General features: G+C 39.3%; 1 protein-coding gene across 1 annotated transcript; it reads left to right on the top strand.

The window, feature by feature from the left end:
• Window positions 1-25,044: 25,044 nt before the first annotated feature.
• LOC124156603 (venom serine protease-like) lies at window positions 25,045-55,141 on the top strand. The gene is made up of 7 exons (XM_046531242.1): window positions 25,045-25,435; window positions 37,960-38,251; window positions 40,366-40,672; window positions 45,125-45,232; window positions 45,998-46,152; window positions 52,865-53,018; window positions 54,447-55,141. The coding sequence occupies exons 1-7, from the start codon at window positions 25,233-25,235 to the stop codon at window positions 54,467-54,469; spliced, it is 1,242 nt and encodes a 413-aa protein (XP_046387198.1). The 5' UTR covers window positions 25,045-25,232; the 3' UTR covers window positions 54,470-55,141.
• Window positions 55,142-72,089: the final 16,948 nt, after the last annotated feature.

The raw sequence follows: 72,089 nt of genomic DNA, 5'->3' as shown, positions 1-72,089 counted from the left end.
AATTGGGGCTCCCATGTCATCGGTATCCACTTCCCTCTCGTTTTCGATAGCATTCGTTCTTTAGCTGCTTCCTTTGTACAAATCTTCCAGATATTCCTTCCATCTCTTCCCTTTGTCTTCGTTTTCAATCAATGGTTCTCCGTTTTTGTCCCCAAGGGTATTACATCTTACGCCCCTTTCCTTAAAGTGGTTCCTCACTATCCTATAGGCGGCCTCTACTTTTCCGTGCTTAAGATTGTTTTGCACGTCTTCACAAATATTTTTCATCCACGTTTCTCTAGCCTTCCGCGCTTTACGACATATTTCGTTCCTTATTCTCTCGTAACAATTCTGTCCTTCCTCTGTTTTCGCAACCTTATATTTTCTTCTTTCTTCGATGAGATCTAATACTTCCTGCGTGATCCATGGTTTTTTCATAACGACTCCTCTTTTACCAAGAACTTCCTCAGCAGCTGCCTACAGGCCACTTGTAATGGTTTTCCAGCTCTCTTCCACTGGTTTATTGGTCGTATCCTCCTCTATTCTCTTTTCTACAGCTTCTTTAAAAGCCAGTTGATGCTGAACCTCCTTCAATTTTTCAACCGGCCATGTATTTTCACGGCTTTCTTCAATTTTTTCAAATTTTAAAGAAAGCCGTGAAAAATACGTGGCAGGTTGAAAAATTGAAGGTGGTTTCATGCTAATTAAATGATACACTAAACCTGTGAATACACCGTGACTTGGCGACTGGGGACCGCCAACAATTATGCCTCTCATCACCCGGGGGAGAGGGCAGCAGCTCCTCTTCACATGTGCGAAAGTGGAGACCATACTGGTAGGTACAGCGATACACATTCCACTACGGGCGTGGAAACATTTACTTTAACGGCTGGAGTACTGCGATGTGGAAGGCAAGGGGAAACCACCACATTATCATCCCGAGGAGTTGCAGCTACTCCACTCAATTTATATAATGACATGATGGAATTCTCTCGGGTAAAATATTCCGGAGGTAAACTAGTCCCCCATTCGGATCTCCGGGCGGGGACTACTCGAGAGGGTACATTGGTCAAAAGTGATAGAATGTTAAGTTTGGGCTCTTATGGAACATTAAATATTTGTATAATTTAAATGTTTTCCTTTACGCGTGCTGCGGAAAATGTGTGAGTGCAGTTTCCCTTCGTGAGAATTATAATCTCAAGAGTAGAAGATACGCACGATGCCATTACATAGGTACTTTCTGAATAATTATACCAACTACTGAAATGCGCAACAACGCTTTTCTTGCAGACATTTTACACTGATGTAAGTTTTCTACATCGTATTTGGTTAGATCTCGGGATGATTTGATCTATCATGACGAATTTTATCCAATGATAATTCCTCATGATCTCAAATGCTTATACCTCAGGAATATCTCTAATTAAAGTTTTAATGTGTCGGTCGGAATACACAAACAACTCCTTTAAAGCTTTAATATCCATGATAAAGTGAAATTAAATCATTTCGTGAGTATCAGATGAAAACTTTAGATAACTAAGGCTTTACAAAAGCTGTGATTCGAAGACTTAATCTGGTAAATAACTAAGTCACTCAATGAAACGTGATTTTCGTAATAGAAATAAGCCCTTTAGTTGTACTTATCCTCCGTATTCTAGAATTATATTTGTCATACAAATCGATTTGTGTAATCAATCACATCGAACTACATATAGAGCATTCAATATTTGTGAACAAACATGCAAACGTGATTGTAAAATGTATCATCATATCCGTGATATTCACCACATTTCAATTACAAAATTTAAGTCGTTATTTTTACCGAAATTTAAATATGAAATATCGAAATTCTCGATACCATTATACACTTGTATAAAATAATCAAGAGATTTATTATTTTCTTCAAAGTTTAAGCATATTTTACAACATCGTGTAAGTAAATATAATTGACAGTTATTCACAAATATTTTTTTTCGTGTAGAGCTGGGTTAAAATCTCCCTCCTGTACTTTACATTAGATCACCCGGAATATTTCCCTCTCCTGATGGCTGATTTTTTCGCAGGTCTTAAAATACTACGTCAAATTCCGTTATTGAGATGTTACCTATCATTATTATCTACTTTACCTTCCCCTTCGATCATTTTTACTTCCATTCTACTCCTCCGGGAGTAATTTCCACCTTATTACTAATTAATTACTAAAATTACTAAGTTAAAATGAGTATTTTTTGTATCAAGATACTTCCATTCTTGCCACTTTCAGCTTAGGATCCTGAGCTACGATCCTTCAAATAGCTCCTAACAATTCCAGGTTCTGTGTCCAGTTTTCCATGGGAGAGGTTAATTAATACATCTTCGCACAGGGCCTTCATACTCCTTTCCATAAATTTACACGCTTTTCGACAAATAACGTTCTTTACTTTCACAGAGAAGCGTTTTTGTCCGTTGCGATCACTTTCTAGCATTCTCTTCTTTCTTCAATGACGTATAATACTTCATCCGTGATTTATTTCTTCTTCTTGAAAACTTTTCTTCGTGATCTTGCTTTTCCCCGTGGTCCTTTTCTTAGCATTGCTACACCTATCTCCCGCTGACATCTAAGTAATTTCTTCTCCATTGTTGTCCTATTCCGTTTCTTGAAATGTCAGTTTTCACTCCTATAGTGTTTCTGTCTGCCATATTCCACTCATTGAGATCTTTGAATTTTGAATTTAAGGTGGATTTATCGTCTCATAATATGCATTGTTGAAATCTCACCCAGATCTCATCCTATGTTTTTTAAACATCTGTCTTGCTGAACTGTACACTTCTTGTTTGGTCTCCATTGCACATCTTTCCTTCTTTGCGTGTAGTTCCCAGGCAGTGTGTTGCTTGTACACTCAAAATTCTCCCTCCATGTATGCAAAATAATTTTCTTCGGAAAGTTTGTCCTCAAGGTATCATGTTCCTACAATTATTATAATGATATCATTGCGTCATTTGATCGTTATCCTAGAAGACAAATGAGAAAAAATTAATGCGCTTGAATCATCATTTCCTATATTTACCCCAATTCCGTTTTTACTCTATAGAGTGGTACAATTTTCTTTCATTTAAAGTTGAATTATTAACATGCGCCTTGCTTTCAGAAACGATACTAAAAAGGCTACTTAAAATTTTGAAGTGCCCAATTTAGTCGTTACTAGAACGCAATTATGTTCATTAAAGCGGAAGTTTCCGCTAGGTATATTTAAGAATTTAATTTTTAAGATTTGAAGATTCCATTAAAATTCACATTTTTAAGTGCATAAGTGAATACGATTAAACAACGTTCGTAGCCTCCAAGAGACGAAGAAAGGCGGTATACAGTCTGAAGAGCTTGATTTGTTTTTGTGAGAAAAGTGTGTGTCTTGAATGTATCTGTCTTCTTGTACCTTTGTGATGACAGCGATGTAGTGTGTACTAGTGAATTTGATTCATTGTTTATGAGGGATTGTGATTTGGTATGATTGATAGGTTTTTTATGCATTAGAATGTGGTCTAGCGTGAATGAGGGTATTATATTTTGATTGAATGAGAGAATGTTGTTCATTGTATGTGGAATATGTGATTTGGTGAGATTGAGTGTTTTTTATGCACGTGCTTGATTCCCGTCGCACGATCATTTAAATTAGAAATTGCAGTAAAAAACGCTCAAATTTAACATTTGGTACCCATTTAACCTACATTTAAAAAGTAAAAAACTTTAAAATAAAATACGGCTGTGATAAGGATATAAAAATTTTGGGCATGGGGGGATTTAAACGCTGCTCTATACTTCAATTGTTGAAGGCGATAATGTTGACGATTTATCGTAATTGTAACACTGAGCTGCTGTCATGTGCTTCTCAATTGAACGAATTGTGTTCAAAATAATCACTTTCTCAGTATTTTAGTCTTTTATTCGTATATATAATCATAACTTGAGCACGGAGGCTTTCGCATACTTCATGTCTCGGCTGGTTAATATAGGAATATTATGATGTTGTTGATCGAGTCGCCTGCGAATTCGGTATGGTATCGTCCTTATAAGTTATTATTATTTGTTATTATGTTTCTAACTCAGTATTTGTATTTCTAATGAAGCATGGATATACATTCATTTCAAACAGAAATTCTGTTCGGATTTGCTTACGTCCTTCTTAGTCGATTGGAAAGGTTTTATGAAATGAGCTGCAGTTCCACTGATTTCAATCTTGCCCAACACATAAAACGTATTGCCAACAAACACATTTCCTAATGTGGGGTAAAGCATGTAACCTACTTATTAGTAGAGAAATTAATTAATGATGGTAAATAAGTATCCTACATTATCCCCATTTTATCAGAGTATTATTTGAAAGTTGCAGCCAAATATGATAACCTAATCATCAACTACATAGCACCCTAGATTTATTATACGCATTCATACTTATTTAGCAGCGGAACATATTATCAAACAATACCTGTTGAAATCCGAAAATCATTGAAAAAGGGCTTTTTGCAGGAATTGAGTTTTCCTCGTCATACTTTGAATACCTACGTGGAAAGGAAAACATCTTTACCGATTGACGGAACTCGGAGAACTTTTCGAAGTTCGTTGAAAGGGATACGACGATGCCGCGCAACACATATAAGTAACGCAGAGAAGAATACTCTGCAGGAGACACCCTCGATTAGTGATGGAATAAACGACACTTTTGTGGAGCTGCCTCACCGCTCACAGTACACTCCAGAGGGGTACTCAGCAAAGCGCTTCTAGGTTGAGGGGAGGGGGGAAGAGGGGTGTGGAAGGGAGGGGAAGGTGGTGAGAGGGAGATTTCTGAACGAACATTTAAAATGCTACATTTCCGAGATCACATTTTGAAAAATTGATTTCAAATCAACCACGCATTCCTCAGTCACAATTCTTAACAGGTGATATAACTTAGGAACTACTTCTGCCGATACATAATGCCTTTCATGGAAGACGGAAAATGTATTCCGTCACCTGTGCTTAGAGATGACGACAATTTAAAAAATTCTGTGAAAATCATAATCAATTTCCTCGATTAATATTTGTTGTTTGTGTTAGAAGAAAATTTCATTTTTTCTCGTATTATTTTCATAAATTTTCCGTTGACGAATACTTTTACATGAATATCTTCAACCCTTTTTATTTCACGATGAATGAAAAATGCAGGAGAGAGAATTACGGTAAAGAAAAAGAAATCATCTAGTAACTAGGTAAAAATAATAAGATAAAAAAATCATAATTTGCGCCTGAAGATGATGATAATTCATTGAATCCCGGGTCACGCTCTGTTAAAAAAGAAGTGATATGAGTAATTGTGTGATATCCAGGAAAACTTATAACGGTGTAGGTCATATGAGATTCTTTAGAGTAATACCCAGAAAATGAATCAGGAGAATCTTTCAAGTGACGTGAAAAGGTGAGCAGTGGGCTACCCGCGTAAAGTGCCATGTGCTCCCTTTGACCCGACAAACGTGCGATGAGCCTCATACAGAAAAAATATATGGAAGCAGTCGTGTGTGCATGGAGTCCGACTTCCACCGCTCACGACTTCAACACGCACAGTGTGCGCTGAGGGAGTCGTGTGCGAAGGGAGTCGCGACCGACTCTCTCGCCTCACAGCTCAATCTGCTGAGTCGTACAGTTGAACTGACTTACTCGCATAGTGCCCATCAGTATCTGCGATCCTCAACTGCTATTCATTTGATTGCAATCAATTCTACGCTAGCGAATATCACTATGACAAAGTTCTCAAAAGAAAAGAGAATCAAAAGAATTGCCAACCGAGTGGCGAAAGGAAAACCCAAGCGAGCCATCTGTTTGTAATGCGTCATCTCGAAAATGGAAAGCAGGGGAAACAATATTAGATTAAGTTCTGCATTTCTCGTTTAAGCCTTGGATCATCTCATCCCATAAAGCCTTATTACATTAAATTTATTTTTTAAGTTGCAATATGGATACACAAATTAAGAAATACAGTGAAAAGTTTTTCGTAATGCTTACAAAATTTCGGTTACACTTTAATTGCAAACCTCAGATGATGAAAAAGAGAGTTTTGGACCGAAGCATGCAAATGATCGATAATTATGCATTTTATGAGAACATTCAGAATTCATAGAAGCCAAATGCAGCGCTTTTATCACAGAACTAATGACTTTTGATCACAGTTTATCTGATAAAAATTCATGTTTCAATACCTTGGGAGATAAGATCTGTATTTTTCGTCACTAACACTCCACGCAGATATCATCAGGCCCGGATTTACCCTAAGTTACCCTAGAGGCACCTCTCCATTGAGCGATCCTCTTCACTTGAGCCCCTTGCATGAGGTAAGGTTCGAAAAAAGGAATAAACAGATATATGGCTAACAGCGTGAGTTTATGCTTGAATTTTTACGCAGGGGAAACATAGAAAATTCAATGAAAACAGATTGGAGTAAAACTATATATGAAACAGTTTAACTTTTATGCAACTATAACAATTTATGAATACCCTTTCCAAAAATAATGTCTAGCCTTAATTCCAAAAACAAAAAAGAAGAGTAACTTCAAAAATAAAAACTTTACGTACTACTGTAACTGAATGAACTGTGGTAGCACGAGATGTAATATAAATAAACTAATGTTAAAACGCATGAAGAGCAGTGGTTCTGACGACATTTTAAATTGAACAAAGCCTCAAAAATACAAATACGGCGTACTGCATATCTTTATGCAATATCTTCTAGAGAAATTAGAGTGCAGATAAAAAAAACTTGAATGAAGACATAACGGGGCCTGCCTCAAGCACACGAGAACTTCTTTAAAAGCTTCCTTCTTGTCATCTTTTCGGCAAATTCATTAATTGTGGTATCGCAGTTATAGTTCTGCTATAACCCTAAGTTAGCACATTTAAAGCCATAGCAAAGAGGGCACCTGCAGGCAGACGGAACTCACATAATACGCCTGCTGACGGCGGTGCCCTTCGAGGCGACTCCAGTACAGATCATTGCCGGTTGCCTAACAGATGGCGCCCCTTGGACTGCGACGCCCCTAAGCACGCCTAATGCTTATTTTGCCTTGCGGTAAATCCAGCCCTGGTTATCATTATGTTAAACAGTTTCTCTTTGAAATAAAATTAATATCCGGCAAACTAAGTATCGCGTATTCCGCCATATTTTACTCGTTTTACATCAAGAAATCAATTTTTTTCCTCACTGGGAAATTCTAGAAGTCGATTTACTCAAATGATCCATATATACTGTTGATCTAGCGCCACTTGGGTGAAGACACCACAAAGCAATACTTATATACCTATGGATTTAGTAGAAAAGGTCTCTTAATATAAACCAAATGCTCATTATTATAAGCCTAACACCACCGAGGAGGATAGAATGATTTTTATTAGATAGGAAGTTGAAACTTCGCATTAACATTCTCAACTAACTTTTGCATAAATTTACTGATATATTATTTCCTCTTCCGCGTGTTAGTAATATTTATGAGGTCAAAGTTGAATAAATTTCGCGTAAAACGACCATCCACGATTTTTTCTGTTAACTACCAAATTTAACTCTTGCTGTAGTTTAACGAATTGCTGCGTAAAATAACTATCGCGCCGTTTTTGTGTAAAATTATTTCTCTTCCATATGGTAGTTTTTTTAAAAGATTTATTGACCTTACATGCATAACAAAATGGTGGAGCCTGCTATCAAGCATATTTTACAAGTTTGTAGAGAAAAATTAGATATTTCAACCGAGTTCTGCCAAACCTCTGAGGCCATGCTATTACACTAAGCTTCTACGAGGGACGTTTGTTTCAACCTCCACTAGCTCAGCAAAAACACCATACTAGCGACAGGAGGATAATGCGCAGATAGGGCAACTGCGCGTGCTCCGCACTACACGCTCAAGTCATTTCTGATCTTAAGTTGTTAATTTAAGGTTATTAGCAATCTCATCCATTCCCATTCAAAGAAAAAGAGGAGACATGCTGTTCTGATCCATGACAACGACCGTCATCTCAGCACTGATGCAGCCCAACTGCTCCTTGAGAAATTTCAATGGGACATTTTCGATCATCCGCCGTACAATGTCGACATAGTGCCGTGTGACTTCCATCTTAACACTGAAGTGAAGAAGTGGCGAGAAGGGAAGGGTTTTCAAACTGGCTTTGAGCTTCGGAACTAAGGCAAAATTCATTGCAGGTCACTGACGTCAACATCTTCTGAAGAGGGTATAGTAAAACTTGTCCACAGGCACGACCAATACCTCAATTGACGAGGCGATTATGTCGAAAGGATGTGTGTGTGCTCAACACTTAGCATTGAAATAATTTTTAATCATTCACTTGGTCTTCTGCTCATGACCCATCGGAGGTTGAAAAAATACGTCCCTCGTAGATTGTAAGTTTCTAGTATCGTGCTCACTCTGGTGACACCGATTTTTATATAGCTTGTTCGGCCGTGCCATCGTCTGTGGTTCCCGCCATCGGCGGCGGAGACTGCCACGGCGCGGCGGGACAATCGCTAGGGGAGGCCACTAACACGATCACTGGTAATAGATTTGATTGAGATTAGAATGGCCACAATTAAGTTATTTTAATGAACCAAATGCTAAAAATGACACTTATCATCTAGTTGCGGGCCTCCACAAGATGTGGAATGAAAAACCTCTTCGCTTGAGTGCACAACGGATACTTCAATAGGGTTAACACTTGAATCGCACGCTTTGCCTGCGGAAGAATATGCACTTAAGTTGTAATATGGCTACACAAATTAAGAAAAACAATGAAACATTTTTAGTAATTTAAAAAAAATTTCGGTTGCACTTTAATCGCAAACCTTAGGTAATAAAAATGAGATTTTTGGACCGAAACATGCAAATTATCGATAATTATGCATTTTATGAGAACTTGCAGAATTCATAAAAGCCAAATGCAGTGCTTTTTCACAGAACTAATAACTTTTGATTACAGTTTTACGAGATAGCGGAGATCTCCCCGTGGTCTGTTGCCAGTTTTTCTTTCATCGAAAGCGTAATACAAGAGTACGTGTATTTTTGGTATTTCGCGGGTGATGTTGAACGATTCTTTCCTCTTTTACCCAATGCTTTGAATGATTCGCTTTCAGTTACCGCACGTGTTTCAGACGTATCCGTCACGGCGAGACTAATTAAGATATATTAACTATCATAGGTAATGGGGGCACCATAAAACATGGTTAAATGCAAATTGGAGAAATACACCTAACCATGATTGCGATTGCTGATGGGTGGAGGACCACGGGGCAAGATGACGATATCGACAGTTAAACACATTTTTGATTTATCCATTTTTTGAGGTGATTTATTTTTGTGTAAAATATTGGAATTCTATTGGGCTGTACATTCTCTTGGGAAACAGATTTTCGTCGTGAAAAATGAAAAAAATCAGTTTTTTTGCAACTTAAGATAGCTCACGCCAAAAGGTCCAGAAAATTACTCCAGGTTTGGTAAAATCTTTTCGACTACCTTTTTCTCATAGCCATTAAATGAGAGCGGAGGCGTCACTAATTGTAAGAGAGATTTTCCTGTTAGCAGTGCAGGGAGTTCGTTAGTGTTAGAATGGTGGAGTATCTGACGTTGCAGCATGAGTTTGAAATAACTCATCGCCCTTCTCCTATTAATTCATCTTGACCGACTCGTCAAAATTTTCCCTGACCAGCTGTTGATCAAAGCAGAAGTTGCGGAGGGACACAGAAAATTTAACCGTCGATTGCTACAGCTACAGTTATGCGAGTAATAGAATTGCCAGATAGATTATTTAGACAGTACTTTGGCCTAAAATGAGAGCCGGGGGATGTAAGGGGTCGGTGCGGCTACGGATGTGTCTCCTCCTAGCGTAAGAATGCGGAAGCACACGGCCGCAGCATCATGGGAACCGTATTTGAACATTTTTTCCGATGCCATAAACGCACCCATTGTCCTCAAAGAGTCTCGGAGCCCGCCATAAAATCAGCACTCCGACCCCTTGTGTATATTCCTTCGGAAATCTCATTCCTCAGCCAACGGTGCTGAGAAACCTCTAACCTCCGCTTTCCACATCTCTTCCTTGACAGAATCCTGTTGAGGCGCAGTCGAGGCTTTCGAGTGCATTTTTCCGTTGCTATTTACAGTTCATGACTTAGTTACCTATAAATGAAATAGGTATTAGAATAAGAGCGAACATTTAGATAATAGATAGTTAAAGAGATTTTGAGGATGAATGTAAAAGTCATATTTTACCTTATGGCTTTTTTCGCCACGGCGGAATGCATTTTTATTAGGCATATGCGAGAAGTGCTTTTTGATCTCGAGTCGAGTTGAAAACTACTCGTGAGTACCGAGTCGTGTATTGCAATTCCTGGATAACAATACAACAATGTATTCGCCAAGATATTCTCACTTTTCCAATACCATTATTAACTTTCTACTGTGAATACTTAGCTTGATGACTATGGAAGAGATTATGAGGGACGTTGATGGTTATTGTATCAGAATTTGGAGATGAATTAAAATTAATATCTCTTAAAAATTTTCCATGAGCATAATTGGAATGAATTATCCTTTTGTGATATGTATTCAATTTAATAAATATAAGTATCCAAACTGATCGGATGAGCCCTGAGTAAAGATATTTGCACATTTATAATAAAGATCACGTTTAGGTAAATGAATCATATAAAATTTGATCATTTCAAATTCTCCTGCAGAAAAACCAATTGTTGTACATGCTCAGACCGCAGGTTTTGACGTATCCATGTTACAGTATTAGTGCCTGCGGATAATGGACTTTCGTAACAAATCTGTGTGGCTGGACAAGTACTTTCTCGACAAATTTAAAGATTTTAGAGCCGTAAGAAATTTTATTAAAAATTATATCAACAATTTTTATGGATCTTGAATCTTCATGGACTTTAATTGGACGAAGCCAACTGACTATTTAACTTCGCTTTAGCTTTGTAGAACGAAAGAATTCTTTATATCTCACTTCATTTAATCAGCCTTAGCAACTCTTATTTTGTAAGTTCAAGAAGGAAGCTTAACGCAACAAAGATATAAACGAAAGCTAGCATTGGACGAACATAGTACTAAAAAGACTAAAAGATGGGACTTTTTGAAATTCCACCAGCACTGTCCGCTAAAACCTAAAAGTTGCATTTTTTTCATAGAAATCTTAACGATTTTTACGTATTCTCTCAGCGTTTGAATAAAGAAAGTAGGGTCGGGCATAAAAGTATTGCATTAGAAAGTATAAGGAATGCAGCGGTCCACTCTGATAACTCAGAATACGCCGCCGGGTCGGAAGATGGTCGGCTACCCAGGTCGATGAAAAGGTATTCGGCGTCCACGTCGACTAATACATTGGATGACTGCTGCGTATACAGCACGCTGAAACTCTCGACTTATCGACTTTAAAAACTTAGACGTTATCGACTCGAATTTTCGAGTACTCGCAAATCCCTAATGTTTATGACTCACAATACCGACAACGTCGAAGAAAGCTAGCCGTCACACAAAAGTTGAACATCTATGCATACGAATATACTATACGACCTTATTTTTATAACTCATTGCATTGTTGTACCCAGCGAGGGGCTAGGAGGGGGGCAGCTGCCCCCTCTCTCGAAGCAAAAATCGCAAAATTCTTTAAGCAAAATCAGTACTGAATGGAAACGAAAGTATTCTACAAATTTTCTTGAAAGCCACGAAAAATAATATGTATGAGATATGTAACTAAAATAAAACTTTTTTAAGGAAATAAACTAATAAGGCGCTGTTACAATTTTTTAAAAATGTTGGTTTCATTACCTTTTCCATGCTAAAATGTCACAACTTGGCTTGCCCCCTCCCTTAGATCATTGCATGCCCCCCCTTAGTTATGATCCTTGGTACGCCCCTAACTCATTGCTCTCCTTTACGTTGCAATATCTGATGGCACCTAAATGTTATCAACCGGACAACTCAGAACGAGAGTAATCTCTCCTGATGTTTGCATCTAGAAGCACCATAAGAACGTGTGAGAAATAGCTGCGGTCGTTTTCATGAGTCATAACATAGCATAACCATTTCTTCCATTCTGGGTGACCACTAGAGTGGTTTCAAAACCGCAAGACTCTTGAGCAGTCGTGAGATTAAACATTTTATTGCTAGGGAGACAGTGAACTGGGCTGCACGCAACCTACTTAGGAATGTTGCATGGGCGGAAATATCAAATCTGCGAGAAATTTTGTTTTTTTTATCACCCAAAAATGACGAAAAAAATATAAAATATTAGTATAATCAGTAAATATTTGTGATTTTTTGTTAACTCCTACCTCTAATTGAAAGAATATCTATCAAGCATTACTTTGAATAACACATTTCTAAATAGTGGACTTTTGAAAATAATAAACTTTGCGAACTAGCCCAATGTGTTTTTTTTCTTTTCCACCACAGCTATTCCCAACGGAACATTAAATGGGTTGTATAAACGGCGAAGCCTCACCGTGCCTTGAGAACAAAGGCCACAGGATTATACAGTACGTTCTAAAAAATCAGGATTTCGATGGTTCAACTTCCTGGTGATTCCAACGAGTAATATGAATCTGCCGTTGCAACATTCCTCTCTGAAAGTGATAAATTTACTCCTACATTATTACAAATTCAAGTGAGAACAATGGACAAAGAATAATTTAGCCATAGGAAGTTGGACAGCGAGTTTATTTCAAGTTGAAAATGTGGAGAAATGCAAATATTTGGTGACGGATCGCTAAATAAATGACAATTTTACCGTAATAAATATAATATTAAAGCTTTTTGCCACACACAGGAGGTTATATGGAAATCCTGATTCATTATGCAACTTAAAAATAGTTTTGTTAACTTAAAAAATGTTCCATATATTTTTAAAGGGCTGGCGATAAAAATTTCCTGCCTCAAAATTTGCTTGAATCATTTTCAACTGTTCCCATCCTGTTCAATACTTAATCTCCTAAAATAGTCACCATAAAATGGAAAATCTCTCAGTTTTTGAAATAAAATTCTCACAGGATGCACTTACATTTCTACCTTTATATTCCTCATAAATCCTAAGGATATGACGATATTTTTCGAGCCAAGCACTGCCAGAACATTCTAGACTGTTATTACGAGCTCATGTGAAAGGCGAGTTTCAAAATTAAAATAAACCGCTATGAATCTCTATGAATACCGACTCTTAACCTCAAATCTAAACTGTTATGAAGAGAAATAGTCCAGAATTCCTCTTTCAATGCTATCTTTTCCCACCCTGAAGATATAAAGTTTAGATTTACTACTTTATTGGACACGTTGGATTTGATAAGGTGTCCGGAAGAGGAGAAGAAAAATCGGATATTCACTATCGGCAACCGATTATTTACACGAGGATGAAATAGTATGCTCAATAGTTATATTATGAACAAGTTCAACTTCTCATGGTGGTCGTTTACCATTGCGCCTCGTTCCTGTACGTTTCTCTGTCCAGTAATCCAACCGAGATTCTAGTCAATTCGAGAAAAGCACTTGTATCAGTCACCATAAAATATGGGCCGCGAAATATTTGTTGATGTGCTGAGTGGGTTTAAATGGTGGACTTGTTGGTGTGGTTCCGGACAGCACAACGTTATTAGGAATCTCAGCACACACGCCTGACCCCTTATTTTAGAGGAAGGTTTTTCATTTTCTTTTTTAAAAGGTAACCGCGCCACGGGAGCCACAGGCCCTTGACCTTTGGGAAACTCCAGGGGGCACGAGACAAGTTCCTTCCCGGCGACGCACAGTACGGGAAGAACGGGGTCGGGTCAGGTCAACGATGTGAAAATCCTCCCTCCCTCCTCCCCTGCTGATGTTTCGTGGTCCACCGCATTCGGAGAAACTTCTCAATATTGGCGCGGAAGACCTTCGAAGGCAAAGAGGCCGTTTCGTTGATTGATCTGCATGGAGGACGTCTGTAAAATACTGTCGTAATACAATTCGTTGTCAATGGGCTAAGCCTCCATGACCTCATTTTAAGTCGGTTATTTCGTTATCCTAGACGAGTGTCTCAGGGATTCCCAAATCAGTTCGTAGCGATCGCCTCAAAGCAGCGTCACAAGATGGCTGCCTCCCTAGCAATTGTTGCGTCACCCGTCTCCTCGCAAGTTGCTCCTTGCACCATTCGTACTTTCAGTTCGTGCCTAATTACACTCCATAAGAATACCCCAAGTATTGAACAACATGAACTACTGCACATCTTCTACATTTGAAATATCTACGAAACAAAAACAAAAAAAAACGGAAAATTTCCATTGTAAGGAAAATCCGCCATTTCGCGGCACGAACAGTGGCACTGATTCCATGGAGCCTGAGGGGGCACGAGCCCCCTAAAAATTTGTTATGGGTGAGGGGAAAAATGTGTCACGCTTTTCGATTTTCCCAGGAGGGTACAGATATTGAGATTCGAGTTATAAGAGTGCTAATGCTGATCATATGACTCTTCTAAAATGCTTCAAAAACTTTTAACTCACTACTTATAACATTTCCCTGGGCAAGATCCCCGGTTTGGCCCCTCACCCCAATATTATTTGTAAGTAGGCATCCCTGGGCACGAGGGCAGGAAAGAGTTGGGTTGGTCTCCTCAAAAATTACCTCAGTTTTCAGTTATTGCAAAGGATCGCCATTCAGTTTGCAACTTTTTCTTGGAATCACAAAAATGTGCTTTTTACACTATTCCTGAGTTCACAGGTTCAAATACTTTCAAGGGTTATTTTAAACAACTCTAAAGAGCAAAATTGGTTATAAGTGTCGAAAACAGTACAGTTCAGAAGTATAAGTGAAAAAAGCAATAAAAAAATAATAGTGCACTTTTACAAAGTTTACTCGCCTTACATAATTCAATAATTATTTACCGTAAATGTCCATATATACGACGAATTTTTCCGCAAAAATTGTGGTGAATGAGAAATTATGAAACATCCATCATAAATTCCCATTCTTGGTGTATGTTATTTCCGCGAAAATTCGTCAAAACGTTGGGTGCCAATAACTGATCACAAATGGGCACAGCACCGTTTTTCATCGCTAAGATCCATCAAGAAATCGGATGCCTTGCATGAATTGATGGGCCAATGTTTTTAGATTGCTGAGTTTTAATTGCCTATCGCTCACTTTTGGAACATTATAATGAGAACTGTAGTATCCCTCAGAGCTTCATTTCATCACTTAAACTTTGGAATTTTGAATCACTACCATCGTTAGGATGGAATAGTTCGGTCAATTCAGCAGAGTTAGCTAAGCTGCGTTGAAGTTTCCTGCAACATAGGAATGGATAGAATGTGATGAATACTTTATTAATACAGCTAAGGTCATTTGCGTCATTGGTACGGTTAAGGATGGAAGGGTGTAGAGAAACCCGGCGCTGGCATTAGCCAGCTCTTAACGAAAGGCCCAGAGGACACCACTGCTTAACGTCCCATCCGAAGGACGGAGCGCTGTACTTAAAGTGCCCTCCGAAAAGCACTCAGAAATAGGGCAGTTTCTGGAATATATCAGCCACCACCGGGATTTGAACCCCAACCGTCTGGGTGGGAAGCCAACACTCGAGCAGTAACATCAACCCGATCCCGTCGTCAGAAAATCGGCCTGCTAATACTTCCCCTGTGGATATTAAATCCCTCACCTTGATTTAATCGACGGATTTCTCGATATAAGAATGAAAGTAGTCACGGGAGAGAAACCCTTGTCTCACTTCTTTACCTATTGTTGCTTCTTCGGCTTAAGAACGGAATCTTTGGTCATTTGCGCCGTGAGGGACGGGTGGGGTGAAACCTGGCGTTGACATTAGCCTGCTCTCAACGAATGGCGCGGGATCTATCCGCCCCCATATTTTTTCGTATTTTCATCCACAGTCTGCTTTAGGGAACGTGATAGCCTGGTGGATAGAGAGAGCGCTTCGGTGAAGCCCCGCTGAGACCTTTTGACTTCCTAAATCAAAAATCCTCTAGATGGCTCAGAGCAAGGAACAAGGATAGGATATAACTTCGAGAAATGCCATTATCATGCCGGCCTCGGTGGCGGCAGGGTAGTCTAAGTCTTCCTAACTGAAGGTCGCAGGTTCGAGTATCGCCTGGGTAGGTAACCCCTTTGCTGTTTGTTGGTTGTTTATGGTCGTCCACTATTATTAGATGATCTCTCCATATTTCGGGTTCTCGCCGCGTTGATTGCCATAGGGTGACAGTAACAGTTTAGCCTGGATACCACCAGGTGTCTTCAGGTCCAAGTGCCGATATCGGTATTTAATAAGCGCGGTGAAAATACTGATATCGGCACTTTGGCCAGAAGACACCTGGTGGAATCCAGGCGAAACTGTTACTGTCACCCTAATGACCCGTTCACACTACGCTCTTTTAACGCTGGTTAAGCCCGACCATGGTTACAAAACGAAGTGTGAACGCAAGTTACCGTTAACCGTGGTTGGGATTATGACCACCGTTTTCCGACCATGGTTGGCGGTAGTTCATGCGTCTGTGAGCGCAAGTTGGTTAAAAGCTCGTTAGAAAAAGAAGGCGAAGCAGCAACAAGGTGGGATAGGAGGAAAGAAAACACAGAGTAAAGCATTCGAAGAGGAGACGGCCGTTCTTATTGAACAATATTCGTCAGAATTAATTCAAAGGAAAGTGCTATAGATTCCTTCCGTGATTTGTTGAATGCCAATAAATTTTAAAATTGATATTAAAATATGAGATATATTAAAGTTCGTAGTGAAATTTGCTCGCATTGTATTTTTACGGACATATTGAATTATCTCTATAAATATTTTAATGGAAATAATGTAAAATGTGCGAAACTACCCCTTTAAAAATGCGATGGTCACAATTATTTAAATGTTTTGGTAATGGTTCTTTGGCTCAGTTTAAAAAAGATTTCTTATGTTCTTCCTTGAACAAAATTTCTTCCCATAATATAAAATATCAGGCTTATTGCTGGTCACATAACTCTAGAAAATGAAGCTAGAAACGTCAGGTGATGTTAAAAAGTACAAAAAATTTCCACGTTCTCTCTCTTATTTCGTAAGATTAATTTATGCAATATCCAAGTCACATCTCTACAAGTTTATTCGTCAACTATTGAATAAATGAAGTGAATAAACTTTTAATTTGTTGTATTGCATCAGATTGGACCATGTCCTCCGTCAAAATCAGTAATTAATAATTACTAGGACTGCAATGAAGCGACAAGTGTATCTCAATCCCAAATCACCACAAGGGTGCCTCAATTAAGGCTTATGGCTCAAGGTTATTCGGTTCTCATTTCATCACCTACATCAGTGATGAGTCAACACATCCGAATCAAGGGCAAGTAGTAGTACATGTAATTGATACCAACCACATTATTACTAATAGTCACTTTAATTCGGATTCAATAGATTAGTAGAAAAATGTGATGGATGAAATGATTAGTTGGACAATCACAATTGATTTAACTTCTACGTGGCAAGAATTGTGCAAGGAACAATGCTCGGCGACGCTGCAAGGCAATTATTTCATTCCTAAGCAGCACATACTATACGTATACGTTGAAACTCATTGCAATTAACACCAAAAATGTTTACTGCACATCCGCTATTTCCTCCCAACAGGTTATTCGCTCTTGTCAATTCATTTTTCACTTGAACTTACATGACCATTCATCAGATGCCGCCACTGTCTAACCATGGTATGTGTGAACGCATGCTGGTTCTGGCGTCATCTTTACGCTGGTTGACAATGACGGTACTGTGAACGGGGCATAAAAAAATGAACGCGGCGAGAACCCGAAAGATGGATAGATCATCAAATCGAGAACGCCTCGGAAAAGTACGAGAGAATATCGTCCACTAATCTATATAACATGAAGCCTCTTAACGACCACTCATTCATTCATTCATTCACGTATACAAATGTTTGGGGTGAACGAGACGAGATACGGCAAAAAGTCTAATGAAGACCCCCTCTAAAATTGTCTGAAACCCTAGGAAAAATTATGAAAACACTAAATTTACAATTATTTATCAGTCTATTCATATAAAATTGAGTGTATGGGGATTAGTTCAAAAAATGGCCACCAAATTCCAATGGCGGCGCGGCAGTCATACAAGCAAACAATCATAGCAACATATTTGTTTATGCAAACAAGAGGAGCTAAACTGGGAAAGAAGATAAAGGAAATGAAACGAAAAACTGATAAATATAAGGTAGGAAATTAAGAAAGTAATAATTGAAGTGTCTATTTCTTTGCGTCTTCTTTCCGCAAGAACAAACACCTGTTTAAATCAAAGCGCATTCAAATGAAAAGCGGAGAAATGTAAGGTAAGAAATTAGTTGTTGTTTTTGGTATATTACATCGAGAGTGTGGTGGTTATTAATTTCAAAGTTAACAAGTGCTCTAAATGCCATATTTGAAATATGATTCGTGCTGTTGACTATAGTTCGTATCTTGTTGGCGATACACGATTGTAGTAGAAAGACTTTTAAACAAGTCTTACATAATATAGGTTGGTAAAAATGATTTTATTATCGTGTTTTGTGATGGTGATAACTTTTTATTTTTGTTTACGTTCTTTTTTCCGTTAATTTCCTTTTTAATGTACAATGTTATCCGTGAGCTGCAGGAGTGAATAGGCAGTGAATAATACAATATGGAAGATAAGTGCAAATAAAGGTATTTCTTATTCAATTATTTGTCTTGCGAAAATCACGTTTCCTTGAGTGACTAAGTTATTCAACTGTGAAAATTATCGAAATCTTGACATTCACAATGTCTTGTACACCAAAGGCTGTGATCCGTTACTCACCAGATTTATTGCGCATTGCGTTGGATATTAAAGCTGAGATATTTGTGTATCCCGATTCATTAAAACTTTAAATAGAGGTATTTCTGAAGTGAAATCATTCGCGATCACGATAAATAATATTTCGATAAAATTCATCATACTAGCCCCAATTCATGCTTAGGCGCATTTGTTCTAGATATTGATATTCTGTCCCTACGTAATTCGCTTACGAAGGGGAACAGCTGTTACATCTTATTCGTGTATCAAGAATTTGGTTGAGTTTTGTGGAAAATAATTAATAAACGTGTTTTTCATTGTGATACGTAAAGTCGTTATGTTATGATATTACGTATGCATTAGGTGGTGTTATGTTATGATATTATGTATGCAGTGGAACGTGGTCTCAACGTTTTTTGTATTTGAATTGAATAAGTTAGAGAAACTCGTAGAAATTTATTTACTTTTTTAGCCCCTCAGAAAAACGTTTCTCTTTATAAATATTTACATTCATATTGTAGCCTACGTACCATGCGCTCGTTTTACGTGAAAGTGGAAATATTGCTTATACCTAAGCTAGCCAGCTTAAAAGTAAACGATCCTTAAGTAACAAGTAGCAAACAAAAAGTGTAAGACCTCCCACAGTGAGCATAACAGGCCGCAGGCCTTTTTCGGGGGGGCCAAGGGGGGGCAGAGCCCCCCCAGCGAGCTAAGCGAGTATATTTATCATATAACCCCTCCACCTTCCGATATAAAACTCAAATAGTGCTGTTTCCGGGATGATGAATGAAACTAAATAAATAAAACGATCATTTCCTATCATCTCCTACATATAACCTTCAAAATGCCCTCTCAAAATCACCCCTCATGAAAAACTGTGTGATTTTGAAATAAATATTCACAAAAATGAACAACCTATTAAGTTTCTTGAGTATTTTAATGACTTATATTTGAATTTTATTGAATTATATTGGTTATATTTATTATACTGATAATAAGAAAAATTATAACGTTAGCAAATTTACAGCATTTTTATTACGTAAAAAATGAAACAACTTTTAATTAAAATTTAATAATTTCTGGCGTGACAGTCTGGAAGGTATAATCGGCTAAGAATATTATCTTTGCATAGGAAAATTGGACAATCGGAACGAAATTAAAGATACATGTTCCTCTCATTCACTGATCAAAACAACCAGAGAAACTCCAAAGGATTAGGAAGAGAAGTATTCTAGCTTCAGTTGTACCAAGACTTGGACTTTATCTTGCTCTACTAGGCGTGGCAAATCTCGGAGACAAGATATCTGATGAAGTGTTACAAAAAAATTATCTATTGCTAGTATTGAAGCAGAGTAGTTGCCATATGTCCCCACCCTTAGTGGTCCAAAGATATCATTAAAATAGGAGCATTTGTTTCCATCGGATGGGCGAATCTTTTTACGTAGCACTCCCAGTCTCCCTTTGACGCTGGAAATCTCCTGAACGGTTATCCCCACAATCTTCACTTCCTCACCGAGAAAGGAGTTCGACAGACTCTTTCCCTCCATTCTTCTATTGACGTCATGTCCCTCCCCCCCTTGCGAAGTGGAAGAAGGAAAACGCGCCCCTGAAAAAGACAAAGGACGCAAAAGATTTAAGCGTAAGAGATCCCGAAATAGTCCCACGTCATAAGAAGCATCCAAAAACAACAGCAGGTTTGTGATTCCACTTAAAATCGTCCCATCACCATTCTAAACTGTTCGCCAAGAAATTATGTTTCTGCAGTTGATGCTCCATCCGGAATCAATTGAAAAGTATCCTCCCTCATATTTAGTTGTGTTCCGCCAACACTCAACTTCATACGAGCTAATTCATTGCAGAGTTTTTCATCCATGCCGAAATTAATATTTTTTTGCTAAGTATTTGGTCGTATGCGCAAAATACTCGTTAGCCTTTAACTGGTGTCACGCTCCTGTTTTCCTCTTGCGTTAATCTCGCCATCTTCGATATCGCTCTAAATAGCTGCATTAGTCACATCAGGTAAATGCTGATCCGTAGCGATCCACTGCCCCAACGAATGTCTCGCGTACAGTCTTATCCTAAATGACGGAAAGGCCACCAGTCTGCTCCAACAGCGTAAGACAGGAGACAAAAAACAGTACAGGAAAATATTTGCGTGGCCAGTGGCTCTCTATGGATCAGAAACATGGACCACCAGAATATTATTGAAAACGTTAACCAGGAAAGATAAGAAGCATTAAAGACGTTCAGGGGTTGAGACGAGATGCGAGGAGGTGCATTGAAGGAGAGGAGAAAATAGGGATTTTATGGACACCCGAATTCCGGAGAATTGGCGGATAGAGGCCATGTCAAAATGCACATCGCGAGATATGCAATGGAGGGGAATGATGGAGGAAAAGCTCCCCGAGTAAGAACAAGAGATGATAGGGCAGTGTGGTCGGGTTAGGAGGGGGATGAATAGGAGTGAACTAAATTTGGTGAAGCGGAGGGCTGCATTTATATGGATAAGCGCACCAATCTGAGGACTGTGGCACCACTACGATTGGGAAACAGCTTTAGGCAACGATGAGCAAATTTCTGCACAATCAGGTGCATTTCTCTCTTACTCCTTGAACATTGAAGCAGGTATAACAGTCGGAATATCCAAAGTCGTCGACCTGAAAACTCCTCTCGATTTACGAAGGTCGTTGAAGAGCGGTCCAAGAATAGCGCGCTCATTCACTTCGGAGAGGAGATTTTGAGAGTCTCTCGCTTTGAATGGCCTCGGAAGGAATTTTCCTTCTGATTGACCTCCGCCACGGACATCAGAGTGGATCCAAGGTCAAGGATTCATAATTGTATTTATGAGCATTGAATTGTCCGGTACATTGCCCTAAGTTGCGCGAATTTTATGCATAACTAGCTGACCCGCTAAATAATCAATGAACAATTTATTTACACCATTAATATATCAAGAGCGGCTGTTCTGATATTAATAATGTAGGTTCGAAGATTTTCGCGGCGTTGCTCAGACGATCTCTGCATTCTCTTCGGGTTTCCACCGCGTCCGTTGGCTTTTGGCGACGGCTTTGGTCATCACCTTCGACCTGAAGTCGCTGACTGCAATGCCAGCGAAACTGTTGTCGCCAAAAGCCAACGGACGCGGTGTGAACCCAAAGAGAATGCAGAGATCATCTGATATTAATAATATTCAACTTATTATAATAAAATAAGAAAAAATCAATGAAAATACAAAAGTAAGTATTAAAATGGCTTGTTAGAAAGACATTTTCCTTATTCAATCTACGTAAGGTGGACCGGGGCACGTATACGCGGTTTTTTTATTTAATTTTCTAATACTCTGTTTTTACTAAGGAAATTTCAGACACTGTGGTCTTACAAACCAGTTTGAAGTCAAAAGTTCCAACACTCAATTGTTGGGATTTTCGTGTTTTTATGTCCAATTTATGTCTGTTGCGTAAACTTGCCCCTCCCTGCCTGCATCGGTAGCACCGCATTTCGAATGCTTCCACTCTGGACTTTTCTGCAGCTGTTAACGTCCAAGGCTCACGCCCATAAAATATGTAGCACCTAATATATTTTTTTCTCACCTCTAAACTTATATTGTTGTCTGTAAGTAGGTTCTTCTTTTTGTATAATAACCTCTTCGCCTGTGCTATTCTGCTTACGATTTCTTTCTTCCTTCTTCCCTCGTTGCTTTTTAGGCTTCCTAAGTAACAAAACTCTTTCATCTGTATAAAGCTTTTGTTTTCCTAATTTAATTATTTTTTCACAACCTCCTCTCTTTTGCAGCATACAATGCAATATCTTGGTCTTCTTTTTGGTGATTTTCAGGCGATACCTGGTCTTTGGCTTTGCCATAAATTCATCGGAAACAGTCGGTGACATGCCAGAGGCCGAGCATCGCAGTTGGAAGGAGGACAGTCCGAAGCGGTGCCCATTAATCGCCTCAATCGAGGAGTGGAGTGGTCAATAGTGACGGAGCGAAAGCGAATCGCTTCGGAGTTCCCGACCAGGATAAGCAACCTCCTCCTAATCCACGGCTGAGAGTGCGTCCAATCAGCCTCATCTCTTTCTTAGTCGTTCACCTTTTCCTGCTCTGCGCTGCGAAGCGGGTCCTTCACACCAACCCCCCCCCCCTCTCCAACCCGTGACGTCACTCTCTATCGCCGAGGTGTGTGTGATCTCCTGCAGTGGCAGGCAATACATGTTATGCCGCTGTTCTTCTTCCCGTGGGAGGGGAATGAGGGGAGGGGTGGCTCGAACCCCTCCCCTCCTCTGTAACTGTAAACACGCCGACCCCGCCGTCTCCTGGCAACGCACGCCATCTGACGATGGGACGCATTTATTGCGCGCGTCGCCAACGTGTTTCTACTCTGTTTTATATACGGCACGAATGGGCGCACCTCAGACACCATTAGGTTTGGTTGAGAGTCCAGGGTATTGGGGCCAATTTTTAGATAAAAAACGGTGGCGATAAGTTAATCTGAAGGAGTGCACCGCATGAGATGACAGCGCCCTGAGGTCAATGGCGGCGTTCTGGGAAAATTAAAATGAGTGCGAAAACCGATTAAGTTAGCAAAAAAAAAATTAGCGCGAGGCTTGATCGGTTTTGAATTAACGTGTGATTTCACAAGTGAGCGGTGTCGTGGCCGCTTGTTTCAGCGCTTTTTGATTGTGTTTTGCTTTCACTAGCCAAATTTTATGGAGGAAGGTACATGGGGATAAAACAATATGGATGTTAAAAAAATATCTTCTGAATAAAATAATCGACAGAGTCAAGGAGTAAATAACCTAAATGCCAATGCAATACGCTTGCAGAAGTTTGTTGCCGATCGTTGACAGGGATGGCGAATGGCCCACGTTAATATTTTTCATAAAATCCCCACAACGGTGGAGATAATTATAAGATAGGCATTTGATTTGATCATTTGCAATTTTTTCCACCATGCTACCTTAGGTGTGTCAAGGGAAAATCTGCTGCGAGCATTATCGTAGTGAGTTATCTCCTCCTTTTAAACGCCCCATTAAGGCGTAACATGCTCAAAGAGTTCTCTTCCAAACATCCATCCTTCAAAATTCGCGGTGAAATGTAAATTATTAAAACATGAACTAACTTCACCCTTTCAACGGTTAATTTTCAATACTTTTTAAGCAAATATTGTTTCATTGCAAAGGATCAACAGCAAGTAAATTTTAAAGTAGTCCTTCGTAAACTTTTGTCTAATTTGAAAAGAAACTACGGCGGTGAAAATCTTAAACGATGATTGTAAATTGAAGTATATTTGTTCCATGTCACCTCGTAATAAGATGATGGATGTCGCTAAAATTTAGCCGGAGACTTTAGATTTTAAATCATAGTTAAATCCATCTATAAGTTTTTCCATACTTTTTCCACCCTTCCATGAGAAAAATCATTAGACCTTGATGTTTTTTCTGAATACGAAAAAATGGAATCGGTCGCTTGAACCGCGATGGAATTCGCATCGATCGCCGTGGAATATATCACCGAATAGATGAATGAAGTGAGTGATACGCTAAAAAAATTGTCACTAAATATCAGTAAATAAATAGTTTCAGATGATTTCCCACAAATACTTTAACTTCACTTAATGAGGGGTTGCAAAATTTTTTGTATGTTTCAGGAGAGAAGGTGATGACGCAACAGAAGATGATAATACGGAATGAAAATGCTGAAAATGCCTTGGAGTGAGATTAGAGTCTTTGTGAAAAACTGCCCGTGACTTATAATTCACTACTATCTTATAATTCCACCAGATAGAGGCCGAAACAACTATTTGCAGTCATTTACTACGAAGCTATTATTTTCGAACTCTCATCAGTTCGGTTTTGCTAGGACCACACTAGCAGACATGTACACAACCCCATGTCCTAAGAGGTGAAGAAACCCACTGAAACGGTACTTGAACCCGTGACCGAGGATTAGCAGGCGAGGGCTTCATCCCTCTGCCGCCGGGATCGACAATCAATACGGGTGTAAAAAGTGACAAGCTGAAAGAATTTCCATCTTCCGTAAATGGGTATTTTTTCGGACTAGCGGAGTATCATCTCCTAGCTTACTCGCACAGGACGAAGACACGAGCACAAGAGCGGCTCACGGGGGGTGGGAGATTAGGGAGGAGGGAGGAGGGGGGTGGGAGTAGAAGGGGGAATATGACGTCGGGGGATGATGGGAGGGCTTTGTGGTCGGGGGGGCGCGTCTGTCGTCCCGAGCAAACTGCGAGGAGGGATGATGATGATGGCCTCGTCTATATAAGCGCGTGGACGCGGAGGATGTTTCCACGCGATAGCGAAAGCACTATTAGCCCTGAGGTTCCCTCTCCGTTCTGCGCTGCCGTCACGTACTCAAGTAGCACACGCCTCTCCCCCGAAAACAAGTGTCCGAAACATTCTTAACGGGTCTCGCCACACTCACGCGGCAGTGTCCCAGTGCGCACGGATGGCTATCAACGGGTCGGCGACGGACGCCCTCCGCGTGTGGCCCTGGGCCCTGAACCTGCTCTCCATGTTCGGCGGAGGGCCCCAGAGCTACACTCCCAACTGCGACTACACACAACACGTGGCCCTCGGCGCAACGTACTACATCTACTCGCCCGGATACGACCAGGGACAGACGTACCCGCCCAACGTGGCGTGTCGATGGTGAGTACCATTGAAATGCATTCAATATTTTGACTTTAACTCTTTCGTGGCAGTTGTGTGGCTTTTTAAAGTGAGGAATTTGAATCCTCTTTCGGGGATGAAACACTCCCTCTCCACCGGTCACGTTGTCTTTTTTCACGACAAATTTCTCGCTCAATACTTGGTTTATCATGTGACAATTTTCTTGGCATGATAAACAATAGATCTTTGACAACATTTTAGTAATCATCAAATGTCAACCAGGGTGAATTAAATCTAAACTTGAAGCTTGTACGTGGTGAAAGGGCTCCATATTATCAAAAACAGACACTTTGTTACTTCTACAAAAAAATTTCTTTAATAAGATAAAATAGAAAAATTTTCGTGTAAGTCGCATAGTGTTTGTAATTGATTATAAGGGTCAATTACGTTCACCCTGAATATTTAATAAGTTTTAAACGAATGATTTGTTGTGAGAAAGGAGTGGTAAATTGGAAGCCATGCGTCCCCTTGAACAAAAATAAAACCGGGAAAACTTGAGCGCGTGCATTTGTGGAAGCACGTGAAGAAGACATTGCGGAGAGGATTTCAGAATGAGAACTGCGTTTTCGGAAAAGGCGTTCATGAGCAGGAAGGAGCTGATGTGATGGTTGTTATGCAGGAGTGTGAAGGAAGTATTAATGAATAGTCTGTTCTGGAAGTTAGCGTTTTACGGTGAGGAAAAATGGAGAATTAGGGAGGAGGACGAGAGAGGATTGGAGGCTTCGAGATGTGGGTACGGAAGAGAATGAAGAAGGTGAAGTGGAGGGAGAGGAAAAGGCACGACGAAGTGCCGGACGTGGTGGGCGAGAAGAGAAATATGTCCGTATTGAGGCTATTCCGCGGACATTCCCTTGAATATGATGACCATAGAGGCAGTTTGCGGAGTATGATCCAGATGCGTACGTCAAGGCGAGGCGTATTTCGAGTGGACAGGGAGAGAGCCGTTGGTTTGACCGCTCTCGGATCCGTTCCAGAAGTGGTGCCAATAAGCGGCCTCTATATCGGTGCAATCGGCGAAATTCTCAGAATCGGGGAATTTGGGCAGCCGTAGGGAGTTGACATATGCGAACCGAAGGAAGGAGGACGCGTAGGTAGACAAGGTGTTTTTGAGCTGTGCCGCGCTTGTGATTTCAAGAGAATGTATGGAATGGCATTTGGAGGAGGCGACCGATGGCTGCAGTCATTTTCACAAATGGAAAAGGGTTTGGAAGAAAGGGTGGAGAGAAACCCGGCGTCGGTATTAGCCTGCTATTTACGGAAGACGTCAAAGGACCAAGGCTTAACGTCCTATCCGAAGGACGGAGTGCTGCGCTTGAAAACACATCATTCAAGCAGGGATCTGGTAATCACTTAAAATTCTCTGCCACCGCCGGGATTTGATCCCGAGCCCACGGGGTGGGAGGCCACACCACCAACCCAATCCTCGTTTTTGGAAAGAGATCAGATCATACCGTTGGTTGGAGAGAGGTTGATTTCAATCTGGGAAGGGGAACAAGCCGGCATGATTCGTATAATGCGCAATGGAAACATATCTCATCCGGTGAAATATCTTTTATTCATATCTCTAGCGTTATCGGTCCTAACCGCCTCCTGATCTTTAGTCACACCCAGGATACGATGGATTTTTCCGATTTTTCGTGCTGGTGATTACATTTTTTTAAACACTGATTTTTGTCTTCAGTCAATATCAATGTAAAACATACCCTAATTTTCCTATTCCTGGAGACGAGGCTTTGAATTAATGATAAATTAACTACAATTTGAAAGCTTAACCTTCGATCACAAACGCAAACAGACACGCCGCTTCATACACTTCACAAGCGAGATCAAACTGGGTCTCACGTCATCTACATGAATGGGCTATCGCACAAGGCGACTCAAAAAGCGTAGGGGTAAGGCGACTCAAAAAGCGTAACTCAAGGGGTTGTTGGCACACCAGCCGAAACCGGACCACTGACGTGCGTGCCATGATTTTCAGCTATTTCTCGTATTTTGGCGTTGCGCATCTGTTTGTTGCCTAGGGATAGCTTCCGATGACTACAATTTGATGGTGAGGCCAATACTCTGCCCTAAAAACTTTTCATATAATGGGAGATCCATAGGGTTTTAAACCTTGTTTTTAAGAGCTTATTTTTGCGTGATCAAGGATTTGAACACTCAATGAGAGCGTATTTGGTTTATAATAATTAGTTGGGAAACGGTCAAATTTCTCTAGAAATTCATCAGAAGCGATGGAAATTGAGTTTTTTAATTAAGAGACATAAAAATACTCCAAGTCCTCTAAAATCGCTTTCACGATTGTTGATCAGATTGTACTTTGATTGAAAGATATTTTCATAAATTACTCTGGTTCATAATAAGTTACGCTAAGTTAAGTTGCTGTGTTGCGGTGCTAAACCATCACCCTCTTTCCCAAAATCACTCACTCCCCCTCCACCGCGCCGCCCTCTAACCCCCTCCCCTCCCTCCAAAACTTCCCCCCACCTCCCTCCCTCACCCGTCACCTGTGTCACTAAGAGGGTAACCTTATCTTGTTTGCTAGCGGTGTGGCGTCACTCGAGTTGATGATCATCATAAAGGAAGCTGTTTTTAATGGGACATATCCATAAGGTGTGAGAGGCCCTAAAAATCATCGGGGGAAAACGCGCACGGACCGCGAAGGAAGACTTTTCGTCGCAATTCGGGAAAACCGTGATGAGGTCACAATCGAGCAATATGATAGCATTCCAGAAGGGTCAAGCGTCAGAGACACCAACGGCGGTTTAAGCAATTAACGTTGGAGGTGTTTGGTTGAGAGGAAAAACGAGATTTCATAGAGGACGAACTCGAGAGAAGATAGGATAGAGAAATTCATGTTGAGAAAGATCATTCCCCAGAAATAATTATTCTCAGAATCAAAATTACAGAAAGGGTACGAAATTCACCTGCTTCATAACCAGGGGAAAATTCAGCCATTTTCTTGAACTCGACATAAAAGCACTACTTAATAACAATAATAGATATGTAAATACACCTATAGCTGCGAAAAACAATCATTTCAGGAATGTAAGGTTAAATATTACGCATAGAAAAACTTTCCATATGAATCCAACAAATCATATAGCTGTAGTTTAATTCTTAGTTGACTTAAGGATTCAGTTCATTTTGAAAAAGTACAAAAAAGATAAGGCTTATGAATTTTCCCAACCATTTATCCTTTTTGGGGCATTTCTAATTATGCTGAATAAGAGAATGAATGAAGCTGAATAAGATAAGTGGGTTGACAGACTCTTTAGCATAAATCCTTGCTCATGATCTTCATTGCGTCATATTCTCTTCTGATTTACGGTGGCACGAGCTGATTTTTTACCACAGGCAACATTTCTCTATTTCTTAACAGAGAAAAATATTGATAAACAGAAATCGGAAGAAATAAGGGGAAAATTATGAATAGGGGATGAGGGAAACCTATCGCAGAAGTGACTCAAAAGGGCTTCCTTTCGATAGGTGGATTTAACAGAATAAAGGAATGCATATTTGGACGGATTGACATAATTTGGAAACGTGACAATGTGCGTAGTCAATTTATTGATCTAAAAGAAATAGCAGGCGAGAGGAAGGAAAATAGTAAGAGCATATGAGTCAAAAATATTTATGCAAAGCATTTAAGTTTATATAGTAGAAGTGACATTTTTTCACTCCTACTGACGATATTAACATAACAATTACACTTTAAACATGAAATAATTGGTGATATGATATATTTATTCGAGTTTCTTGTTCGTAACTCAACCATCGACTGTTAAATTATTTGATTTTTCTATTCTCCGATGAGAATTTCAGTCACGACCTTTGTTCATAATTGTGGCAAGTGGAGGTTGCTCTGGTATCGGAAGAATGAGAGACATTTTTCAAATCACCTGTCACCCATTTAACACATTTTAATTGAATGGAATCCTCGACATTTAAAATGATCACTGACCAATCCCAATATATTGGTGACTGGGGTGCAGGCCAACAATATTTGCGTGCAGTGGAAGGGATAGAGGATCGAAGATTTACTTTCTCAGAGCCGTCGGAGATGTTGTACACGAGGTTCGCTGGAAACAGATCAAATGTTTCTCGAAAAGTACCCAAAGTCAAAAAATGTAACATCCAACTAACATTCCCGCCTCCCCCGCCCCAATATTTTCGAGAAGACTTAAATTAGAAGGAGATGGACTCCTTCATGTTGTTTAAGATGAGAAATCAGGCGTTCAAATCTCCGCTTTGGCCGCATCGCGACTGTACTATTCCATCTCGATACGCTCTTTTTTTCTTAAAAATAATTAACTCTTGAAAGTCCTATCGATAAAAACTAGCTTAATTGGATTGGCTTTTCCCGAAAAATACATTCCATATAGTCAATAAGAAGTACTGAATGCTTTCGTGTAAAAGCTTCCGCGTTAAGTGGTAGATATGATCATGATTTCCGGGGTTTCACCGTGTTGTTTGATGTCTGATGTCGAAAGCTTCATCGGCAATTCGCCGGTTTGACACTTGCATGCTTATTGCTTATACTGCACATACGGCGTGATGATATTGGCGGAGTTGCCGGTGAAACTGTTGGTGTCGTCAGGCATCAAACAAGGCTGTGGGAACGAAACCCTTAGGACGGGCTCGCGGGATAAACTCCTGGAGCAGGGACTATAAGCGATCAGCTTTTCTCCTCTGCCACCAGAAGGGGAAGGACGGGAAGGAACAAGGAAAGGAGGCGCCGCCGCGATGAGAGCCCGACGACGCCTCCAGGGGAAGGACGGGGAAGGAAGGGAGGGGACGAGGAATCCTGCACCGTCACAAGGCGGGCAGGTCCTACCATCAGCGAAACCAAGCTTACGCAATTAATATGCTACCAATTTTAGTAGATTTTCCTATGAGGAAGAAAAATCTATCGATCAAATCGGTAGATGCATCAAACAAGGCTGTGGAATCCCGGAAACCGTAAGCACAAGGTAATTTTTCCTGAAGTTGGCCATGCCATGCTTAAATCCAAATGAACAACTTACCGAGCCACCCGAGTGAAATCGGTTATTTATTTGTGGTTGGAAGGAGGATATGCGGCAAATAGCTGACGCATTCGAATCAAGCAAATGTCAAAGGTCGACAGTGCCGATGCTGACGTGTTAATGACTGATAAAGTCGCCAGAGGTCATGGTTTTAATGCCGAGATCCGTGTCAAATGATAACAATCCAATTGTTTTGAATCACGTTAATTTGGGGCTCCTTCAATAACTAATTCTAGAAGTTTAAGCTCCTTCCATTATTCTATCATAAAGCATTTTCGCTCATCGGTAATTGAAGATATCAGCATATACTTCGGTTAATAAGGACGCAATGAGCACTTCACGGGTGCAAAAAGATGCTCAGTCATAAACTCAGTTCGCATCTTCGATAAAAATTACAGAAGTGAAGAAAGTGATTGTGCAATTCACTTCAACTTAAATGATCATTAATGAGCTATCAATTTTGATTTAAGTTTTGAGATAAACTGTGGTGTACCGGGCTCAATGATTTAACACACGTGATTGACAGTTCAGCGAGTCCGACTGGCTCGGCGGCAGGTAGGGTAGCAACTGGCTTCGAGCTCACAACTCAGCTGAGAAGCCGGGGTAGTCGGCGTGCCGGTCAAGCCAATCGAGTCTCATTTATTTCCAAGCACCAATTTCAAATACAACAATTCCTCCCTTTCAAAAATGGTTGCATCATAGAACAAAACTTAATAACAAAAAAAAATAAATTTGTTTCAATAAACAAAATTTTAACAACTCCTTGGAAACACATATTTGGAAATATAAAGCAATAACAATAGCAGTGTAACAATGCATAAACTATAAAAACTAATATAAACACCAACTAAACTCTCAAATATAACCAAATAAACAAGATCATTGCGATTGAAATCTATCAACCGACTTCCTAATGCGCTGAGGGTATCTTTTATCAACAGCTGATCCCTCGTTTGGAGATGGAACACTTGCATTTGACTGAGCGTCAGAGTGAGAAGGAACCGGGGATTGCAGCGATGGGGATGGGTGAGGCAAACGTGGCGTACTGGGAATGCTAGAGGTGGGTGAGGAGTGAGGGGAAAGGTTGTTTTTGTTTGGGGACCTCTCCGCTACTGCGTCGTTATTGACATTGAAATCACCCGTTTTAATATCATCAGAATTGGCATACACTGAGCTGGAATTCATCCCAATGAGCTGTTCAATATGTCTGTTACAAACAAAACCAGACTTGAACATTACAGAATACATTACACCACTTAATTGTTTTAATACGATCCCTGCAACCCATTTGTCTTTATAGCGATAATCCCTAATTAGAACAGGTTGATTTTCAAACAAAATCCTTGTTTTCTTAACACCAAAATACTCTTTTTGTTTTTCTTGCTTAAGTTCCACTCTCTTGACCACATTAGGCCTCAATAGATCTAGTCTGGATCTTAAAGGTCTGCCAAACATTAGTTTAGCAGGGGTTTCATTCGTAGTACTATGAATAGAGTTTCTGTAACTAAACAATATATTACTCAGGGCGATATTTACATCTGCATTTTCTACAAAAGCGTAACTTAACTTATGCTTAGCATACTTAACAGAACTCTCCGCCTGGCCATTAGATCGAGGGTGGTATGGCGGCGAAAATGAGTGCTTCACACCATTTGATACCATAAAATTTCTAAATTCTAATGAAGTGAAAGGTGGGCCATTATTGGAATGTAAGGAAACAGGTAGTCCAAATGTTGAAAATAGCTCTCTGAGCTTTTCTATGGTTACCTTAGCCGACGTAGAGCTAACTTCAAATACCTCAAGCCGCTTAGTATGAGCATCAATCACCACTAAATACATCTTTCCTCTAAAAGGGCCCAAGTAATCCACATGTAACCTCTCCCAAGGAGAAGCGGGATAATGCCACACATGAAGTTCACTCTTGGGAGGGCTAGAACGTTCTCTAAGGCAAGGCGAGCAATTGTTAGCTAGGTCTTCTATTCGTCTATCAATATTAGGGAACCAAACATAATTTCTAGCCACAGATTTCATCTTTAAAATACCTAGATGACCCGAATGCAATTCGTTCAGAACATAGTCACGCAATTTACTTGGAACAACAATTTTGTACCCCCACATAATAATACCATGCTCTACAGTCAGTTCATCTTTCCTTAAGAAATATGGCTGTAACTCACTATTTTCCTCTGAGATAAAGTTAGGCCACCCATTCATTACATAATTATACACCTTCTTTAAGATAGGGTCACTCTGTGTTTCTTTTCTTACATGTTCAAAATTTAGTGGTACGGAACTCTCAGCTATACAATGCAAATAAGTTCCTACCAATTTTGTTTCTTCATTAACAGAGTGTAAGTCAGGTAATGGCATACGTGAAAGAGCGTCAGCATTATCATGTTTTTCAGATTTAACGTACTGAACATCAAAATTATACCCTGATAAAAACAAAGCATATCTCTGCAGTCTACTCGCGGCGAAAACAGGTAATCCCCTTTTTGGGCCGAAAATGCTTACTAAGGGTCTGTGATCGGTACATAAAGTAAACTTCCGTCCGTACAAATATTGGTTGAACTTCTTGACGCCAAAAACAACAGCTAATGCCTCCTTATCTATCTGCGAGTACCCACATTCGGCAGGAGATAAGGTTCGCGAATGAAATGCAACTGGCCTTTCGACACCCTCCTGAGTGACTATGCTTAAAACAGCACCAAGTCCGGTGGAGCTGGCGTCAACTGCCAATTTCACGGGCAGTGTTGGATCATAGTGTGCCAACACAGGTGCTTGCGTCAAGATTTTCTTACACTTCGTTGAATGCATAAAGACAGTCTTTGCCAAATTTGAACGGAACATCTTTACGTAGAAGTTTATACATAGGATTTAAAATGGTTGACATGTTTTTAATAAACTTAGAATAATAATTCACAAGACCAATAAATGCTCGAACTTCATTGACTGATTTTGGTGTGGGTGCATTCACAATCGCAGCTACTTTATCTTGGGATGTGTGCAATCCGTCTTTATCAATTTTAAACCCTAAATATTCAACCTTACTTGCAAAAAATTTACATTTTTCCTTTTTTACTGTTAGACCACATTCACTAAGACGTTTACACACAGCCTCCAATCGCTCATAATGAGTTTTAGTATCCGGTGCACTAACCAAAATGTCATCTAAAAACACAACAGTACCTTCCAACCCTGCTAAGGTTTGTTCAATGGCCTTTTGAAATACTCCTGGAGCACTCGAAATACCATAGGGCACTCTGCAACAAGAGAAGAGACCCTTGTGTGTGCTAATAGTACAAAGCTTTTGTGACTCAGAATCTAAGGTCAATTGCATAAATGCATTGCTTAAATCAATTTTGCTAAAATGCCTACCTTTATGCATGCTTACAAATAAATCCTCAATGCGAGGTATGGGGTATTTATCAACCTCCAAATACTGGTTTAATGTGACCTTAAAATCCCCACAGATTCTGATGTCACCATTAGCTTTTAATACGGGCACAATTGGCGTACCCCAATTACAGCTACGTACAGGCATTAACACTTTTTCGTCCACTAGACGTTGCAATTCGCTCTCAACCTTTGACTTCAAGGAAAAGGGAATGGGTCTTGGCTTGAAATATTTCGGCTTAGCACTTTCTTTAAGAATTAATTCTACTGGTTCGCCTTTGTACTGGCCTAATTTATTGGTAAAAACTTCAGGGAACTTTTTTACTAAATTGTTAACCATTAAATCAAAGTTATCAGATATTTTACTTGAATCGCTAATTTCGTACAGATCGGATTTATTTTTGAAGGAAATATCTATGCCCAATATTTTAAGCCAATCACGTCCTATTAACGGATGTGATCCCCCTTGGATTACATACATATCAAGAAGTTTATTTATATTCTGATAGCTGACCTTGACTTTAATTTTACCAATTGGAACAATCGGTTGATTGGTATAGGAACATAGCTTTAACTCGCTAGGGTAAAGCGTACATGAACTTAGATTATTCTTGTAAAATCTATCACTAATGACAGTCACACTTGCTTCTGTGTCTACTTCGAACGTAGTCATTTCACCCTGAACGACAATATCTACCCTTATTGGGTCAACTTTGACTTTCTCGGTATGTTCCTCATACATGACAAACATATGCTGAATATCTTCGATGTGAAAATCGTCAGCTTGATTTCCCACACAAAAAGCACTCTGCGTATCGGAACATTTTTCCAAACCCACGAAATTGTGTTTTGGCTTTAACATAGACTTATTAAAAGACTTACATTTTGGTGGCCTGGAAGAGCCGTAACTATTATTACGCACAGTTGTCGCACTTGTCATCGCACTCGTCGATCGACAAACCTTGGCAATGTGGTTTTTCTTCCCACACTTATGGCAAGTAACACCATACAATTTACACTGATTCTTTACATGCCCAATTTGCCCACAACAGAAACACTTCACACCACCATCCCTGGACACTGAGTTTGACCTGGTCGATGTGGGGTTGTTGATCCTTTGCGTTGCTCTCCATGATGCGATGTGCTGTACTCGGCCGCCGTTGTCGACTCCTTGGACAGCCAAGGCTGCTGCGTTCTTCTCTGCTGCCTCCACTGAGCTGGCAATCTTGACTGCCTGCTCGAAACTCAAGCTGGCCTCTGCAAGTAGTCGCTGTTTCGTTGACTCATTCCTGATGCCACTTACTAGGCGATCCCTTAAATATTCATTTCAGGAAGACCCGAACTGGCAATATATTGACAGCTTTTTGAGGTTTGCGATGTAATCAGCTACCGTCTCCCCCTCATTTTGATTTCTCTTGCTGAATTTGTAGCGCTCAGCTATAAATGATGGTGCCGGGTAAAGATGGTCCTCTACCAGCTTTACTAACTCGCTATACGTCTTTGACGATGGTTTGTTCGGCGTGCACAAATCACGAATCAAATTAAATGTTTTAACTCCCACAACGGTTAAGAGAGTACTCACTTTCTTAGTCGCATTTATCTCGTTACATTCCAGGAACAATTCAAATCGTTCGACATACGACGACCACGTGTCTATCGTACTATCAAACTCGCCAACCGAGCCTATTACTCCAGCCATTTCAGAATTACTGGATCACACAGAATTACTTCCTTTATCCTAGCCGTTATCGATCTGTTACATAACGCTAGTTTCCACATAGTTTATCCTCGTCGCCATTTGTGGTGTACCGGGCTCAATGACTCAAGACAACGTGATTGACAGTTCAGCGAGTCCGACTGGCTCGGCGGCAGGTAGGGTAGCAACTGGCTTCGAGCTCACAACTCAGCTGAGAAGCCGGGGTAGTCGGCGTGCCGGTCAAGCCAATCGAGTCTCATTTATTTCCAAGCACCAATTTCAAATAAACAGTTACATTTTTTCCTGGGGATATATTTATTTCATATTTAACTATTCTTTCCCACGATTAAAATAAGTCTTCATCAAACCAGTTTATTAAGCAAACTGGCTTGTGCTAATTCTCTCATATTTTTTTTAATTCTGCGCCATCCTATCAACATATTGCGCTCTAACTAGTTGTAAATTGAACGTAAGTGATTATTTGAATTAAATAGAATACAGTTTTTCTAGGTGCAAAATTTTACAAACAACCTTCTTATCACAGTAATTTCTCTATTTCGTATCCTCTCGTTTTAAACTGACACTCCTAATGATTGCTATCTAGATATTGTATTTTCTTTGTAGGTATGAATTATGTGACTGGATTACGGCCATAAACCTAAGTGAATAGCGTCCTAAAAGCCAGCTGTGTTTGTGAAGGAGAGGGGCGATATGTGGCATTTAATGATGGTTACTATGAGTAGCTCGTAGAGATGGAGCATCTTCTTCATGACAGTGCATTCAAACGGGTATAGAGACCATCATTTCATTATTTTACGACGAAGATGAAAAGCCTTGGTGGTCGTAAACATGTTTTTTCATGACCTATCTTACAATCGATAGAAAATTGACCGTGAAATTAATTTTTTGAAAGAGTAAATTCTCCTTAGATATTTTATCAATGAAGATTTAAATCTAATATCCTTAGATATAGATATTTTATGCATTCAGATTGCGGAAATTAGCAAAATTCTTTCTCAAAAACTAATGAATTAGTAATAAGTAACTAATGGTTATAATAAAGCGAAACAATTAAAGAGGGAAGGCTTTTTGAAATGACCTATTGCGTCTAAGAACCACTAAAAATCAATTCAGCCATGAATTCAAATCGTCGGTATACTTAATTGAGAACGCCTATCAACAGCTGCTACTCTTCCCTTTTAGACTGTTTAGAAATAAAATTATCATTTTTCGCCAAATATAAAGTGTAAAGATTCGTATAATATTATGAAATGTGGACAGTTGAAAATTATTTGGAAGGACTAAAGTTGACCAACGTAGTCCTTTCGACGAATGTTTAACATATTTTTCGCAAAATGAATATTCTGGATCAAATTTCATTTTCGAGGGCTCTGGAGTAGTAGGTCGAGTTTTGTGAGTGAAAATTCATGGATATATCTCTCTTTCTTGTGTTTTATGGAGAATGAGCAATCAATTTATTTATTCAAAAATGTTCTGCAAATTTAATGCTATATTCAGGTGAAGTTGATGGTTGCTGAGTTAACTTTGTGGAAGTTATAGATGATAAAATAAAATCACTTTCTACTTTCCACGCAATTTTAATGTTTTGCGACCGTTGTCGACGTGTTCCACGTCATTTTCAAGACTGCAGTCTAGCTTGAAAGTGACGTAGAACACGTCACACTCGGTCGCAAAGCATTAAAATTGTGCTCTATTCTATGACTATATTCAGGGCTTTGAGATTCAAATTACAAAGAAAAAAAAGGATAATTCATCCATCGTAACTTCAAACGTTATCATGTGGATATGATGCTGGATATTTTTTGAAGATAAAGACTGTCTCATTAACTCTATATGTCGTAGCTTAAAATTATAAGCCCTGAAAAAACCAAAGAATGTGCGGAAACGCTGAGGGCGAAATAAATTTAATTTTAATTTCCACCAAAGCTGTTAATTTATTATTTTGAAAGTTTATTATTTTATATGGTATTATATTATTTAAAATATCTCAGGTCATCAAATTGTTATATATAAGGATGGATGTTTTGCGTTTTACGGGAAAAAAACTAAGGATTCAACGCAAATCAATTTTATATACTTTTTTGTTCATACAAATTTTTTGTTCATATTCATTGTTTCACGTGGAAAAACTTAGTGTCAATGTTCATCATTTCTAAGAAGAACGAGATGCATTAAGTATTAATGGATAGGGTGAAGTACAACAGTTTTTATGTGTTTCAATTCGCGTTATTGAATCGCGTACTCAATCTCAATAATCTCAATGAATAATGGTATATCTTATAATTAATAATGATGAATAATATGCATTTGATGCGAACTGAAGCTCTGAGATCACCACCATTCACACGCTGTCCCTTGCGTTGCAGGCGTGCCACCTCTCCGCCTTCGACACGCCTTCGCCTGCACTGCACGGACTTCCGCCTGGGGGGCGGGGGCGTGGATTGCGGCGGGAGCGGGGGCGACGCCTTGTACGTGGTGCTGGGTGCGGAGGGCGAGGGCGAGCCCCACTGCGGAGAGGGCGCCTTCAGTGCCGAGTCGGAGGGAAGCGCCATGGCGGTCATCTTCCGCTCGGACAGCAGGGATCACCCGATGGACCGATTCCTCTGCTCCATCCGCGCGTTTCCCATGGCCCCCTGCGAGTGCGGAAGGCGAAACGAGGTGCGTATCCCTCCCCCAGCTACATCAGACAAAAAAAGCAATAGCCCGATAATGCGAAGTTCGTCCACGTTTACAAAGTGCTTTTATGTCCGGGGGAAAAAGGAACTGGCACATCTGTCCGTTCGGCAAAATATCTCTCTTAATTTATCTCCGGACCTGGAAATGTAGTGGGGTACTAATTTTATGTACTCAGTTTCTCTCAGAAAGATATCTATTCTCGATTGTTCAAACAATCTAAGCCTGGCACGCAGCTTCCGAGTCTCCATCGGCTCCCAGTAAAATTCTTTCAATATCCTTCTACTGCTTCCTGTAAACTTGTGGCAGTTTTTTTAAACATCGCGCAGCTTTCCTTTGTAATAAGTTCACGGATTAAGTATTTCTGCTCCGGATCCCATACGCTCACTGCATATTCAAGGTGCGATCGGACGAGTGCGAAATAGCACCTCTCTTTTACTTTCTCATCCGAAAATCTCCCCACAATACGCTTGACGAATCCTTGCTTCTTCAGGGCTCTGCCTCAAATATTTCTTATATGTGCTCCCTACGATAGGCTTTAAGTTATCAAAACTTCCATGATATTTCTCTTCATCAGTCGAGTTCATATGTTTACACCTTATACATACCATAGAATAAGTATATTCTTACTATATGTATTCCATTATATAATTCCCCTATGTATGTACAAAGGGATAATTGGACGAACACGCATGGGTTTGAAATAGGTAATCAGAGAAAAAAATGATGACCCATTACTCGTATTTTTACGCAATATATTATTCGCTTAGAACTTATTACATCATCATAAAAATTCATAGGGCATATTAAAAAAAACGTCGCGTCGCCGGAATTTATCTGCAGTTAAAACATAAGGTTTTTTTCCTTAAGGAAAAGCTGGAGGAAAACTTTATGTTCATTATAGAGGTAAACATAATAATTGCTGCCGGAATTTTCAGGCGATCGGATAAGGGTGAAACAAGTATTACGTGTTTGAAAAAGGCCCCTCAATCGGAAGTAATGCGTCGTCCTGGCGACTGCTGTTTTAATAATTCGTATTATCAAGGTATTTGATAAGAAACCGGCGATGAAAACAAAATTAATGCGTTGCAGAATTCGTTTCGTTCGTACTATCAAAAAACTTGTTCCTGAAATCGATCGATTGGGATTTAGTTTGGTGAAAATTACTGCTGAATTAAGATATACAAACTTAGTAAATTTTACAGATTTACAAAGTTTGTATATATGCGGGTGACTCCGTAAAAAGTTATCACCGTGGCTAGTCCCGGTATACTTTCATAAGTCCAGAGCGAACACCTCTAGTGTTCAAAGTTCGGGCTTTGCTCTCCGGCTGTGGCGCCATGCGCACGACCTGGACTGCTAGTCGCATCATATGCTCAGTAGTCCATACCACCTTGTCCGGTATAGTCCACAAATTTCTACAGGGGAGAATGACGCCTCGGTAGCTTAACTGGCTAAAGCACTCGGCCGGAAATCGAGGGATCCGGGTTCGTATCCCGGTCAAGGCGAATGATTTTTCCTCTGTGGATTTTTCGCACTATTTGTGCATTGCGGGTGACTCCGTAAAAAGTTATCACCGTGGCTAGTCCCGGTATACTTTCATTTGTATATCTTGTTAAATACCCAAAGTACCCAATATATATATGTGAAAACTTACAAAGGTTGCATACTGGTTCATATTAAAAAAAAACATTACTATATAAAGTGATAGGTAAGCCGTTTTAGTACGCCTATAACACTGTGCAGCGGGCATAACCTCCATAATGAAAATGATAGTACATTTCATTTTCATTAAAATTAAATTAAAATTAAATACGGAAATTAACCGCATGTATCAAGACATAAATTAAATAAATTTTCCATTGTTTGTTTTGCAAACATTTTTCACTTCCTATAATGTTACTTAAGTTGGTTATTTCATTAATGTCCTCCAATTTTATTATCTGTGCAGACATCTCTTGATTATATTCACTCTGAGGTTTGGAAACTCGCGATCAATCGCGAACGCAGTTAATTAACTACCTGCGCAGTTTGCATGAGCTGCATCCAAAATGCATGAACACCCTCTCTATCCTCTACTTGTTTTGACCAATCGACAGATGCGGATCGTGGGGGGGATAGAGACTGGTGTGAACGAGTTCCCGATGATGGCCGGCCTAGTTGACCCCGTGGACCGCCGCGTGTTTTGCGGCGCCACCATCGTCTCGAGCCGCTACGCCGTCACAGCGGCCCACTGCCTCTTTGAGAAGGACTTTCCCAAGGGCCTAGGGCTGCTGGTGGGCGACCACGACCTCACCTCCGGCTCGGACACGCCCTCTGCCAAACTGTATCGCATCTCGGAGACAGTCACGCACCCGGACTACGTCAAGCAGACCATGGCCAACGACATAGCCGTCGTCAAAGTCGGTGAGTGTGCTTGTAGTGTTCATAGCGAATGCACGGAAACGAAAGCTGTGAGAGGGGTTTGCAAGAATGAGTCCAGACTTCCATTCCCGTGCACCCAGGAGGAGGCAGGGCGAAAGAAATAAGAAGCAGATGCGAAGGATTCAGCGGACGCAATCAGGGATTGGGAAGGGAATGGATGGAAGAATTTCGACTGCACCATTAGACGACACGGGCCACCACTAGCAAAACCGAATTCAATACTGCTAAAGGAATTGTAGACCATCCCACGAGAAGAACGATCTTAGGATTTTTCTCACCATGTTGTTGAAACACAAAAGTAAACTGCACACACAATTGTAACGACACGGGCTGTGACATTTTCCAGGGAGGTCCCGTGGCGGTTAGGAGAATACATATTGATGTACGTGTAAAAGGTGGAAAGGGGAGTCGAAATTGTCGGATAATTTGGGAATGACTTACAGGAGAGGCGAATGCATAGCGCACAACCACTCCCCTAACATTCACGGCTCCTCTTCAGTTAATCTCCTCACACTCCACAACGAAACAACAACTTCTTCATAATGATTGCGTTTCTCTGCTTTAACCCAACCCAAACCCCCACTTTACCCTTAATCCCTCACTCTTTCATCAACTCCCCCGTCAGTAAGACGAGATAAAACAGTCATGGCCACTCAAAAGCTCTCTTAAAATGAAAAAGTGTTCGAGCTAATTTCAAAGTCTTTAACCTGTCCGAGTACGCGGTTAGAGTGAAAATATCCTCTTCACCTACCTCTTCACTCTAACCTCACCCTCGGGCAGGTTAAGACACCTTCTCCTCCCCGATAATGGTTGCCTTGCCAATCGAAAAACCGATTTCGGTCTACACTGAATTCCAATTTTAATTGGCTATACGAGATACACTTCTAAATTTCATTTCAGGCAGCGCCACCATATTTTGTTCAATAGTTCACTCCTTTGAATTACAACCAATCCGGGTTTCGGCACGGTGCGACGCGGTTCTTTCCTTGAATATAAACTGAAGATTGGTCCTTAGCTCTCCTTATTCCTCACGTTCCATCAAGTTCATTCCCATTCCATGACGTACCTCCTGCCTTCGACATCCTTATCTATTTAATCTATGAACTGGAGTCGTGGTCCTCCGTGTCTCTTTGCGTTGACATCTCCCCAAGACGATTGACAATACGATGTCGCTGTCAATTGCTGGTCTCACTTTACAACCTTTACTCCTCACTTGATAACCGATTCCCATAGGCTTCTTGCATAGTTAATTTTATTTGATAATCCTATACTTCCATCTGTTCACATTTTTGTAGTTTATTTGCCTGATATGGTTAGTAGTGTTAATGCAGATCAGGTAGGAAAATGACGCGGTAATTTTCATGTAAAACGACCAAGCACAGCACATATTATCAATGAAAAATATGGAAAATAAGAAAAATTGTGATTTTGAATCTCCAATATTTATTTCGATTTCAGTAGCATCACATTCACGTGGACATTTCACACCATAAATAATGAGAAAACTATGAAATGTGCCTAAAAATGTAATGGCTCTTAATCCTTGAAATTTACACGACAATTTAAACGACATTTAGTCATTTTGATCATTATTATATTTAATTAAACAACAAATAAATGCGAAAGGATCGCTGTTGTGATAATCGGATTTGTTTCAATTCTTCTGAGACAAGACGCGATACAACTCCCGCTTTCTTGATGGCTTGGGCATCTTCTCCTTCTTCATTATTGTAATTGGTAGTTCCACGTTGTCGCTGACTTGTTCGCCGTGAGGATCCGCCAAAATGATCGGCTTCCATATCTTCATCAAATTTTCCGTCGCAAACTGCATCTCCCCAATCTGAGCGAACCTCGTCTCTTCTGGAATCCGAAGAGGCAAAGGGTCCGGAGTAGGCTCCAAGGCAGTCTCCAACAGCGCGTCTTCTTTCGCAGCAGCTTCCCCCAAGGACTTGGACTCGCTATCGTTGGTTTTCCAGAGGCTGTAGCCAGTTGCTGCGAGCATCACCACTGCGCCGGATGCCACGGCAACAGCGTTTGCCGGCGACATCCATTTCATTGGCTTTCGAATGGGCCTCAGAGCGGTAATCACCTCCACGTTTCTCTTTTTCATCTCAGTCGAACTCTGTCACAAGAAACGCAGAGCAAAACGGTGAACGAAAGAAGCCCACCCATGTCACGAAACTATTTATGTAAGGTTTATTATAAATGGAAGTTACTAATTCTCGGTGAATATTCCCATTAACATGTTAAGTTTTACATTTTCCCCAATGAATACTAATGAAATGTATATTCACTTAATGCCACTAAAGTCAATATTCCACTTAATGATCCGTTTAAAATTCAATGTACTTTAGTCTATAAATTACATAGACCTTATGCAATGTGTTAATAACATTTATATTTTCACCAACAGTTATTCAAATATACGATGTAAGTAGGGCTCTACCGGCATGGCATTATCCTAAAAGCACTAAATAAAGGGAATATTCATCGTAAAATGATGGAACGGCCATCGCTTACCTTGTCTGTCTCGTTGAACTAAAATATAATCCAGCATAAAAGGGCAACGTTCGGTTAAAGACTGCGTATTACAGGTAGTGTGAGGTATGCAAGCAGTGGAATTTCGGATCCTAGAGTAAATTTTGAAATAAATCCCGCTACATGCTTCTTCTTCAATTGAAATAAATGGGTTAATGCAAGAGTGTATCCTAGTGACGGACTCAGGTATTGTTGGGACACTTCAATTGGCTAAAAACGTAATGTAGCGTTCTGTTTCAGCTTTAATTCGATATAGAACTGAAAATAATTTTTAAAATGATGATTACACAGTTCTTGTGATTTAATATTTTCGATTTTCATTCAAAGGAATGATGTTTTTTCACCTGAGCGGAGACTTAAATTTATCCAGGTCTGAATTGTAATTCAGGTGACATTATTCATGGGATTGTACGAAAATATATCTCTCAGCACATGTTGATTCAGTGTCTTCATATAAATGTCTCAGTATATATTTATTGCCGATTTTGTGGTTGCGAAGTTATTTATTTTCATTGAGAAATGAATAATTTCCGCCTCAAAATGAAAACAAATACCTCAAAAGCTCACCGCTGATTGGTAGCCAATAATTAAAGGGTTTCTTCCCTTTTTGACTCACTTTTTTTATAATTATTTCCGTAAATCAATGAGTAAATTAGATCAATGAATCATAAATACCTATTGAAATTCTAGCTTTTTTTTCAAAAATAATATACATATTTTCTTACGTAATTCGTAATACATTAAGTTACTATTAGTCTATGGCTATAAGTGGCACATGCTCTCGTACGCGATAGTACTTTGTGGACAGCCATCCTGAATAATCGCATAAAATATATTGAATGATTTATTCAAGGAATGGGATGCGAATAATTTGGATTGTAATAAGCCTATATTGATTAGTTGTGTCATCACAAGGATATTTTATACGATTAAGTGAGGATGAAGCAATTGCTAGAGTAAAGCTGAGACTTGTAATGGATCCCAGAGTAAGAGATGGATTCATTAGTACATTCTTGGGAGAATAATGGGTCGCCAGTTTCAAGGATAACGCAGTACATACGCTAAATATATTTTTGTTGCTATTTACCTATACTGCCACCGACATCCGGTGCATAAGAAGAGCGATTGGAAGAAGAACAGGATGTATCCTAGAGGGGACTAACTACGCTGAGAAAGGGGAAATGGAGCGCTGCAATAAACCTAACTTATGATTGAAACATTATGAACGAGAGAATAAAAACCTTTGCAAGTTTATTCGGTACCGTCACCTGCGGAAAATGATGGCCTACGCAAATCCAGCAAAATATGATATCATAGAATAAATAAAATAAAATTACTTTGTTTTATTCCACACTATTTTAAATAGCACCACCCGGGTTTCAGCATCTAATGCTATCATCAGGTTGATGATAGCATTAGATGCTGAAACAATTTGTTTTCGGCAGACTGTTTATAATAGATGTGGCTTTTTTATATCAAAATTTCAAGTTTAAAGAACGAAAACTACGGGAATGCCAAGCGCTCAAAGTTGGGCAACTTGATTTTACGCGCAAATAACGGGTACTTTTTTGAGAAAAAATGAAGTACTGGAAAAACTATTGAGAGGAAGATTTTTTAAAGTACATGATACAACGTAGAAATAAATTGTCTTTCGTATGATTTTTGTTGCATTGAAATTGATTGCTTCGTTTAAACGCTAGAGCTCCTCAAACTCAGGTATCTTGCTTTTTTTTACAGACAGTAGATGCTGAAACCCGGGTCGTGCTATTCAAAATAAAGTGTGGAATAAAACAAAGTTATTTTATTTTATTTTATTCGATGATGAAGAAATTCCACAAAGTAACGCCTGAGACCGTGTCTTATATTGATATGATACGTTTGAAAAATATGTTTCAGGCACGAGGGATTCGGAGGGCATCGCTTTCAACGACGACGTGGGTCCGGCGTGCCTTCCATTTCGATTCCTCACGGACACCTTCACGGGAGACAGAGTGACGGCACTCGGTGAGTGGCCCTGCCCACCTCATGCATCCTACCCCCGGAATGGTTATTCATCATCTTTTACACCCCACAGCTATCTCTATGTTATCCCAGAAAATCACTAATGCAGTAATCAGTGGAAAATTTCCATATTTTTTGCATCTTATACTTCTAAAGTCGTAAAATCTTCTCTTTCCATGTAAAATAACGCATCCTGACTGATTCGCACGTTCATCATCGAAAAGTTTACAAGATAATGATGTTCAAGATATATATCCCGAGTGTCATGCTTAGGCGCACAAAATATCTTTTGCGGAAATAATTTTTGACGGTATTTTTATCCCACGAATGTTTATCTCTCGGGTCCTGTAGGAAAATTATTGAATCCTGGGCAGAACTTTTAATGCTTGTACTTAAATTTACTTTCACTGGAAATATTAAAATGAAGTTCAAATCATTGAGCGTGAAAAGAAATAAATCCGTTAATTCTTTAATAGTTATTTATACGCTTCAATTTCTTCTCATAACTGTATTTACAGATTCAAATACATCCATTTATTTTCCGTGTAAGCAACAAATATTGACCGTGGCAACCAAGAGTAATCATGCCGTTCGAAGCATGAACAAACGTAAAACCTGAAACAACTGCATACAGTAAACCATAATATTAATTTGTTTAATTAATAACTTTGAAGCCATATCTTAATCTTTACTACTAGTTGCTATTCAACGGATGTTTATCGCCATTTGTACTATATATTCTCGACTGATCCTGCTATATCTCTTCAGGCTGGGGCACGACTTCTTTCGGCGGCGAGGAGTCAAACGTTCTCCGTGAGGCGTTTCTCTCTGTGGTGGGAATTCAGGAGTGCAGCGAGGCTTACAAGGGGAACGTAGGCTACAGGCAGATCTGCACATTCGAGGAGGGATCAGACGCATGCCAGGTGAGTGAAACGGATAAAAAACAGCAATCGTCATCTCAGTTTATTAGTGGCTGTCTTCTTCTGGCCTTTGTCCAAGTTAGAACGCCCTTGTGTTCGTCAGCATTATCTTTATTTTTTTGACAAATTTGTATGTTTGCCGGTCCCCAGAACGTACCCTTAAGTTTTGTAAGTTGCTCTATGGCTTCATTTTCGTCGTGGTCCATTCATTGGTGGTATTTTCCTGCCTGCTTCTTAAGAATTTCTTTTATCGGCGTCCCCTTGCTACTCTTTTGGTTGTCGGACCCTAGTCTAATTTTGAATCCTTAGATGCCTTCTCTCCAATTTTTGCAATTTGCTTTTCGTTAGTTCAACAAATCCGTTGGGGCGGCATAAAGTAAAATGGAATGCATATGTAGGACTTATAAATTATTGCCTTCGTCACAGGAGAAGCGTTTGCTTTAGAAATTGGACTTGAGCATGTCCGCGAACCCAATAAACTTCCCCATTAGTCTATTGAGGTGATTGTTTAATTTAGAAAATGATTAATTTAATAAGTATAGAAATATAAGTGGTGAAGAGGATCGAGAATAGAACTGCGCCAATTCTATTGATGAATTGTGAAGAAGGCTTATATAGGAAGGGAGAAAAATGGTTGACCAAATGAAAAAGCTACCAAAAATTATCTCTCCCATCTCAGCAGTTGCATTCAAGTAGAAATCCCATCAACGGACCTAATTTATTATAGAATAATGGTGAAGATCAAGTGGATAGATCGTGTGAATGATGCGGAAGTTCTAGGAAGAGTAGGGGAGAAGTCTTTTGAAAACATTGGGCAGAAGACGGGATAATTTTTATCTGCTAGATCAATGAGACACGATGTAATGATAAGCATTATCGCTGAAGGGCAGATGGAACGGATGGACGGCCGAGGTAGGCCACATATTAATTGCTTAGAGCAAAAGATGATGGATACAAGGCAGTAGAATTGTGCAGTTGTTAAAAGATAAGCCGAGAGGAAAATTGAGCGGAGGGTTAAGACAAATCAATCTTAAGATTGATGGCTGTTGATAATTAAGGAATTATTTTGATGAAGTCAAGTGAAGGACAAAATGGTTCCTTTCAATGATTACATATATTTCAAAATAGGGTGGTTTACTACTTTTTTTAATAGAATAAATTGAAAGATTATTACTCCTGGAGTACGTATTTCACGATTTTATATTTTTAAATTACTATATCTATTTTTCTCGATTAAATAAAAAGTGCAAATTTTCAAGCGCTCGAAAACGCGACGGCTAAGTATGAATGCTAGGAAAAGCCCGTGTGACGTCATTCTGGTTCCGGCAGCCGCTGTGTGAGGCCACCTTGGTGCGAGGCTGTGAGCGCCTCTACGATACAGGATGTTAGCAGGTAGCAGAGTTTCATGCTGGAAGGTATCGCTTGGCTTCAATGAGGATTATTAATGTGTACCCTATCAAACGAATGAAACTTTACGATCATTACGGCAATTTTTATAGGTGATTATTAAGAGACGTTTCCCTGATCTCTGTGATTCATGCATGCATTGGTAATCTCAGACGATGTAAAACTCCTATCCTCTCGTGTAGAAACTAGGTCCCTGTGACGTCACGAGGAGTGGAATCGCAAGGGCGCCAATCTGGCCTTTTTCAAATGAGGTTAAATGCCATTCGTCTAAACTGGGATTTCTAAAACCAAATAATTTGTATATTATGAATACACTAATGGTGGGTAACGATTCGCAATCAATGCCTTTCGTTTCCTTTGATGAGGGAAACTACCCTATTCATATAAAACTTGTCTTCGAAGACTTACGATTCATTTTACATCAATATATCTCCTAAAGGCAATTCAACCATAATTTTTAGGTTTTATATTCCTTTCTCAGATAATTATGAATGATCCAAAATGGCTCCTCTTCCACCGACCAGTAAATATATAAAAAGCTGGAATTTTATTCCGTCGCTCATTACGCCGGTAAATAGGGAACAACGGTCATTAACTACCTTGATAAAAATAATCAAGTCACCATGCTGGCCGATATCAATGGATGGATATTACAAATAGCAATATAAAAAAATTAAATATCTGCATTTTACGTGGAGAAAACAACGGACTTGGTAAAGTTGTAGGCACAAGGTGAACAATGTGTAGACTTTATTTGGAATGTTTTCAAAGAATTTTTTTAAATTTCAACTCTGTTCTGATCGCCATATAATGCAGGGCAATAAACGTCATAGGGCAGAAGGGCGACAAAGTATCTCACAGAAAGACTCAAAGATTGATGCACAGCCTCGGCGTGTGACTTTCATTTGTTTTCGTCAGCACGCACGTCATCGGGAGAGAGCAACAGGTGGGCTGTGGCGCTGAGGTCGTGGGAATCGCAATGCACGTCTGCGATATTCTCTGTGCGTGCGACACATGCATGGTCGGGAGGAAGTCGATCGGCAAACATGGGGTTGGCGTGCCTACTTGCAGTTAGTCTCAATGTGATGCAATTCCCTCCCGACACTGTTTCATGTTAAGATGAGTTTCTCGCAATTTATGGCAAATTAACCAGGCAAAGCATGATCGAATTTCCTTGATCTTGGAATAAGAGGGTAATAGTATCTGAAAGAGTCCGAGTATCATGATACACATTATCAATACGATTATCGATATCATGATACGAATATCATTCGTGCGCAGAATGATATTCGGCACAGCCACTGATTTAATACATCTGAAATGGTTCAAATGATAAATCTTGCAGGAGAATACTTTATGACTCTACTTTTGGTCGGTAATTATTGAACACGAGAGTGTAACACTCCAAAATGTACCTCCTTGTGCCATAGATGGAAAATCTAGGAATAGGCAAAGATCGGCATCGTAATGTATAATTATTATTGAAGTATTTTACCTATCAAGGCAGCTTCTCCTTCCTTCATAAACTTCGCTCTTCAGCTCACAATAATGCCTTCTCCCTTTAACTCCATCTAAAAAAATCGTCTCCTCTCCCTTCCTCCAACCATTGGCATACCATCGATATAAGCGCATTTACCTCGCTTCGCGTCGCCCGCGCTCTGAAACGAAAGTGGGGGGGAGTGTCCCGGCCCGTGTATTATATGTCTCTCGGAGGCAACACCTTGAGTAACACTGTTGCTGCTTATGCGTTGCATTCGCCATATTCTTGAATCCCTATCTTTTGTATCAAAGCGATACACATTAAAAAATCAATTCAGTTCAACTTCAATTTCGTGGATTCTTACATACTTTCAACATTCACGTCGACGTGCTTTACGCTAAACCTCATTCTCTCCCTGCAAAACTATGCTAGCGAGTGTAAATATTGTCGTGCAAGAACGAACATATTCAATGGTTGTCAGCGTGCGTTGCAGGTGGCTAGGATAGTACCTCTGTTGTAAAGGAATATACTTCATGATGAGAGGTAAATTATGTATCTGCTGTATATTTTGTGCCTAATTTACAATCACCTATCTTCCCAAACACGCGATGGTAAAAGAGGGAGGGGCTACGGATCACGTGATCTGGGATTTTGCCACTTCAATCTAGGTCACATGCTCAGAACGCGAAAACAACTCTTGTTTTTATATTTGCTCAGAGTGAGTGACGGTTGAAAGCGTTGTTTAGCGGACTAGTGGGCGATATTGTTTTTATATCGGTCGAATGGTGATGTAGACCTCTACAAATTCTAACTCTTAACTATAATTAAAGTACTGAGTCCTATTATATTTCAATAACTCGCTTTTACTCGCCCCCCGGGTCCCCCCCCCCACAAAAGGCCTGCAGCTTGTTATAGTCACTGTGGAATGTCTAACACGTTTTGCGTGCCGTTTGTTACTTAAGGATCGTTTACTTTTCGATTCGCTAGATTAGATATAAGCAACATTTCCACTTTCAAGTGAAACGAGCGCATGGTACGTAGGATACAATATGAATGTAAATATTTATAAAGAGAAACGTTTTTCTGAGGGACTAAATATGTAAAATAAATTTCTACGAGTCTGACCGAGTCTCTAAATTATTCAATTCAAATACAAAAACACTTTAAGAGCATATTCCACTGTAACACTCAATTTATACATAATAACATAACGAATCTACGAAATACAATGAACTACAGTTAACATTTTAATTGATAAAAAATTACATTAAGCGAGAAAACACTGCAAAAAGTATAGTTAGAAACCTAATGCATTTATATTCATGAGTTAGTTTTATTCATGAGCTAGTTCATATTCATTAAGTATACCAGTTTCTGATTGAACTCATCGCAATTTCGATTCGTATGGAACATTGAATATATCTGTTGTACTTACCAAACAAGCTTGATAAAGTAGTTCCATAAATACCTTGAAAAAGACACCCATCAGTTCGATAAAAGAACTAAGACCAAACGCAAAATAAACCCGACGTAGCGTAAGCATATGAAAGAATTTCCTCCCAGAAAAACATTGCTCTGATTGAAAATCATAAAATTAGGTGTTCAATGTAGGTTACCTCAAAATAAATACAAGAAAACGGAGAAGACATGTGCCTGCATAGGGTATTGAACACGGCCTCCCACGCGTAATAGCAGACTCTATCGACCAGGCCAATCTGTTCCAATGATTAATATTAAAAACGCAATTATTAATTATTTTTACATTACTTAACCAAATTATTGAAATATCATTATAGTGTGACTGCAGTTTATCTTCGTAAGCATAAGAGAGGATGATGTTCGCAATAGAATTACGTAGGAACTTAATATCAATATCTAGTGCAATTGCGCAAAGTGGAGATCCTTTGCATGAAATGGGCCTAGTATGATGAATTTAATCGAAAGATTATTTATCATGATCAAAAATGATACCACTTCAGGAATGATACCACTCTTTAAAGTTTTAATGAGTCGGGATACACAAAAAATCTCCTTGAAAGTTAATAATGCGCAATAAAATCATCTAGTAAGTAGTAGATGACAACTTGTGATGAAAAAGGCACTATAAATGTCACGGTTTAAAGATTTTTATAGCTAGCTTATAACTTAGTCACTCAATGAAACGCGATTTCCGTAAGACAAATAATTGAATAAGAAATACCTATAATTGCACTTATCCTCCATATTCTATTATTCACTTCCTTTGATGCACCAGCTCACGGATAACATTGCAAGTTATAAAGGATATAAAAGGAACAAAGAACGTATACAAAAATAAAACGTTATCGCCATCACAAACAATGAAAATAAAATCATGTTTACCTACTTATCTTTTAAGGTAGGTTTGTTTAGAAATATTTCTACTGCAATCGTGTAGCGGCAGCAAGACAGGAACTAAAGTCAACAGCACGAATCATCTTTTAAAAATGGCATTACGTGCACTTGTTAATTATGGAATTAATAACAACCATAGTTTCGTTTTTAATAACACCGAAATTTTATACACAGAGTGTTGAATATAATTGATTAAGAATAATGAGTAATTTCGTACCTTATCTTTATCCTCTTTTCATTTGAATATGCTTTGATGTAAACAAATTTTTGTTCATACGGCAAGATTAAGATATTGAATTTTCAAACACTACATTGTAAATTTCCTACCTTATCTTTATCATCTTTTCGCTTTGAGTCCTTTATCTTATTTTCCAATTTTTTTCCTTTTGTTTGCATAAACAAATGCGTTGCTATGATTATTTGTTTCTATCTTCCCTCCAATGATCGCCGCGCCGCCACTGGATTTTGGTGGCCATGTTTTGAACTAATCCCCATGCTCAATTTTAAATGCACAGACAGATAAATAATGGGAAATGTAGTGTTTTCAAAAATTTTCCGGGGGTTTCAGACAATTTTAGAGGGGGTCATCATAAGACTTTTTGTTGTATATCGTCTCGTTCACCCCAAACATTTGTATGAGTGAGTGAATGGCTGAATTACATAATTGTAAAATACTGTGCAGAATAAGTTGTTATGATATCTTTCAATTACAAATGTTATGTTTGCAAAAGGCACATAAGTATCTTTTAAACTGTACTTAAAAATCTCGTCAAAGTATTTTTCTATGAGTGAGAGATCTGCAAAAAAATGTCAACCAGTGTAATTCGAATTCACGCGATTTGCAAAAAACCTTGGTTTGAATCCAGGGAAAGTTTTGAGGTACAATAGCCAAATGTAAGCCAAGTATAAATTATAATCATCGAATATTCTACAGGACAAAAATCTACCTAAAATACATCCAGGTCTCGATATTTTTGAAAATGATGTGATTTTGAAGTCAGATCTTGGAAGTGCCAAAGAAAGCAATTCAGAAGGGTCTCCTGCGTATAATGCTCTCTTTGGAGAGGACCACAAACTGTCCTTTTCCCATTCTATAAACAAAAATAAAACGTTATTGCCATTACAAATAATGAAAATTAAATAATTTTTACCTACCTATCTTTAAAGGAAAGTTTGTTTAGTAATATTTCTATCTGCTTGTGGTGAGATGTACTCATAACAAATGAGTACCGAATCTCAAGCTTTCTCCACTCCTTCCAATTAGTTTTTCAATCTGGCAGAAAGTGCTACGAGAAAAAGGCGGATGTGTGCAAAGCCTGTGCTCTTCCGATGGAGGGGGGCCTTCGCTGGTTCCCTGACCAGGATCGTAAAAAGACCCCAAAGAGAGGCCCTCGGATACCGCAGCTTCATTCTAATACCGCTTACTAATCGATTGTCGCTTTATCTATTTCGCAGAGTGACTCTGGTGGGCCTATCCTTTGGCTGGACAGGACATCAGGTCGCATACACTTGCTGGGTGTCATCAGCTACGGCGTGTCTTGCGGGGGTTCCGCTCCAGGGGTCAACACCAGGGTCACCTCCTACCTCGACTGGATTGTCTTAGCCACCAGTAAGTATTACTCACCAAAAAAAGGAGCGGCGCCATAATCGCCACGGTTGAAAATTCACCTTCACTTCTCGTGCTATGATACTCCTTGATCTCGCAGCGACCACGGGAATGTAAAAAAGTAACGCATGTGTATTATTAACTGTAGGCTTTTGTAATCTCGTTCATCGACTCACCAAAAATCATTTAAGATGAAGAATTTCGTTTTTCACCAAAATCGTTTAATCGTTCCGTCCCATTAATTTTTTTAAAGTGTAGATTTCGTCCCATAGAACAGGATGGAATGGTGCCACCACATCAGCCTCGGTACCTTAACTCATGCTATTTTGGCCTTACTACAAATTAACTAAATACTAATGAGGGGCGTCTGCTGTTTCACAAAAACTACAACAGCGTAACACGACTTTGCATGGCCTTTATTCAATTAAAGCTTCACTTCCTCTTGAATTTAAAGAAGAGTGAGAAAAATAGTGTTTTCCAGTGACATTTACTGCATAAAAAAATGAGTCTTCTTAAGTCTCTTTTACGATTGATGTGCGGTCTGACTTGAGCTGCTTTTACACGTCCTAGTTGACTGCTTTAACACTCGACTGTTGCGTTCGACTCTTACGTTTGGAGAGCGACTGCGAAGAGAGCATGAATCGATTGATGTCTCGATTCAATCTATTATCGAAGTTAAAGCAATTCAACCTCGAACGCAGTAAACATCGATGGCCATGGATATATCGCAAGCGGCAATTGCATATTTAACTACGCAGGCAAAGAATATAATTACAGATACCTTTTTCCATTTGTATTTCTCATGAGGGATCAATGGTGCTTAAAGGTAAAGCTTATTTTTACCTTATACATAAAGGTAATGATACTTAATGGAAAGGGGTGCCGTGCAAAATAGCCTTTGCTGTCGACGCACCCCAAAACACCAACTAACCAAACTAAGGTTTACCAAAATTTATTTTAATGCTCTCATAAAGAAAAAGAGATGACATAATTTCTGTTTCGCAAATGCCGCTTCTTTTGATTTTATAATGACGCCATCGCGGAGCGAATTGGCACTACTGATACACTTCTGCGTATATATGTATGTAATAGTAGCGATATGTTATTCTCGAGCCACTTCTGTGGCTGTCTTTTTCAACGAGTAAGCCTTATAGACTTATTGATCGGTGGAATATTTCAGTTATCGATGAATAAAACATGGAAACTCTCCTAAAAATCTGTTTCACCATTGATGCACGCTCTGAATAATCATTTGAGGAATAATAATTTAAGTTAGTTAGCGATAAGGCCTACGAGGCCAATTTATCAAAAGTTATTGTAACTTGATATTTACTTTTATTTTCGTTAACATGTTCGGAAAGTGCGACTGGCTGGATATTTCATTGTGAATAATTATCGCATGTGTTAACGGTTTCCATTATTCTCTTTAAGACGAGGCGTACTGCGTGGCGTGAGTATAGCAGCTGGAGTGCTGAACGAGATAAAGATTGCCGTGTCCTGCTCACACGACTTCAGGACCAAAACAAGAGAGGAGAGGAGCAGTTTGTGAGGAGATGAGCTGCCATCGCATCACTACCATCGATTATCCCATCGAAAAATAGCCGAGGAGAACCAACTTTGCTTCTTTCATTGCTGAAGAAATGCTAGCCCAAAATACACAACTTATTTATTTTTAAGCGTGTGGTGACTATGCGTTTGTGTTGTGTGATATATAAGTCAAGGACAGTTTGATGAAAAGCGTTATTGGGTCATCGTCATAGTGCCGAATCCAAAACATTTTGTGGGTGTGTGAGCTGTTTAATTACTATGGGTCTCCACCACAAGTGCAGTGGCGCTGAATACTATGCTTTTGGAAGATATCTGACGTCCTCTATTGACATATGCTATTTCAAGACCACAACAGATGTCTGTACCCTTCCATCACATCCTGTGTGAAAACTGTGCGCCGGAACATTTTATTTTAATTCGCTGTCACGAATTCCTGAATCCACTGAAACATTCAAAGGATTGAATAGACACTACGAATAGCCTCACCTGAAATTAATATTTAAACCAATGTACATATATTTATAGCTACTATTTATCTAATTTAAAAATGTTTCATGTAAGTATACAATAAACTGTATTTTGACCTGAAAAGCTGAGGGAGGGATTTTGATTTTGTGATGCTACTCTAAATATCGTCATCCACAGCCATTTATATGAAAACTTTACTTAACGATGCATGAAAGTTCAATGGAAACTGTACTCTGTTTTTATTTGAAAATTCTATTCAAATTTTGAAGCCCAGTGAAACTGATAAATTTTCAGCGACGCACAGAGGTCCAGAGATCCCGAATATCAGGAGTAGACCCAAAAATGAATTTGATTTCCCAATAATTTAACTAATATAGGGTTTCAGGAATATCCCTGATTTTTCTATTAGTGATATACTCGTAAAAAAGGTGCCTGGGAGTGAAAAAGTCGGCACAGGCCACTACGAAAGTGAGCGCACTCGAACCTGCATCGGTTTAGTATTCCGAGTGCGCGGCTCCACTTCAATTGGCGATATCATCATCTACATCTACATAATACCCTGCGAGGGTTTTTGGCAGGGGGTGATCAATCACCAGCATGCAGCATGCAATTGGACTCCTACATGCACACCACACGGTCCAAAAAGCGTCACGTATACTAACAAATAATACTACCAATAAAATTAAGAAACATGCATTAAGTTTTACATAAGTTAGTAGGCTACACTACATGTCATGCAATCTATTTATGAGTTGTATCACTGCCGTTATAATCTCTTATTGATCGTGGAAAAAAAGACATTCTGAACCTGTCTGTTCTAGAATCTATCTCTCTTATTTTATTTTTATGATCTGATCTTCCGTAGTACGTTGGCGTCCGTAAGATATGGTTAACTTCGTTAGAAAAGACACTGTTCTTGAATTTATCTAAAAGGTTTAGTCTATTTTTCAATCTACGGTCCGACAGAGATTCCCATCCGAGTTTATCTAAGAGGTCAGTTACACTAACAAGACTATCGTAACGACCTTTCACATACCTGGCAGCTCTTCTTTGCACGCGTTCTAACTCTGTTATCAAGCCTTTTTCACGAGGGTCCCAAACACTGGCAGCGTATGCTAAATGTGGTCTAACGAGGGAAAAGTGGCTAATTTCTCAATTTTCATCACTGCTAATACTCATAATTGAATCCTGTAAACTGGAAACAGAAAACGAAAAAAATATTTTGTAAAATTTGATTTTAAACAATCCGTAATTTTTGTATGCCAATTGACATTTCACAATTAAATGAGATCGAAGAGTAGGAAAAGTGAAAATTTAATAAGTTGGGAAAAAGTGCCATGCGGTTTTACTCACACATTCCTTTGCAATAAGAACTAATTTAGACTATTATCCGAATAAAAAAACTTTAAAAATTCAGGTAAGTGAGGCAGGTGAGATGCATTGGAATGACATCCTGAAAAAATGAAAAAGAGAGATGGCAATTTCTCCACAAATTAATTTGATAATGTTCGACGCGTGTCGACCGTCAGGTAATTCTCGAGTACATTGTGAAATTGTTGAAGTTGTGAGGTGAAAATGTTTAAAATTGATATTCGACACGATGCAGAAGTTTTTGGATGCGAGAGTTATGCTTGAAATTCGAAGGAAACCTCAAACCGCGGTTCTGCTTATTCTGTCCCTTGTATCATAGCCTCTACGAATGAAAAATATGTTGCCTTACTAGTAACTTAGAACGGGTAGTTTGGGAGCTGATGTCTCCTTTTCAGGATGTCATACGTATCGTTTTTGATATTCATTAAGCTCCACTTGTTGGCATTACAGGAATTTATTGAATATTCATTCCAGAAATGGTAGACTTTCGAGGTAGCAAGATATCGAGAATACCCAAACACGATTTCAGAATTTTAGTGTCGAAAATAATTTTGTTTTTTTAAAGTTCCGAAGTGAAATTCCTAATCAGCGACTTCAAAAACATGTAAAAACTCTAAAATAGTTTCTATTGGTTATAGTGTTGCACTTTTCAGAATTATGGACCACTCTACGACGTTGGTGGAGATATAAATTGATTATTCACTCTGGTCAAGCTCAGAGGGAAGATGTATAAGTTGGTACATAGTGGCTCCTTCTAGTCGAAGTAAGTTCTTCATATAGCACAATATAAAATTGAGACAGGGAAAAAATACCTATTTAGCAAAGGATAAGCCGAGAAAAATTTTCTTATTCGCGGGTTTACAGATATTATCGAAAAAAAAGATTTTGATAAAAAGTTACTCACAAAACACAAATATTTTAAAAATTTCACCCATTTAGAAGTTTTATTATATCAAAATGTTATAATTATATGTGAGTTTTGTCTGAATTTGTAATTTTATACTAGTTTCAAGTTTATTTTTGGCACAAGCACTTTATATTTCGGACGACGAAAACGCATGCGCTCCAGATATTCATTTGTTTTCTATAAGCTAGCTGTGAGCCAAGGGCTTTGTGTGAGAGAGCATTTCACATCAGTGAAATGTCATGAACAAAGAAATGGAGCATGGAGAAGATAATTTTATTCACCTTAACTCACTAAAACTTTTATTTTCGCTACTACGTGATAGTTTTGAAAATCTAAAATATTGCGCGAGAAGCTACTGAAATTGAAAAATTAATCAGGATGTTTGGAATGAGTCATATCATCATTTTTTCCTGCCCCAGAGTGATAGGTTTTCAGGGACCATAAGAGTGATCACTCGATCCGTCACTATCTGAATCACACAAGGTCCATTCCTCCGCTCATCCCGTTACTTTCCCTATGTACGACTGTCATTCAATTAATAACCAAGCGTGGCGTTACAATCGCCGTTTTGCGTTCTGATCAGATGATCCGGACGGCGATGTTTTCAGCGACGTAAAATAGGGGCGTGTCGAATGACGGAAAAAGGGATGGGATTCCCATCCCTGGAGCCATCGCGCAAAATGATCGCGTGAAACGCCAATTTTTTCCCCGCTATCATTGGAGTGATAGCTGGAGATTTCCCTCGAAAGGGATGGAAAAGATAATAATCAGGCTTCGTGAGAATGAGGCAATGCGAAGATTTGTTTAACGCAACTCTCCATTCATGCCTCCTGGGCCTCTTGTCAACTAATATTTTAGCAGAAATCCATTTCACATCCTTCATAACCGACTGCATGCAGCCCTTCCACCTGTGAGTCGGCGATAATGGACCATTGTGTCTTATGATATGGCCAATTAAATTCTCCAATTTTCTACCCGAGCCTCTCTAAAGACCTCTTCTCATCTCAGACCTTAGGCCTCATTCATGCAATCTATCCATTTCATGCTTATCATTATTCCATAACACAACATTTCGATAGGTTCTGAACTTGATTTTTCCACTGCTCTCATCGTCCAAGCCATCACTACCGTATTGAAGCATGCTATAAATATAAATCCTAATAAAGTATTTCCTAACTTTAACACTTTTTTTCTCTGCTGTTATTAGATGTTATATAAATGAAAAATTCATTACCTTCTGTGAACCTTACTCTTTTTATTCCGTAAATAAGTATTTTTCCGATTGAAGTTTAATTTAATTTAACCACCATTATAATGAAACGAAATAAAATCATATTCTTAGGTAGAGTGCTAGTTTTCTGGTACATAAATTAAAAAATTGTCGAATATCTAAATACTTTTGGTTCTTTTTCTCATTCTGCCCAAGGTTTTATCAGGCGCCGTACACTGCAATCCACAGATTGGTTACTAATGCGTCCCAAATGAAGTCTCATCTACAAGGTTCCCATTACTGTAGGCCTTCGCTATGACTGACTTTCCTTTTGTGAAACCAAACTGATCGTCGTCCAAGGAATGTTTCCTCACACATCTATTCTCCGTTTCTCTATTTCCCTTCACATATCTATTTTCTCGGTCGCTCTTAAATTCACTTCATTTTCCTCCTAGATATTGTTTCATTTATCAATCACTCAATATTTTTTTTAAGAAATCGGGTTTATTTGGAGCGTATTGTCGTTATAATGGAGATGGAGCGTAAATACGTTCGATGCGACTGCAACAATGACCGGAGTCCGTTACTGGGATACACTCCCGAAAATATTTGACTTGCCACAAAAATTCTTGTATTACCGAGCAAGTTTCTTATGGTTTCAAGGAGGTATCACAGAAATTCATGGTATTATTGATACATTAAACCATAATTTCGCGCCATCAGGAACTGGCAAACGTAGAGGACGATTCGGTGGACTGATTTTTCACAAAAAATAGTTAAATACGGTATGTGAAAGCCACGTTGTGATTACAATCAATCCTTTCTTAGATAATCTTTTTGAGCAAAAAATCTTCCAAATACCCATGTTTCTACTTCAACTAATAATCTCCTTTAAAAATACTGGTGGAGAAACTCAACATTTAAATGAAAATAACGTGCCTCTTAGCTATCGTCAAATTAAAACTACCCAATGAATCACAAGTGTTACAGTCACTACTTCTTCCTAAGAGTCGTTGTCAAGAAAACGACAAAGTAAATAAAAATTTAACGGAAACTCGAATTTTCCGCGCATTCTTACGTTAACAAACAATTAATCGCATAGGTATACTTACCAAAATGATATTGACTACTTCCCACCTATGCATTTGACCTAATTTCAGTCCGCTTACTTCACAATTGAAGAGGAACAACATCCTTTGCGGTTGAGAAACAGATACGACTTCAACAAAGGGATAATGAAGAAGCTTTCTCGAAATAATATTGCCGCACTCACGTCCGGGATACTAATGACGCTGGTCGCAGTTAGACTGACTGGTCTGGACTGGAATCCCCGTGAACTCAAAGCTTACCAAGTAAACGAAGAGAAACGTTTGAAGGGAGAGAATGGCCAGGAAGACACGCCCTCTTCGGCGAAGGAGAGAGGAGAAAGTGATGATATTTATTTTCCATAGCACTGGGAAATGAGTTAAAGCAATAAAATTTTAACTGTGAAATTATTATCTATTTCTGACTAAAATTGTGCGTTGCGCGCCCGCAGGAAGATTAACCTATCACTTCGACAATCCACAGAATGTGATTGACATAAAATACTCTTTTATTGTAGATACTCTCAAAATTAGTTGATATTCCTACTCGATAATAAAATTTGAGTTTTAACATGCCTGGTAAATAATTGTTTAATTACATTAACTTCCATAATCTTTTCCTTGAGCTACAACCTTGTCGCGGTGGAAAGGCTTGCGTGTTCCTATGACCCCAAGAGCTGCACAGGCGGGATTAATTCTAAATCATTCCCGGTAGGACCACCCATGCCAAGTAGGTCGAAGGGTAGGAGCCGCACAAAAGGTTAAAGGTCACTTGAAAAACACTGTTCGAATGGAAGTGGGAAACCCTACCAACTATCTCTTCACTGAAAACATGTAGTTTGATCAAACTAGCCTCGGATGGAATCGCGGGACCCAGCCCTTAAGGGCGGGTGTCGTAGATGGCAGCAAGGCCCTCGGGGTCAGGAGGACAAGAATACCAAGAAGATGGAGAAGAAGAAGGCATAGATGAATTTAGGGACGTTGAATGTGAGGACAATGATGAGGGCGGGTAAACTCGAAAATATAAAAAGGAAAATGCAGAAAGGGAGGCTAGATATCTTGGGTCTATTCGAAATTAAGTGGAAGGACAGTGAGGACTACTGGAGTGACGGGTATAGGGTTATATATAGTGGTGGAGAGGAAAGCCAACGAGGGGTAGCTTTAGTATTAAGCGGGAAGATGGGTAAGCGTGTGGTAGGTATAGACCCGGTAAGCGATAGGATTCTGGTAGAAATTGAGGCGCGGCCCAGCAACCCTGTGGTGGTTCATGTTTACATGCCCACGATCAATCACAGGGAAGAAGAAGTAGATGAGGTGTATGAACAGCTCGAGGAAATAATTAGAGACACCCCGGGTAAGAAAAATCTGGTATTAATGGGGGACTGGAACGCTTCAGTCGGGGAAGGGAGGGGTGGAAACGAAATAGGAGAATTTGGATTAGGAATTCAGAACAACAGGGGTGAGAAAGCAGTAGAATTTTGCAGGAGAAACAAGTTATTTGTCACAAACACGTGGTTCAATCATCATAAAAGGCTAATGAACACATGGAAAAGTCCAGGGGATATTCGGAGCTATTAGATAGACTACGTCATATGTATTTAAATTTAAAACAGTGTCTTGTACTAGATGATGGCTTAGTGAGCCGAAACGCTTAGTACGCATTAAAAGATCGTGGAAAAATGCTATCATCTTTTACTTAAATATGTCGAGCTTCCACCATATAGCGCCTGCATCTGTTGAACTTCTACTCAGAGACTACATCATGTTAAGACAGAGGTTTAGGAATAATGTGGAAAACGGGCGCAGCTTCCCTACAGCGGATGCGGATTCAGACCACAACCAAGTACTTATGAAATGCAACGTAAGATTCACAAGACTTATGAAAGTTAGGAAGGCGAGGAAATGGAATTTAGAAGCGCTAAAGAGAAGTATGAGGAGAGAATATCAGAAAATTGTTGAAAATAACACCCGAGAGATTGAAAGTGCAACGAATGTTGAGGAAAGACAGGCCGGAGAAATATTAAAACTGGAATAATCAAAGCGGCTGAGAATTCAATTGGCTATGTTGATAGGAGAAGGGTAAAGAAGCCATGGATAACGGAGAACATGATAAGTGAAATGGAGGAGAGGAGGAAGTGGAAGAAAGTGGACACAGAACAGGGCAAAAGAATGTATAGACAAACTAATAATTGATTGCGGCGTAAAACTAAGAGAGCAAGGGAAACTTGGTGGGAAAGAGAGTGTGAGGAAATGGAAAAGTTTCAGAAAGAGAGATAAGCGCGTTGAACGCCAAAAGAGGACAAGCATGTCTAAAATTAAGGCTGAAGATGGGAGGATGCTAACCAAGCGAGAAGATTAGCACAGTAGATGGAAGGAATACGTGGAGAATCTGTATGATGGAAGAAACAGGCCGGAGAGATTGGCTTTAGAGGAGGAAAGTGTAGTGGAGGAGAATAATCTTGGTCCGGGGATATTAGATTTGGAAATAGAGAGAGCACTTCGTGATATGAAGGCTAGGAAAGCAGTAGGCGTGGACAATATACCGTGTGAGCTTCTGAAGAATCTAGGGAAGGATAGTAAGAAAAGGTTTTTCGAACTAGTACGCAGGGTCTATGTGGGAAGGATGTTGGCCGGAGGATTTCGTGAAAACGGTTTTAATTCCGCTACCGAAAAAGAAGAAAGCTGTTGAATGCGGAGATTATAGGACTATTAGCCTAATATCTCACGCGGCGAAAGTCAACAAGTCAAAAGAAAATCAGCACGAGCGAGGAATGTGAGACTTAAGATAAAGGTGGCTGAGGAAAAACTTGAGCAGGTACAGTAATTCAACAATTTAGGCAGCACGTTACAGGAAAACGGATACAGTATTAAGGACATCAGGAAGAGAATCGTTCTAGCAAAGGAGGCGTCCATGAACAGGAAGGAGCTTTTGAGAGGATCATTATGAAAAAGTTTAAAGAAAAAGTTAGTGAAGAGTCTGATGTGGATTATAGCTCTCTACGGTGCGGAAACGTGGACACTAATTGTAAGGAAAGAAGACAAGAGACGATTGGAGGCATTCGTGATGTGGGTGTGGCGAAGAATGGAGAAAGTTAAGTGGACGGAGAGGAGGAACGACGAAGTGCTGTATATGGTGGGTAAGGAACGACAGCTTTAATATGAGATACGGAGAAGACAGAAGGTATGGATAGAGCGAGTACTTAGCGGGGAGGAAATGTTGAAAACAGTGTTGGATGGAAGAATGTTAGGTAAACGAGGGAGAGGAAGGAAAAGAATAGGAATTTTAGATAGAATGAAAGGGATTATGTCTTATAGTGAGTTGAATAGGGAAGTTCTTGATGTATAGGGAGGCTCCCACAATTATTCTCAAGTACCCTTTCCTTGGAAACCGAACTGCAGACTTTTTTTTATCGCTTACAGTGTCCCTTACGATGTTGGAATGTGCTCGATGAAGGATATGAGTCTCAATGATCTTGGTTATTGCTAAATTTCATGGGTGTGAAATGTATTTGGTGGTGAAAATGTGAGTAATTATTTGTTTCCTTCATCATTCCATTTTGATTTCAAACTGTGATTAGCTAACCTTTTCTCATGTTTTCAACATTTCATGGTGTCTTATATTCCTTATATTTCAATATGTTTTTCATTGTATTTGCAGTTTTTCTAGTGTTCAAACTACTCATGAATCACTACTGTTATGCTTTGGTTTGTTTAATGCTAATCATTTTGTTGGTCATGTATTTAATTTGCTATTTCAACTCTGTCCTTTCAACTGTTAAATTGTCATCAATTGAGCATAATTCATTAAGCGTTTCTACAATGTTTACATTTCTTAAAACTTTCTCTTTCATTTTGCAGTAAGAACTTAATTTCTGCTTCAATGGTATATATATTCATCACTTTTCTCGTTGCCTAATTTTGGAATACTTTCTTACGCGTAAGTGATGGATATTAACTTCTAAGAACCTTTCATTTTAAGACTCCGCTGCCAAGATATCTTATGTTAATGGGTACTCATCATGAACTACTTCCTACGAAATAATGTCCTTCTCCTTTCATAATTAAATAATTATCTTCAATGAATTGATATCCAAACTTGCATGCTTATTTGTATGATTGCATGCATGCTAGTGAAGTGGTGTTATGGTCTATAGTTTCAGGATTAGCATTATTTTCCCTGTCCCAGAGCTATTGCAAGATACATCTACCTCAAGGAAAATTGGGTCACCCTCTTTGTCTATGAGTGTGGAGTTCTTACTTAAGTAATGGAATCTCTCCTATAACATAAAGGCTGCTCATCTCTCATTGCAATGTACTGTTGTCATTGATGTTTGTTGCTTCTGCATCTCATGTGCTTGTAGAATTGTTACCTTCCACAGATTTCATCTCTAGTATGTCATATTTAAATTGTTATTGTTGTATTTCTTTTTCCAGTTATTGTATCAATAAATACCAATGTCCACTGAAGTAAGTTTCCGAGATCATTATTCTTACCAACCACCAGATCGCCAGTTGACTTTGTACATTAATCTTGTATTATGGTTACTGTTTTAGTAACCTTGGGAAGTTCTTCAGGAATATTTTCCTACATTCATTGCTTTTAAGTTTCTCGCAATTGCAGTAGCATTATTAAGCCTGAATAGCACGCCCTATAGTGACGCGTAAAAACACGCGCCAAGATGTGCATTCAAACTTCGCGGCAGTCTTGGACCACTGGCATAGATGGCACTGATGTATCAAAATCTATACGCGTTATCCTTATGGATATGTCACCCCCTTGGTGCGTGTTGGAGTGTGATGCTAATCGCACGTTCAGCGGGTCAAAAGGAGCACAATGCACTTTTCGCGGGTGGCTCACTGCTCACCTTTCCACGCCGCTTGAAAGATTCTCCCGATTCAAATTCTGGGGATTACACTAAAGAATCTCTCATGATCCTGATAGTAATTAATTTTTCTGCATTTTCCTTGCGTTGATAGTGAAAAAGGGTTAAACCTCTATGGCCATTCGTCAGGATCTAATTTATGATTCACCGCAAATTATGGGTAGCATCAACGCAGTCTAGCCGTCCAATACACGCAGTCACCAAATCGTTCAATAAGAACTTGAATAAGGATTTGAATCTTCCATCGTTCATTTTAAACTTTTTGGATTCGGCGGTTCTTTTTGAACGATTTGAATGGAAATCGTAGATTCAATTCATTCATTTCATGCCCTTGAATCGTTCACTTGAACGATTCATTCATGAACGACACAGCTCTACTCCCTATACATCAAGCTTTCCCCTCTTCAAGTCACTATAAGACATAATCCCTTTCATTCTATCTAAAATTCCTATTCTTTTCCTTACCCTCCCTCGTTTACCTAACATTCTTCCATCCCTCACTGTTTTCAACATCCCTTCCCCGCTAAGTAATCGCTCCATCCATACCTTCTGTCTCCTCCGTATCTCATATTAAAGCTGTCGTTCCTTACCCACCATATACAGCACTTCGTCGCAGCTGTTTCGATATAGTAATCATCCCGGAACAAGAGCGTGAGGCCAAAGCACTAGCCTTGTCCAAGTCACCTTGGTGACACACTCTGAAGACGCTGTTAAAATCTCCCATAATGAAAATGAAAAAGCAGAAGCAATTTCCACAATTTTACATTTATTAGTACTACCGGTTTCGTTTTTCGGCATCATCAGGTACATTTTCATTATCTGATACCTTTCAGGTACCTGATGATGCTGAAAAGCGAAACCGGTAGTACTAATAAATGTAAAAGTGTGGAAATAGGGAAGTGCACTAATTTTTTTTTATTGCTGAATTTGAAAGTTTAGCCTAAAAAAGAAACATTAGTATAGTCACTTTTATTTTCTGCATCTGGGGTATGCACTTTAAATCGTTTTGAAAGTCGGAAATTTTCATGTTGCGCTGAAACACAGTGCCTCCATCTTGATTGAGATGTGACGTCACAAGGCAGTAGTCACCAGTGGAGTATCGCTGTATTCCGTCGCCTTCTTTAGCGCGGCGAGAGTTTCCGGGAATCGGTGGAGTTTGCTTCCTAAAAATGTCGTCTAGTACCGAAAACATGAATTCAAAATAGAATTATAAATGATTTTTTGTTCCAAATTTCATCTCGACGTCGAAACAAAAGCCTGGAGAAGATATTCATTCCCGTGCCTTAAGCACAAGCTATACGGAATAAATGGTTCAAGGCTGCTCCTGACTCTTACCTATCGATGATATTCTGTTTTGAAGATCATTTGAAGGTATTGTAAGATCAAATTGATATTTATATTATAATAATTTAATGAATTCAATTGTTGAGGCCTTCACTTTGTAGAATTCCATATTTAATGTTTGGAAAGGAAATTGCTTAGCTTTTCTACAAAACACACACTTTATTGCCGACTAGTTTCGGTTACACTGTACCATTATCAAGACTAGTGATACACATCAGAATTTGCCGGTATATATACTCTGTGGTCGGGTGATTGGAGGGGAAGGAGAGGGGGGAGAGGTAAGTGACGGGGAAGGTGAAGGAGGGAAGAGATAGGGAGAAAAACCAGAGGTAGTTACAAAGTAGAGCGTGGGTTGGCGTCACAAGGATTTTTTGGGGTGTAATAGTGGAATGTCTAGAAGGGGGGAGTGGAAAGGGAAAAGGTGGTCATTAGCAATGGGTTCTTTCCTCTTTACAATTTTTAAAATTTCCAACTGTTCTCTGGTGTCCAGCTGTGTTCCTTTTTTGACTCGGTGAAGCAATTCCGGTGTAAAATCCGCTTGGTGGCCTTCCTCCCGAAGATGGGCAGCGAATTGGGACATCCCAGTGTTGTTGTAGTAATCGCGCCGGTGTTCCTCCGCTCGTACGGTCAGACTTCTTCCTGTTTGTCCTATGTATTTGGAGTCACAATCACCACACCTTAATTGGTAGACCCCGCTCTTGAGGGCTGAATCAGTGGGGTCCTTGACTGAAGGTAGCATGCTCTTCAGGTTAGAATTATTGTAAAAGGCCGGTTTTATGTTGATTACTTTGAGTAATTTTTCCAATTTAATAGAAGGTTGGCCTAAATATTTTATGCGTCGCCATGACTGTTGATCCGTGGGGGTGGTAGAGTAAATACCTCTGAGTAAGAATTTTCTCTTTTTGCTTTCAAACAAATCGTTGATCAATTTTTCGGTGTAACCATTGGCTATCGCGATTTTTGTGATGGTGGTAATTTCTGAAAGGAGATCTGAGGGCTCTAAAGGGATCGACAAAGCTCTATGCAGCATGCAATGAAAGGCTGACAATTTTTGGGTTATGGCATGCTTGGAAGTTGCGTGGATGACTTGGTCTGTATGAGTAGACTTTCGGTAAATGGAGAACTTATGCTCGCCGTCTTTAATGGAAATATTTAGATCTAAATAATTTAGAGTGCTGCCCTCTTGTAACTCCATAGTGAACTTGACATTTGAATTTAAATTCAAATGTCAAGTTCACTATGGAGTTACAAGAGGGCAGCACTCTAAATTATTTAGATCTAAATATTTCCATTAAAGACGGCGAGCATAAGTTCTCCATTTACCGAAAGTCTACTCATACAGACCAAGTCATCCACGCAACTTCCAAGCATGCCATAACCCAAAAATTGTCAGCCTTTCATTGCATGCTGCATAGAGCTTTGTCGATCCCTTTAGAGCCCTCAGATCTCCTTTCAGAAATTACCACCATCACAAAAATCGCGATAGCCAATGGTTACACCGAAAAATTGATCAACGATTTGTTTGAAAGCAAAAAGAGAAAATTCTTACTCAGAGGTATTTACTCTACCACCCCCACGGATCAACAGTCATGGCGACGCATAAAATATTTAGGCCAACCTTCTATTAAATTGGAAAAATTACTCAAAGTAATCAACATAAAACCGGCCTTTTACAATAATTCTAACCTGAAGAGCATGCTACCTTCAGTCAAGGACCCCACTGATTCAGCCCTCAAGAGCGGGGTCTACCAATTAAGGTGTGGTGATTGTGACTCCAAATACATAGGACAAACAGGAAGAAGTCTGACCGTACGAGCGGAGGAACACCGGCGCGATTACTACAACAACACTGGGATGTCCCAATTCGCTGCCCATCTTCGGGAGGAAGGCCACCAAGCGGATTTTACACCGGAATTGCTTCACCGAGTCAAAAAAGGAACACAGCTGGACACCAGAGAACAGTTGGAAATTTTAAAAATTGTAAAGAGGAAAGAACCCATTGCTAATGACCACCTTTTCCCTTTCCACTCCCCCCCTTCTAGACATTCCACTATTACACCCCAAAAAATCCTTGTGACGCCAACCCACGCTCTACTTTGTAACTACCTCTGGTTTTTCTCCCTATCTCTTCCCTCCTTCACCTTCCCCGTCACTTACCTCTCCCCCCTCTCCTTCCCCTCCAATCACCCGACCACAGAGTATATATACCGGCAAATTCTGATGTGTATCACTAGTCTTGATAATGGTACAGTGTAACCGAAACTAGTCGGCAATAAAGTGTGTGTTTTGTAGAAAAGCTAAGCAATTTCCTTTCCAAACATTATAATAATTTACTTAATAGGTACCTCATAGTCACATCAGAAAGTGTGTTGAGTCAAAATATAGCATCTTCCGCGTAGACCTACGTAATTTATAAACTCAAAGTAGTTTGGTTAAAGAATTATGGCGCGACTGTTTTTTTACACGACCGGGCAAAATGCGTACTTTGCCCATGATATGTGCATATATGATAACAAACGAATTTTGTTAAAGTTAATCTTTATTTGTTGAAATTAGTACATTTATAGGTGATACAGATATAAAGGTACACGGCAGGTCGCGCGGCGTAATTTGTATTCCACTGGTGACGGGTTCATCTTGCTGATCTAAAAAATTAGCTACAATACCTCGGACTTTGAAAACTCACAATATAGGCAGTCAAAGTACATTGTAAGAATACACGAGACCATTATAGCCCAGAATGTACGTACAATGTCGAAATCCTTGGTTTTCAAAGATTGACGTATTTTATACGCCAGCGCGCCCGGTCCAGGGTTATCAACTTTTATTTCATCCTATTTGTTAGTTGAAATTATATTTCAGAATGGTTCTTTTAGCACAGCTACTGAGGTAAACTGGTGGGTACTGAGTACAAGGTACTGAGGTATGTACTGAGTAAGTAAACTCCCTTTGGAGTAATGTGAATTACAAGTGTTCGAGATATATGGCATTTTATATTCGCTTTGTGTTCTTATTAATTAAGCCTGTACGCATATTGTTGCTTTCCGCGAGCCTTTAATGGTATGTGCTCTTGCAAGAGTGGTTTTCATTTTTAATGTGGAAGTTGGTCAGTATAAGCAAAGAAAAAATTAACATTTTAGCGCACACCAACCCTTGTAGTCATCGTATCTCGGCGTTTGTAATGACACTGCTAAAATACCTAAACGCCATAATGACGATAAAAAAATTGTCTCATGTCAATGATTGCTGCAATTATAATTAATGATAAACTAGACGCCGTATGATCACAGTGAAGGCAACAAAAAATAATGCCATGACGTAGGCTTGAACCACTATCATTCGGGTCACATCTTACCTTTGACTCGTGCACTCTACCGCTACCCCAACCGACCCATTGGGAAATGATGGATATTTTGGATTTATATATATAACTTGTAAAAAGTAACGCATGAAAATTAATTAATTACAGCCTAACTAACGCCCTAATTGAAAAAGATGCAGCAAGGTACGCGGTCTCCCCTTGTTAGCCTTAACGTCTCGCATTTCTATGGAGCGTTGAACCTGTCCTCCTTATTCAAAAATTCAGTAACCATAAATACATCAAAGTTTGGTATACCATTTATAAATCGTTGGAATTTTCCTTCTCCCAACCAAGATTACCTTTTCTTAACCCATCCTGGACAGCGAACCATTGCAACAACCAGCCAGCTCGGAAATAAGGCTAACATCCCATGATTCTAGTAGCGAAGGGCGAACGTTCCGGCCGGCGTGAATACATACGCAACGAATAAGTCTTGCAGTAAACGTCTGAAATAGGTTTATTAGTTTGACTCGGTTCTTACAAAAAAAGTTTTGGCATGATAAACGGCATTGTGCCAAAATATACCCAGCGAAAAATAAATGCCATCATGCATTTATTAAAGATTCAATGTGCTATTCGCACTACTCTTTCCAAACTTGAAGTTGACACGTAAATTAATGTTAATATATTACGCAGGGATAAAGTCATTTACTCAAAAGAGAAGCAGCCACATATATATTCTGAAGATATTTTATGACAGCAAAAAACGGATACCCTCAAATTCTGTAATTTTTCTATGCAATAATAGTGGTAGAACTAAACGGTGTAGAAGCTGCCTTCTGCTACTGCCTTGTGACGTCACGGCCAATATTCAACATGGACACCCGTTTTCGCGGCCTTTGAATTTTTCCATATTTCAGACGGTCATCTCGAATCAACTATTCACTATTAGGATTTAAACTGTGGTTTTACGACATTATGTTATTCTGAACTCTAATTTAAAAAATGTGTTTGGTGCATTTGAAACACTAGTGCACTTCCCTATTGCTCCTGCTTTTTCATTTTCATTATGTCACGTTTCCACTCCATCTTGCCTGAAACCTCAGACTATAAACTCTCCCATACTAAAAAATACTAGATAAGAGATATGAGTTTCCCCGTGCATGTAATTGCTTGGGTCTCTGACTTCACTGTGAGTATCTATGCCAATATTTGCGTTTCGCTTTCTTCTCGTGCCCAGGTTTAACCATTTGCCTCGTGCTCCGATTTGTTTTTTTTCCAATTGAGGTATCTTTCTTTGTTAAATAATATTATTTTTTCATTTTAGAATGCAATAAAAGAGTAAGTCAAACTTCATGTAGGAAGAAGAACGCCATAACCCCGCCAGAAGTATTAAATATTTTTACGCTATCCACGTCTATAAATATAAGGACACGTGTCCAGCGTGATGACAACTTGATGACGTGGACCGCGTATCATGACTTACATAATTACGGTGGAGCTCAAAATTTAACTTCACTTTGCATTACAGCCATGAAAATGAATGCTCATTAAATGTTTATGTTCTCATGCCTACGGGACAGCCAAGGCAGGAAATATCTTTTCCTTTAAAAACCGTCCCATATAAAGAAAGGCGAGGGGCAAATGCGACTTGCTGCCTTAGCGCCACTTGAAATGCGACTGGTTGCCAAATTTCGTCACAAATCCACCCAATCCATTAGCCAGCAGACGCATTTCCTCAAAATCGCAAAGGCGGGAGTAGAAAATCCGCGGGAAAGATTTTATAAAGGCATGAGAACTAGTCAAATAGTTAATAAGGTTCTGCTAAACTTAAACGGTGGGAAAGTGCTGTTGAGACTAAGGAAGGAAGATCAAACAGAAATTATATTTATGGAATATGTATACGAAAAATGTGACAATTTATCACATGCAACTGTTTTCAAATTCGGTAATTTAAAGAGTTTTGCCTCTTCTATAACAGAAAAATTGAGTAACATACGGAAAAATAAAATTTTAAATAGCATCAAACTTTGAAATAATAATTCATCCGCGGATAAAATGTTTCGACTGAAATTATTTCCATATCGCCGTAAGTACCAATAAAAAATAAATGTTCTTTTATTTTAAAAAGAATACCCCTCGTCCATAACTACATTAATAAGTGACTCGAAGCGAGGTTTTTGTATTAAAATAATCGAGAAATTCTGCGAGTAGTTATAAGTTTAGGAGTTGAGGTACTGTGTAATACTTGATGGTGAATTTAGTACTCTTTGTATATTAAAACAGAGAGGCGTCAAAGGTTTTAGCATTATTCATAATTTTACTCACAGTTTTAATGTAGGAACGGTGGCTTTCGAAGATTAAAAAAAAATCATTATTTCTCTACTTAATCACGTATTTTGTGCTAAAATGTTACGGTTTCATGATAATAATAATTTTTATTATTGAAACTTGGATTGCGCAACTCCACTTAATTGGCTGGCCACCAAATGGCGGTAGCGCCCTCTGACGATCACTATACTACTACGCGATCCACCGAGGAAATTGGGTTACATGATAAAAAGAATCATTTCAAGTGATTTTTACACGTTTGAAATCCGGCGTCCAATATACGGCAGCCAAATTACACTCAAACGCCAGATGAAATGCAAGTGGCTCATTGACGGGTGCCAAATTGATATGTGATGAAAGATATGTGAGCCGTTCATTGGCCATTTTTCGGCTACACGAGGCCGTTTAGTTTGTAAGTATTCCTAACGTTAGCGTTCATAGTGCTCATCGTACAGTCGCCTATTCCTAAATTCTCCTTCGCTTAAACTGTAAAGGTGAGAATCTAACTATTTGATCGTTGGATCATTCTTCCTCATAGAATGGTCCTCCAAGATCGTTGGAACATTAATTGCGTAAGCTTGGTTTCGCTGATAGCTATAGATAACTATAGTAGGACCCGCCCGCCT

Source organism: Ischnura elegans, chromosome 3 (assembly GCF_921293095.1).
Source record: "Ischnura elegans chromosome 3, ioIscEleg1.1, whole genome shotgun sequence".
Classification (NCBI taxonomy): domain Eukaryota; kingdom Metazoa; phylum Arthropoda; class Insecta; order Odonata; family Coenagrionidae; genus Ischnura; species Ischnura elegans.
The sequence above is the reverse complement of the archived record's forward strand: the minus strand, read 5'-3'. Positions and strand labels throughout refer to the sequence as shown.

Bases quoted from the DNA above. Each gene is read 5' to 3' on its own strand.
- LOC124156603 (XM_046531242.1), top strand. From the start codon at position 25,233: ATGGCTATCAACGGGTCGGCGACGGACGCCCTCCGCGTGTGGCCCTGG. The intron at 25,436-37,959 runs GTGAGTACCATT...CTTGCGTTGCAG, and splicing joins CCCAACGTGGCGTGTCGATG to GCGTGCCACCTCTCCGCCTT. The intron at 38,252-40,365 runs GTGCGTATCCCT...ACCAATCGACAG, and splicing joins AGTGCGGAAGGCGAAACGAG to ATGCGGATCGTGGGGGGGAT.